The 69,785-nt window shown below is 33.7% G+C and overlaps 10 protein-coding genes across 11 annotated transcripts; 4 read left to right on the top strand and 6 right to left on the bottom strand.

Annotated features, from left to right (window-relative positions):
- LOC18600949 (4-coumarate--CoA ligase-like 9) lies at positions 344-4,129 on the bottom strand. The gene is made up of 6 exons (XM_007031716.2): positions 2,792-4,129; positions 1,322-1,511; positions 1,043-1,188; positions 907-974; positions 693-795; positions 344-573 (listed from the first exon to the last, which is right to left on the bottom strand). The coding sequence occupies exons 1-6, from the start codon at positions 3,800-3,802 to the stop codon at positions 445-447; spliced, it is 1,647 nt and encodes a 548-aa protein (XP_007031778.2). The 5' UTR covers positions 3,803-4,129; the 3' UTR covers positions 344-444.
- On the top strand, positions 4,869-9,494 carry LOC18600948 (histone-lysine N-methyltransferase setd3). 2 transcript variants are annotated; one of them, XM_018119714.1, is made up of 13 exons: positions 4,869-5,501; positions 5,638-5,713; positions 6,185-6,390; positions 6,501-6,587; positions 6,675-6,767; positions 7,017-7,171; positions 7,319-7,403; positions 7,617-7,677; positions 7,780-7,899; positions 8,211-8,312; positions 8,400-8,570; positions 8,668-8,758; positions 9,075-9,494. In XM_018119714.1, exons 1-10 carry the CDS (start codon positions 5,187-5,189, stop codon positions 8,252-8,254), a joined length of 1,242 nt encoding a protein of 413 aa, XP_017975203.1. In that variant the 5' UTR covers positions 4,869-5,186; the 3' UTR covers positions 8,255-8,312; positions 8,400-8,570; positions 8,668-8,758; positions 9,075-9,494. The 2 variants fall into 2 exon arrangements, with proteins under 2 accessions (XP_017975203.1, XP_007031777.2); XM_007031715.2 differs by having other exon boundaries at positions 4,886-5,501; positions 7,617-7,703.
- LOC18600947 (kelch repeat-containing protein At3g27220) lies at positions 9,434-12,414 on the bottom strand. Its single transcript, XM_007031714.2, has 7 exons — positions 11,974-12,414; positions 11,578-11,772; positions 11,047-11,276; positions 10,772-10,942; positions 10,548-10,653; positions 10,096-10,305; positions 9,434-9,996 (listed from the first exon to the last, which is right to left on the bottom strand). Exons 1-7 carry the CDS (start codon positions 12,214-12,216, stop codon positions 9,832-9,834), a joined length of 1,320 nt encoding a protein of 439 aa, XP_007031776.2. The 5' UTR covers positions 12,217-12,414; the 3' UTR covers positions 9,434-9,831.
- On the top strand, positions 12,655-16,394 carry LOC18600946 (cytochrome c1-2, heme protein, mitochondrial). Its single transcript, XM_007031711.2, has 8 exons — positions 12,655-12,797; positions 13,258-13,328; positions 13,708-13,916; positions 14,270-14,549; positions 14,629-14,700; positions 15,558-15,674; positions 15,788-15,853; positions 15,935-16,394. The coding sequence occupies exons 2-8, from the start codon at positions 13,272-13,274 to the stop codon at positions 16,049-16,051; spliced, it is 918 nt and encodes a 305-aa protein (XP_007031773.1). The 5' UTR covers positions 12,655-12,797; positions 13,258-13,271; the 3' UTR covers positions 16,052-16,394.
- LOC18600945 lies at positions 27,955-32,288 on the bottom strand. The gene is made up of 2 exons (XM_018118773.1): positions 30,783-32,288; positions 27,955-28,390 (listed from the first exon to the last, which is right to left on the bottom strand). The coding sequence occupies exon 1, from the start codon at positions 31,730-31,732 to the stop codon at positions 30,845-30,847; it is 888 nt and encodes a 295-aa protein (XP_017974262.1). The 5' UTR covers positions 31,733-32,288; the 3' UTR covers positions 27,955-28,390; positions 30,783-30,844.
- LOC18600944 lies at positions 36,931-38,596 on the bottom strand. The gene has a single exon (XM_007031709.2). It carries the CDS (start codon positions 38,021-38,023, stop codon positions 37,115-37,117), a length of 909 nt encoding a protein of 302 aa, XP_007031771.2. The 5' UTR covers positions 38,024-38,596; the 3' UTR covers positions 36,931-37,114.
- On the top strand, positions 42,752-48,241 carry LOC18600943 (transcription factor GTE8). Its single transcript, XM_018119897.1, has 11 exons — positions 42,752-43,037; positions 43,772-45,079; positions 45,226-45,274; positions 45,368-45,499; positions 46,206-46,276; positions 46,437-46,509; positions 46,657-46,737; positions 46,827-46,942; positions 47,017-47,083; positions 47,217-47,347; positions 47,430-48,241. Exons 2-11 carry the CDS (start codon positions 43,853-43,855, stop codon positions 47,697-47,699), a joined length of 2,217 nt encoding a protein of 738 aa, XP_017975386.1. The 5' UTR covers positions 42,752-43,037; positions 43,772-43,852; the 3' UTR covers positions 47,700-48,241.
- On the top strand, positions 48,479-50,002 carry LOC18600942. Its single transcript, XM_007031698.2, has one exon. It carries the CDS (start codon positions 48,918-48,920, stop codon positions 49,659-49,661), a length of 744 nt encoding a protein of 247 aa, XP_007031760.2. The 5' UTR covers positions 48,479-48,917; the 3' UTR covers positions 49,662-50,002.
- LOC18600941 (lysine histidine transporter 1) lies at positions 51,321-55,081 on the bottom strand. The gene is made up of 9 exons (XM_007031697.2): positions 55,053-55,081; positions 53,806-53,883; positions 53,459-53,616; positions 52,993-53,379; positions 52,369-52,762; positions 52,190-52,295; positions 52,021-52,112; positions 51,855-51,923; positions 51,321-51,756 (listed from the first exon to the last, which is right to left on the bottom strand). Exons 2-9 carry the CDS (start codon positions 53,857-53,859, stop codon positions 51,658-51,660), a joined length of 1,359 nt encoding a protein of 452 aa, XP_007031759.1. The 5' UTR covers positions 53,860-53,883; positions 55,053-55,081; the 3' UTR covers positions 51,321-51,657.
- On the bottom strand, positions 56,996-61,199 carry LOC18600940 (lysine histidine transporter 1). Its single transcript, XM_018120154.1, has 8 exons — positions 61,043-61,199; positions 59,301-59,458; positions 58,789-59,172; positions 58,281-58,674; positions 58,083-58,188; positions 57,872-57,963; positions 57,691-57,759; positions 56,996-57,589 (listed from the first exon to the last, which is right to left on the bottom strand). The coding sequence occupies exons 1-8, from the start codon at positions 61,088-61,090 to the stop codon at positions 57,491-57,493; spliced, it is 1,350 nt and encodes a 449-aa protein (XP_017975643.1). The 5' UTR covers positions 61,091-61,199; the 3' UTR covers positions 56,996-57,490.

Genomic DNA, 69,785 nt, shown 5'->3' with positions numbered 1-69,785 from the left:
TTATATTTGATACAATGTTAGTATATAAATTTTATAAATTATTCATAAATCAAATGTCACCATTGAGTTAATAAATAAATTTAAAAATTTTAGAACCCTCAAAGATAAAAATTCATTATTTTGAATATATTTATTTTGAAATTTTTTTGAATTTTTTACCTTTACATATTAATGAAGTGATATTATGTAATTAAGTGATAATCTGTAAATACTATATATACAATGACAATACATCAAATATAAATCCTTAAAAACAACAAATTAATGTTCCACGTGAATTATTAATCCAGTTACATGATCACTTCAATTTCAATAAAATTGCTTGGGATCAGATTGTCTTAAATAAGAGCAAAAAATGCAGAGAAATTATGGATTCGTATTTTTATTTAAGAATTTTACGCGTGCAAATCTACAACCACTTGTGCTGTGATTAAAGAGAAATGATTATAACTTAGATGAAGTTCCTGCTGGGGTGGCAATCTTCCTCAGTTCCTTTCTCAATATTTTGCCTGCTGGATTTTTCGGTATGGAATTAATGAATGCCACACGCCTTATTTTCTTGTATGGTGCAACCTGAAAATCATCATCAGGATTCAATAAGATTTAAAAAATATTTGTTTTCTGTTAAAATCTGCAGCCTAAACCTAGTTGATGAAAAAGGGGAAGTGCCACGTTGTGCCAGGGGAGCGAACCTTTTTTGCAACAAAATCCATGATTTCTGCTTCACTCAGGCTGCTTTGTGGTTGCCTTACCACAAATGCCATTGGAATCTGGCCAGCTTCTTCATCAGGGTATCTAACAATGTTTAATCACAATTCATTTTAGCGAGCTAATTTTCTCACAAGACACAAATGATAAACTAATTAAGGAAAAAGGTGAGTCTGGATGGAGGCTAGGGGAAATTACGGTATCACTGCAGCATCAGATATCTGAGGGTGGGACTGAAGCAATTGTTCCAGTTCTACGGGAGCGACCTGCACAAGAAAATTTTGCTTGATTTACCAGACTTAAACGATATACTTTCAGACCATGATGAGATTACCTGATAACCCTTGTATTTAATCAGTTCCTTAAGCCTATCCACCACAAACATAAAACCCTCTTCATCAACATAACACAGATCCCCGGTTCTTAACCACCCATCTGCAACCAAAGTAGCTGCAGTTGCCTCTGGGTCTGCAGCGTATCCTGCAGCAAGCAGTAAATGAAATGGCTTCAGAAGAACCAATTTGCCTTGGAAATTATCAGACTAATAAAAGTATGAAATATTCAGGCTGATGATAGAAGGATAATTGATAGCCAATACCACTTCATTTTTAACCTTTCATTATCGAGGGTCCTTTGAGCCAAAGTTCTCCTTGTTTGCATGGAGGCAAGGCTTCACCGGTGTCAGGGTCTACAATCTTTGCTTCACAATAAGCTGCGAGCTTCCCTACTGAGCCCCAGCGCCGACATGCTTCTCGACCCACAAATCCAAAAGCACCCCCCGCCGTTTCCGTCAGTCCATAACCCTATATATATGTCAGGATAATGAATGAGTGATGAAGTTTTGCCTTGGCATATAGTTGCATCATCTAATAACAAAGATTAAAATGTTAAAAAGGCCAAAGCATTGCCTGCATGCAAAAGTCAACCCAAGAAACTTGCCATTTATTTTTCAAAAGCCACATTCATATCTTGTAATAATTATAGGATCTTCACATATACCATGGACTTCATCTTTTTTATAAAAAAAAAATCTCAATTAAGTGTTTGCATTTTAATGGTTAATGCATGTACTTTTATTAAAATTTAAATCCCTATTAAAAAAACCTCCTTCTTATTTTAAAAAATGGAGATTTAAAATCTTTTTTTTTTAAATAAAGAGATCATCCAACCATAGGTTTGTCGACGACAACGGCAACACTATCCTTTCCTTTCTCTCTCCTCTCCTTTTCCATATGTTATAATAATTTGATGGGAATCAAATATTTTATGTGTGCGGGAAAAGCCCCAATAAATTGCCGGTGCTGTGGATATAGGAACCTTTGAGCCAAGTCGGCATATTTATTCCCTGCCTTTTGATTTAGAGCTGACACTACCCACTTATACTTATCAATTAAACTACTAAAATGAAAAATACCATTTGTCTGTTCTCTACTTAGAGATATAAAATATAAGATATTACATTTTAAACTTCAGGTACGTGTCTCATGCAATTAAAGGATCGAAATCGAATCTCTTTTCCCATTAAAAAAAAGTAATGATCGTATTGATCGCACAATTATTAACGTGTAGAACTTGTTGGCTAGGGCCCAAGTCTAAATGCGGCGTTAAGGTTACAAAATGGCTAGACACCGGAGATGGGCTGACCACCACCCACACTCCCTTGCTAAACAAAGCACAAGCACCAGCTACCCCACACCCACTTGTGATTGCTGCAAATCAATGACGATGATGATGATAGCGATTTTCACTAAATTTCTCAAAGTTTGTCTTGTGGTTGTAGGCAGAGTTAATGTGCCCTTGCCCCCACACCCACTCTGCTACATCATAAATATTCTAAACCTGTTTACTCAAAGTCCTATCAACAAACAAAAAATCTTATTTGATATCTTAAATGTTTGATATATGTGTTTTTCTTTTATCTCTGATTCGAATAATTGATTTAAGATTTCGATCAAGAGATATCGTGATGAGTTTTCTTTTTTAATTTTTTTTTTAAAAAGAAGGGCTCAAAATCTTACATTTTAATAAAGAAATAGTACCATATGATTAATTGTTCAAACCAACGGTGAAGATCTTTTCTCACCTGAGCAAGCAGAACGATTGGAAACTTCTCTGTAAACGCCGCGATCGCATCTTTTCCGAGCGGAGCTCCGCCGGAAACGACCCATTCCAACGAACTCAAATCAAAATCCTTGGTCACCACACCCTTAACCAATGCCACCACCAGCGGCGGCGCCGTCGCCAACCGCTGCACCCGAAAATCCTCCACTGCCTTCAACATCTTCTTAACATTGAAACGACCCATTACCACCACCGTTTCACTTAACGCAACAGATTTAAAAACATAGAGAAACCCATACGTATGAAATAGCGGTACGGTGTACAGCACGACCGACGCTGTTCTAGTTTCTTCTTTGACAGAGTAATAGCCGGTGATTACTGAGGTTAAATTCCGGTGAGTCAACATTACTGCTTTGACTCTTCCGGTTGTTCCGGACGAGTACATGATGGCAGCTAAATCGGATTGATAAACTTCAACTCGGTACGTTTCCTGATTAAACCACGGCTTTGTTTGCATGGCTGAGTTAAACTCGGGTGAGTCGATGAGAATTGTTCCGAAACGAAGCTTGGGGAGCTTGTGGGCAGTTGAGTTTAATGCAAAAGCGATCACTGGGTTTGATAACTCGACTTGGCGGGAGATTTCCGACTCAGTACTGAGTGGGTTGGCGGGTGTAACTACGACCCCGATAGAAAGCAGAGCGAAGTAAAGAATGGGAACCTCAACCGAGTTTGTTGAGAGAACGAAAGCGGTGTCTCCTTTGGAGAGTTTGATAACAGTTCTGAGATAAAAAGCCAGTGAGTTCATCCGGCGAATTAAGTCGGAGTAGGTGATTTTTTGGCCGGTGGCTGAGTCAATAAGAGCAACCGAGTCACGAGGCCAAGGAGAGGTGGCTTGGAGAGAGAGAGCGTAGGCAGTTACCGTCAAAGGAAGGTGTTGTGGAGGGAGATTGATGGGCGGTCTCAAGCTGTGGAAGGTTTTAGTCTTTGAATTGAAGCCGTTTTTGGGATCGATTGTTGGGTTTTTTTGATCCATTTTTCAGCTGAGATTTTCTGAAAACTGTGTTTGAGTTTCTTAGTGGTGAGTTTTTGCTTTTTGCGTTTCCGTTTGCGTTTCTGTTTGGAAACATGGAATGGATTTGGATGACGAAAGTACATTGACGTCTACCCTAGGTACGGAGTAGGGACAAATTGAAGATGTTGTGGGGTTAAGTGAAAAGAGGCCCGACCCAGATGCTTTACTGATGAAACAAAGGATTCGAGCTTTTCTTTGGATTTCTATTCTCTGAGCCCAATTAGCCCATTTGTGCCAATCCATTATTGGGTCATGTATTTTCTCTCTACCCTAAATTTCTTTTTTCGTACATTACCTTTTTTTTTGGAATTTTTACCACACTAATATTAAATGTTTTCCTTTATACATATTCGACATAAATTTATTAATTTATTTTTAAAATTAAGGTAATAATAGGTTTTTTTACAAAAAATTAATTAAAATACTTATCATTTTTTCTTACAAGTATTTATCGATCGAGTAGGGTCGGATTTGGTTAAAACCTCTAGAATCTACATCCAAGCTCAAATTACTCCAAATTAAATATTTTGTTGTTATTTTTTAACTACATTTAAAATTAAAATTGTATAAAAATAAATATGAACTAATATAATAAATATATTGAATGAGCCAAGCCCATAAATACAGTGAGCAACTCGATCTCTCCATTCCAAATTAAATGTTTACTTTACTTTTATTGTAATTTTTTTGTGACATTATATAGAAATTAAAATTTTTTAACAAAATAAGATCCGAAAAAAATTAAATTTGAAATTTATAAAAACTTAATTTTTGAAATTTTAATTACTAGTAAAATTATAATAAATAATTATTAAAAATAGTTTGTTTGGATAAGTCAAAGTGACAATGTACATTCAATTTGAAATGAAATGAGCAATGGGCAATCACTAGAAGAAAAGATGAATAATCAATGCATATAAATTGGTAACACAAATAGGTTAGGAACCTTATTCTCAGACTCACCACCACACCTTTCTCTTCCTCAACTACTTTCACCTCACACCAGTAATATATTCCGAGAAAAAGTTCCAAACAAATGATAAATATAATAGAGTTTAGAAACAGGGTCAACTTGAAAAAAATCGAGAGTTGAAGATCAAATACCACATTTAGCAGCATCTGCTGGTCCACGCACACATAAAAACACCCAAAGAGATTTTTGTTTCCCTCCAATCCAATCCAATCTAATCCAAGTATACCCCAGGCTCAGACCCTCTTTCTTATCATATTTTACGTTGCCCTTTCGAACACCTTCTTCTCTTATCCCTTCCCCAAAAACATCTTCAGACACTTAAAAAACCTCAGTTTTTTTCACTTCTCAAATTCCTTGAAGGAACTTCCCAAAATGGAGCTCACTTGTTTTCTCAACAAGTGCTATTTGCCTCCATTACCTCACCTTTCACTTCCATTCTGCAAGAACCCTAATCCCAGAATCCTTTCTAGAAAAAGGAACAATTTTTGTCTGGCTTCAGCTTCTGATACCCTTGTGGCTGGTTCAAGAAAGGAACTTGTCAGCAAGAAAGATAATGAATTTGACGACTTGAAATCTTGGATGCACAAAAACGGGTTGCCTCCTTGTGGAGTTGAGCTCAAAGAGAGGCCTTCACATGATGCGAAGCATAGACCTATACATTATGTCGCTGCCAGTGATGATCTTCAGGTGAGTTGGCTTTAAATTTGTGATTCTTTTGGTGGTCTTTTTAATGGGATTTTGTTAAATTTGCGATTTTTGTTCTGTGGTTTTTGTTAAAGTTGTGTTTTTGTTCTGTTTTGGTTCTGTGTTCTTGGTTCTGTAGGCGGGTGATGTGGCATTTTCGGTGCCGAATTCATTGGTTGTGACGCTTGAGAGAGTGCTGGGAAATGAGACTGTTGGTAAGGTGCATTTGTAAGGTGTTGAATTATGTAGCAATGAATGTCCTTTTAAATTTTGGAAATCTGATTCATTTGAGGCTTTTCCCCAATTTTGTAAAGTTGATTATCAACTTGGGTGGTAGCTTAGACCGTTGTGCAACTGCTTCCCGTACTTGATTCCTACTCTGTCATGTGGATTTCTCATTTGCAAAACTATAAATTGTAGAGTCTTTTTTTTTTTTTTTTTTGGGTACAGCTACACCGTTTATAGCTTTGTGGTAAATGGTGAGTGATTAGAGGATGGGAGAAGCAATGTGGAGTGGGATTACATTTCATTTCAGCACTTCTGGAGCATCTATGCCTGTATTTTTGTATCTGATGATAGCATTTAAATTGAGTGGAAAATGGGAAAAAGAAGCCGTTTTAAGATTTCGTTTTGTTTACTTAGTTAGGATGTCTAATTTGTGTTAACTTGCCTGGCCTTTTACACAGCGGAACTTTTGACGACAAACAAATTATCGGAATTGGCATGCCTAGCGTTGTACTTAATGTATGAGAAGAAGCAAGGAAAGAAGTCATTCTGGTATCCATATATCAGAGAGCTTGATCGTCAACGAGGAAGGGGCCAGCTGGCTGTGGAATCTCCACTTTTATGGTCACAAGATGAATTGGCTTACCTAACAGGTAGCCCTACTAAGGTAGCAGCGACAACACAATGTCTTTTTATCCCCTTTTCGTTTTTTCTAGCCGATTTAATGTTGTATAGTTCATTGAGTTTCATGACTGAATTCTGTTGTTCACAAGTTAGGCTGAAGTCCTTGAAAGGGCTGAAGGAATAAAAAGAGAGTATAATGAGCTTGACACTGTCTGGTTTATGGCTGGGTCTCTCTTTCAGGTATAGTATTTCATTTTTTTCAGTTTCCTTTTTAAAGCTTAGAGTTTAGAGTGTGACCATAAATATTTATTGATTTTTTGCATGCAGCAATATCCCTACGATATCCCTACTGAGGCCTTTCCATTTGAGATCTTCAAACAAGCCTTTGTTGCTGTTCAGTCTTGCGTGGTACATTTACAGGTATATTCTCTTTAGCCAGCGATAATGTTTTCCCTAACTTTCGAAAATATATTTTCAACCCTTGAGGAAATGAGTGACTTACTAGATGGCGACATTCGTTATGCTTCATGTTTAATAAATTTAGACACTTGTTTGGTTAAACTTTGTTGATAACATTGCATATACCAAAACCCTCTCTTCTTATTCTCCTTTCCTGAAATTTTTTAAACATTATGTTGGAGTGATAAACTGAATCTTGTTTGTATTCAGAAAGTCGCTTTGGCTCGGAGATTTGCTTTGGTTCCTCTTGGACCCCCATTGCTAGCTTACAGGAGCAATTGCAAGGCAATGTTAAGTGCTGTTGATGGTGCTGTTGAACTAGTGGTTGATCGACCATATAAGGCTGGGGAATCTATTGTTGTCTGGTATCAATACAATATATTATTTATTGTCCATAATTTTGGTTTCTCTTTCAGTCATGCTATAGTATTGAAACCTTTGCCTTCTAACTGTTGCTCCATTTGTACATTGCAATACAAAATTTGACATTGGAAAATTACTTGTCTTTTTAGGTGTGGGCCACAGCCTAATTCAAAATTGCTTATAAATTATGGTTTTGTTGATGATGATAATTCTTATGATCGACTGGTTGTTGAGGTAAATTTGGGTTTTCCATCTTGTATCTGCAATTTCAGAGTTTTCTTTGTCAACCATGTTGATATGCTTTCTGAATGAATAGGTATCTTTACTTCTGTGTCTTAGATGCCTTATATATGTCGAACAAAAATGATTAAAGTGATGGGATTTGGTATGATATGTATAAGTCGATGGTATCAATGAGATTGATGGCTTTATTTTCCGTATGTCCAGGCAGCTTTGAATACCGAGGATCCTCAATATCAGGAAAAGAGAATGGTTGTTCAAAGAAATGGTAAACTATCAGTACAAGTTTTTCGTGTAAGAACTCGAACCTTGTGTTAATTGGATTATTGTCAGATATTCTCTTTCTGATCTTTATCTTTACCTGTTTCAGGTTTATGCAGGGAGGGAAAAAGAAGCTGTTACAGATATGCTTCCATATTTGCGATTGGGCTATGTTTCAGATCCTTCAGAGATGCAATCTGTTCTTTCTTCTCAAGGACCAGTCTGCCCAGTGAGTTCATTTGCTGCAAATTGTAAATCTCTTAATTTATTTACTGCATGACTAAATCCTAATTGCAATGTAAGATTTGTGAGAGTTATACTCAAATTGAAATCCAAACTAATTCAGTAGATGACCAAACTAATGCATAATTCAGTTAGGTCAATTTTTGTAGAAAAAGATTTCAGCCTTGGCCTGTTATTCTTATGTAAACTTTGATTCTAGCTGTGCCTTTTATAGGATTAAAGTCACAAAATCATTTAGGTAAACAGAGTGGAACTTTTTCTTCCTACTGAAATTATGGTGAAATATATTTGCCATAGGTGAGCCCCTGTATGGAACGAGCAGTGCTAGGCCAGCTTGTTGATTATTTCAATGGACGCCTAGCTGTCTACCCTACTACACTGCATGAAGATGAGTCTTTGGTAATGTTGGCTCTATCAACTGAGTTGGAGATTAAATCTTAACTTATTGTGAAGTAAGTTTTGCTTGACATATTTTTGTTACATTAGTTGTCAGATCCAAACTTGAATCCCAAGAGACGAGTTGCCACTCAGCTTGTTAGGTTGGAAAAGAAAATTCTCCATGCATGTTTGCAGGCTACAATTGATTTGATGGACCAGTTACCTGATCACACTGTGTCTCCATGCCCTGCACCTTATGCCCCTATATTGAAATGAAAGGTATCTTCTCTCAGTCTCTGTCGCCTCCCTCTTTTTTGCACTGTTAACTCTATACTTGTTACTCATTTTCATACTAGTTTGGATGAACTTTCTGCAGAATTACCAGTCTCTATTGTAACTTAACAAAATAGTGGAAGTTCTTTGTATTACTTGGATAACGTCCTTGTCTATGGGAGACCACGAATCAGGTCAGTTGAAGGAACCTGCAATGACCAATCAGTATTTCATGATTCTACCAGGCTTTAGATAACCTTAATGACTAAGAATCAATTCTATTTAACCAAAAAATAAAGTTCAGAAAGCAGAGATACTTCGAGAACTTTTAGACCATCTCCTGGAATGTAATCAGAAAAGTATAGAAGTCTCTTGATGCTAGAGAACATAAAAAATCTCTTAAAAATGACCACATATTGTCATTATCATTGCTTTGGCCTTTCTAACTGACTTTTGATTTCCTGTCCTAAATGGTTTTTTTCTTCCTCTTTTTCTTGGAATGTTTTGCAGGTAGATTTAATCAGCCACTCCTTAGGACCGGCATGGAGCATGGGAAATTTGTTGCTGGATCTAATAGGCTTTTAAGAGAGAATCTTGCTTGTTGTTTTCCAAGTTATTGGAAGCCGTGATGTGCATGAACTCTTCTTATGCTTCATCACTTTCTTCTTCCTTGTCACACTTTTTCTTTTATCACTTTGTTCAATTGTGTAGCTGTAGTCTTACAGGTTCATCTGGGGTCATCCTCTTGTAAAGTGAGAAAATATAAAAAATCTTCACCTAACGGGTGCATAGATAATCTTGGCCGCTAATGAATGTTGGCCATTCCTTGTAAATGCAGATCTGGATCCCGATTTCTGTCATTTGTGTAATTCTTCTACCTCGTTGAATTTCTCCAGTTCTGACTCAATCCCTTTCACCCTTCAGTTTTTACATCTCCCCCTTGTTTCTTTAGTTTCCTGTGTCAGTCTGCTCATACCTTCCAACTGCAAAAGTGGATAATACGTATACCAATACCTTTGCAGTTTCGTAATTAACACACTGATAGTACTGTTTTGGTGTTGATAGCCCAAGGTTTAAAAGTAACAATGGTTATAGAAGAATACAAATCTCAGTTTTAATTATCCATGACAGTGTACAGATAATGCTAACAAAAATTTCTGATGTATAATTTGTCTAACTACCAGAAATCAAAATTGGAAGAAAAATACTTGAATAAAAATACTCGACCAAAGATTTGTATTTCCAGGAAGGGAAAACAAAAATTTAATCACAAATTCAATTTGGTTCTCCACATCTCTGCAATGACCTTCCTTGGCTGTGGATTATCTGGTCCTCTGTCTCGCTGTCCAGATGTAAAATACAAATAGCCATCCCAGAAACCGGCTAGGGTAGTCTTCACACGGAAAGGAAGCTTTCCAATCACTGACCATGTCTGCAATCAGCAAATTTTACATCAGGTTTCTGTTGCTTGCATAGCATTTGCCATAAAAAGAAAAAGATTGGGAATTCTTTGTTCTGGTAAAGCACATACCAATGAATCTAAATGGAACTGGAAAACCTCCCCAACCAAGATCATCCTTTTGGTCACCGGGTGCTTTTCTGTTGTACCTCCTGTAATTATGATTGAATTGTTGACAATTACCCAAGCACACTCTATATGGGAGTTTGGTTTTGGCAATGGAGGTAACACTTCCCATTTCTTCATTTCAGCATCTAGCATGTAAACATCACCATAGACCACCTACAGCAGTGAAGAATACAAGGCTATGAGGACCGAGGGGCCCAAGAATCAAATATGAGAAATAGAAAAACATGTTGAAAGCCCTATGCTACTATACACGGATTTGTAGTTTTAGAATGAATATCATGACTTCTTCTATTCCCCTTGTCATCATTACAGCTATCCAACTTATCCTGGCATGATAGGTAAGAGAAACACATATGAACAATGATCATCCAATCCACTAATTAGCAATAATTTACCTCATGCCTGCGTGAACATTTGAAGATAGGAGATCCAGGTTTGGCCATGAAATCTCCCTCTTGACCACCAATTACAAAGAGCCGGTCATTGGCCACAACACAAGCCCTGTTAAAATGTTTATTTGCATAATTAGATCGTGTTAAAAGGGAGGTCGGGGAGGGGAATTGGTAAGGGACTAAACAGAATACCAAGAGAATATCTGAAGAAAGAGTAGTAAACAAACCTATGTGGTCCTCCACGAGGAATTGGGATCTCAGTCCGCCAGTCTTTCTCCAATGCTTTGCCATCTTTTACTGCTATACTCCAGTGCTCCAATCCAGGCGTGTGGCGGTTTTCTTTGCTGCCCCCCATCACGTGGAGTCTGCCTCTCCATAACTGAGTTGCCGGAGCATACCTGAACATTTTAACGTTGAAAAGTCAGTTCATTTGACAATTTAACTGTTGCAAGAGAAAAAGTGCAGTGTAGAGAATCATGTAAATACGGATGGAGTCGCATGCCTGGGGGCTGATAAAGGAGGCAGGCCGCGCCATTTCCTTGTCACAGTGTCCAGGACAAAAGTTCGAGCAGTAGGGCTCCTACATTGGGGTCCATATTGACCTGAGACCACATATATGTATCTCCCATCACTCGCCACTCCTAGATGTGAATTCGCCATGTCTTTTGGCGTATCAAATCTCCCACTCCATGTATTATCAGTGAAATTAAAGACATCAACATGAGAGTGCACCTACAGGACACCAACAGAGGCATCATTCATCCGAAACCATGAGTAATTTGGAAATCAAATCACAGCAGTTAAATTCAACCATTCAATCTAAAATGCTGGTATAAAGCATCCCAAAGACCAATTAATCCTCAAAAAGGAAATGTCAAGAAGAGAATGCTTAAAACTCCAAAGACCAAAACCAGAGGATTTTAACAGATTCAAAATTTGGAAGCATGAACACTTGGTGACAAGCAGGTTCCCTTATTGGACTTGAATATCCGAAAATGTTAGAAATATAAGTGCTGAAATGATAAACTCTTACATAGTCAAGGGTGCCATATCCTGAAAGAACATAGAAAAGATTCTTAATCTGTATTGCTGATCCATCAAGACGTGGAACGGGTGCTGATGGCATCTGTTCCCATGGCAAATCTGGTGCTGGTAAATCCGCAAATGTTGCTGATAGGAATCTTTCAGACACACGTTCCTTCTTTCTTTTCTCAATCCCATCCCCTATCTACAAATAGGATTGGTCATCAATTCAGCATATTAACAAAATCAATACAATTAAGAATGTAGCAATCCCTTCTCTTAACAAAAGGATCGAATAAATAGAGGGACAAGAACCAGTTGGAAAAAAATGGATTTTTTGAGCCAAAAAAAAAACCAAAAAGAAACTAATTAAGCAATAAAAAGAGGGAAAGACACAACACAAAACCTTGCCAGCAACAATGTTGGGTTCTTCTTCAGCATTCGGCACGACAAAGATACGAGGTTTCTGAGGAACCCAATTGGATGCAATGCTAAGATATGCGGAGGAAAATGAAAAAGAAGATGCCCACAAGAGATTTGCAATGCAAGCCAATCCCAAAAGACAAGCAGAAGACAGAATAACTACAAATTTCGTGCAACTGTTGTTCTTGCTCTGATGTTGATGGTGGTGGTGTAGATTTTTTGCCATTTCTTTTGCAGGTTCATGAGAGTGTTGAATATCCTCATTTTCTATTTAATAGAAAGAAAAAAAAAGAGCCAAGGAGAAAGAGAGAAGCTTGGGACAATAGAAACTTTGAGTTTGAGGTGGTAAACAGTTGGGCGCCAATGGTTTTTATTCGTTTTTCAAGTTTCCTTCTGCTTTTTTTTGTCTTGACCAAGGTTGGAAATCCAGGGGCATTCCTTTCCTAGGATGCTGTTTTGATGGTCGGTGCTTGCATGGTTTTGTCCTTCACTAGAAGGACTATAGTGGCTTTTTCGGCTGTCGGCTGGTTGGGCCCAAAGGATTGAGAAGGCCGAACTCTAGCTATGAATTTAAATGGCCAGAGACATGGGCCGATTTCCAGGCCATCCGAAGCCTAAAGACTTCCGACTGTTGGTGGACACACGACTAATCAATGAGTTTTTTTTTTTTTTTCACCAATTTACATTTTTCCTCTATCATCCTTCTGCTGTTTTTCCTCTTTCCTTTTGTTCCTTTGGATCTCTGAAGCAGCAGCCAGCTCCTTTGACCACCACCTCTCTCTGATTAGCTTTCAATCTCATTCTCAAGTAAGTTCTGTCTTTCTCCCTCCTTTTTCATCTTTGGGTTTTATTTTCTTTCTGTTTCTTTTTCTCCATACTTCTAGGATCTGCCCCTGATCCCCATGTTAGGGTTTTTCAAGTTTCTCTTTGTTTTCTTCTTAAAGTGCACCTTTTTTGGCTTCTTTTTGTTTTTTTTTCCCAAATTGGGTTTCCTTTTTTATGCTAAATAATCCAAAATCTGACTCTTATTTGTGTATTTTTCACCTTTGTCTTTTACTTTTACGAGTGCCCAGTTGTTTGAACTCCCTAAAGGTTTTTCCTTTTTGGATAATTAATGAATACTGACTGAAAAAGGAACCTTTTTGGCGTTGTTGAATATATATTATATGAATTCTCAGTTTAAATTCTTCTGGTCCTTGGTTTTTTGTTATTTTATTGTTAATTGTAAGTATTGTTTTTGCTTATTAAGGTTTAATTGATTTTACAGGAATATTAACTGAAATGGCTGGAGGATTAATCCCTCAGGTCTTAAGGAGGAAACTTCAATCTCAGTCTGCTGTAAGCCTCTTTTAGAGTTTACTGTGAAATGAGCTTATGGAGATTCTGTAGTCTACATAGGTCTTACTGGATCTTCTAAAATTTTCTAAGAAAATCTAGAAATATTAGCTACATGGATTTTCCTTTCCCCCAAGTGGAATTCTAACTGAGTTTTTTATTCTCTTCTTTGTTAGTTAGTCAAATTTTAAAAACATTTTTGTCAAATGGTGTATTTTCTGCTCTGAAAATAATGAAAAGTTTCTATAAGGATGCCTGTTTGTCTGATTATGTAGGATTCAATTGAGTTCACTTTAGATTTTGCAACTAAATAGAAGATATAATTTTAGCCTATAGTGTTTTAACTCCCAGTTACCCATATTTGTTACACATGATCTCACAGGTTCCGGCTTTGTCATGGTTTACTTCAAGGAAAGCTAATGAGAATGCAGGATCTGCTGGCATGAGAACAGTTGCACTCCTTGGAGCTGGTATTTCAGGTTTACTTGGTGTTGCGACAGTAGCATCTGCTGATGAGGCAGAACATGGGTTAGAAGTTCCAAATTATCCATGGCCTCATCAGGGCATCCTCAGTTCTTATGACCATGCCTCGTGAGTTTTATGACTCTCCTCACTTTTTTGTTTCTGTGAATTGGGTCTCAAACTTGACTTGAAAAAGTGAATCCAAATATAAAACTTTAATGATTCCAGTAAAAAAGTTTAGATCATTGAGTCTTTCCTAACAGTAGTGGTTTTACCTTTTAACTTCAATTGCTTCCTATTCTCTGGGAAAGCCAAAGCTTTATATTAGTCTTACCTTCCTTTTGGAGGATAGGATGTTTCTATATGAATGCGTGGGTGTGCATCTTCCCCTACAACTGTAATATTTGGTTGAGCATGGTAAAAAATTTTAAATTTTTTGGTACCACAATTTTAATGGTGCAAGATTAATTTTGCATGATCAGGATTCGTCGTGGTCACCAGGTTTACCAACAAGTGTGTGCATCCTGCCACTCTATGTCTCTAATATCATACCGTGATTTGGTGGGTGTTGCATACACAGAAGAGGAGACAAAGGCTATGGCAGCTGAGATTGAGGTGGTTGATGGACCTAATGATGAGGGTGAGATGTTTACTCGTCCTGGTAAACTCAGTGACCGTTTTCCTCAGCCATATGCAAATGAACAAGCAGCTAGGTTTGCTAATGGAGGAGCTTATCCTCCAGATCTAAGTCTCATTACCAAAGTAATTCCTGCCTTACTTTTTAGATCTCTGTGGAAGTTGTCATTATCTATCCCTGAAATATCATACTTTTTATTTTTAGGCTCGTCATAATGGCCAGAATTATGTGTTTGCCCTTCTAACCGGTTACCGTGATCCTCCTGCTGGCGTTATGGTTAGTTCTGTTTGAACTCTATATCATTGTAGGAAAATACTATTTGTGATCATATTTTGATATTTGGCAATTGGGAGACACAATGGAAGGGGACAACAAGGTTCTGTAGTTGGGATGAAGTTTTATAGTTTGGTCCATGTTAACTGCTGCTTTTTAATCAGCTTCTGTCTTATGAAAATAGCACTTTTAATTGTCATGGTTTTTCTTACCTCCATTGGCACCTGTCACATCTCAACACTTTAGTTTATGCTTTTCTGTATGTATTGTATTGTTGCTTTAGTGGGGCCATGCAGGGGCTTTCTTTAAGTTGTATACAATAGGTGAAATATTGCAGAATTGATAATCGGTAACCTTAGTATTTGCACACACTACTATCATGCCTATGATACACTTTATTCTGAGTAGAATTGCATGACCTTAACTGTGAACATGTTCCATGAGAGAGCCAGGGAGATGGTTGTGTAGACATATTTACTTAGAAAATTTGCATTAGGATTGTAGATGGTTGTAGATGGTTGAGGGCTTGAGACCTTTAAGTCCAAAATATGTAATGTGGAGATGTAACCCTGAGACATCTCCCATACAAAGTCGGGCATACGTATTGTTGGAAGTTTCTTTGCTTCATTCACTCATCAATATGCTCATGCATTAGCTTTTTGAAGTTGTGTTCTAGTAATATTAAGAATCTTAAGCATCGATTTTCCCTGAACAATAGCTCCTTCTGTTGAATAACTTTTGGTGTGTGCACTTGCACATGCATGTATGACTTGTTACTAGGAGGCTTGAAATGTCTAGTCCCATTTGAATATTTTGGTTGAGAGTAATACCAACACTCATCATTCCCAATTGTAATGTAGATTCGCGAGGGGTTACACTATAATCCATACTTTCCTGGAGGAGCAATTGCCATGCCTAAAATGCTTATTGATGGTGCTGTGGAGTATGAAGATGGCACCCCTGCAACAGAAGCTCAGGTTGGTTTCTACTTTTCTGTTTCATTTGCATTGCCTATGGGTTTGAGAACCTTTGAAGTATATGCATATTTTATGGGGTATATGGCTCACTCTTCCATATTGTTATGGTGTAGATGGGGAAAGATGTGGTGTCATTTTTGTCATGGGCAGCAGAACCAGAAATGGAAGAGAGGAAGCTGGTGTGTATTATTATAAACAATTATTTCATGTAATGACCATTTGTTATAATTTATTTCTAATATTCTTGTCTCCTAATGCAGATGGGCTTTAAGTGGATATTTGTGTTGTCATTGGCATTACTTCAAGCTGCTTACTACCGGCGCTTGAAGTGGTCTATTTTCAAATCTCGCAGGCTGGTTGTTGATGTTGTTAACTAGCTTCCCCCCAGATTCCCATCATACTGATGTGCTTTTTGGGATTTGATTTGGCAATAATTTTGCTTATTGGGATGATCTAGTTTCTTCCATGACAAATTGGTGCTTCTTTTCCTAAGTGTTAACGGAGTGACCTGATGAGTCTTTTTTCCAAGTTGAGAAGCAATAATCTACTCCATACACATACATTAATTTTGCTCCGAGAATTGAATTTTTGCTAGATTTCTTTTTATAATGCTATATATTATGGCTGGATACTTGGATCACTGTTCTCAGTGCCGACTAAAATTTGTCATTTACATGTCTGTGAATGAAAATCAGTTAAAACAAAAATTGCCCATTCTTATTTTCTTCTATTCTTAATCAATGGTGTTATTGAAATATATCTGTTGTGAAACTGTGAATCATTTCTTGACATCTTTACTGCCCGGAGTCATGAAATGTTTTTTAGATTCCTTAGCTATGCCTAGGGCTGTGCAAATGGGTAGCTCAGTTAGTTCGGTTATTGGATATCCAGTAACCAAACTAACCGAACTCATCTATAAAACTAACCGAAATCGAACCGAAGTGAAGAGCTAATCGAACTAACCGAAATCAAACTAACTCGGCTAGTTCGGTTCAGTTCGGTTATCGAAAATTGAATTTAATCATTTTTTTTTAATTCTTGTTTGCCTTTTGAATTTTTAGGCACATTTTGCATAGGGAAGCAACTTTGACTTTCAAAAATACATAAAAAGAGCATTGGAAAAGGACTTTGGAGTGGTTGTGGGAATAAAGTTGGTTTTTGATAAGAAATTTTGATGTTTCCCTCCATATTAAACCCAATAGAATAAAGTTAATAATAATAGAAAGATAATATTAAAACTACAATCACAAACAAAACCATGAACTCTTTCAGACAATAACATTGGCAGCACTTGCAATTCTAGGCCACAGATCGGCACACTCCTTTCCAATGGGACCAGTGATAGCAGATCCTGAGAATACCAAATCAATGAACCCAAATAAGTTTCAAATATCAAATCCAACAACATATCAATTTATGCTCGCGAACCGCAAATCAATAATAAAGGCATTGACATAAATAGCCTAAAACAAAGGTAATTTCGCTACATCGAAGGCAACAACAATAGCAGATAAAAAATCATCTCTCAAGTAATGTCTGGGAAACCATACTTCTGAAAAAGATAACTGATATTTCTTAGGTTCTATGATAACTTGGAAGAATAGAAAAGAAAATCTTTACCAAATCAGTGAATGGTCTCTTTTTCATAATTTAGATTCGGTAGCAACAAATTTGCAGGAAAATTTCTACACTAGTGACTTGATTTCACATCTGACATTGCAAGAGCAAGAGAACCAAACCATTAAATGAACTTCATCTAAAAACCACCCAAAACAACCTAAACAACAAAGCAAAATTTTTGCATTTGACTTCATAATTCAAAACAAGCACTATTATGTAATTGAAACTATCAAAATAGATTGAAGAGATAAGTTGGTCTACCTTTCATTTCTCCCTTGGGGTTGACAATGACACCAGCATTATCTGCAAACAGATAAATAAACCCAAACTATTAAACTCAGTTCATTAAAATCATTAATGAACTTTTATTATTATCTAAGTGATAGAGCTTAAGTGATTAATTATTATTATCTAGAGTACATACTAATTATTAATGCACTGCAATTTTTTTCAATTCATTTTACGTAACTGACTTGGGCTTATTTTTATGCAGTTTTTAATTATGATCCATCGATGCACAATGTGGCAGTAGTTGACATCCAAGGATACAAGAGGCAAGAGCTGCTTTGCTTCTCCAACCTCTGAGGTTTACAGCATTGGAAATGATGCAATCAAACTATCAAAATGACGAAACTATTTCATTTGCAGCATCCCAAGTCATTGTGATGGGGGCTTGAAGACTGCTGTTGATGCTTCTTAAGTTATAAAGTGTGGCTTCATTACTCAAACCTTAATCTACTCTCAAAGATGGTTTTCTTGAATAAATAGTTGGTGTCAATTAATAAGCGGTTGTTTTTGCTTGCTGCCATGTAAAACAGTATTGCAGAAGTAACTGTGTACATGCAGAATTTCCTTGTACTCCTATATATCTCTAATAGCTTCCTAGGGGAGGAATTTTGTAGTAATTTCATGCATTAAAGAGGAAGTATGAGTTAGACCAAGTCATTTAATGCATTGCAAAAGGAAAAATGAAAACTAGAGAAATTATCATCAATAAAGACTAAACTTTTTCAAGAATAAGATAATATAAAATTATTAATTTGATAAATATTAAAGAGTACATTTATCAAGTACTAAACATTATTTGATTACCTTAAAGATTATCATGTACATTGTCCACTGCAATCTTTGACAACTCTACAATACATAAACAAGAAAGTAAGATATAAAGCAATTACATATTAACAATCGAAACAACAAAAATGAAATGATGATATAAATAAAATACTTACCTTCATCAACTTTCTCAAGCTCTGCCAAATCATTCTCAGTGTCATGAAGATAATAAGAAGGTCCACGTAGCCAATCTTGAGCACAAATAAGGGCTTGCACCATCTTAGGCATTAAAGAACTCTTATATGCATCAAGCACACGACCACCGGTGCTAAAAGCTGATTTTGCCTCATCTAAATAAACATCCAACCCAGACTTTCCAGCAATAGAAATTGTTTCATTTTGAAATATTTTGAACTCTTACAATTTCGAAATACATAGACAAAAAAAAAAGTAATTATCAAAACATAAATAAAGTAACATAAATTCTCATGTAATAAAATGAAGGAAAGACACAAAACTTACACTAATGATCATTGATCCCTTGGGTTTAGTTCCCCCTTTGGCTTGCTTAGGCAAATTACTCATTGAGTGAGAAGAAATATTTAATGCATGAGTGTTGCTTACATATTCTTCAAAGAGCTCGTACAACTTTGTCTTCACATTTTCTAACTTTCCATGACAAGTAGAAGCATCAATCTTAGAAAAGCAAAATTTTAGGAAATCAAGCTTTATCCTTAGGTCAAGAATAGCTCCAAATGCAAGCACTACACTATAATCCTTCCAATACTTGTCAAATTTTATTTTCATCCTTTGAGACATATCCTTGATAATCTCATCTTCACTATGCAAATTCTCATTTAAAATCGATTAAATTTTCCAAATTTGCATGAAATACAAGTTGAAAGTTGGATAAGATGAACTGGCTATCAAGTTTGTGGTCTCATAAAAGGGCTCTAAGAATTCACAAATTATCATTTGTCTCCCCCATTTCTCTTCGGATGGATTATATTTATAAGTTCTATCAACAAATTGGAGGCTAGCAAAAGCTCTTTGATATTTTATTGCACTTTCAAGCATCAAATATGTTGAATTCCATCTAGTTGACACATCTAAAAGTAACCCAACATCTACATCAATACCAATGTGTTGAACACATTCTTGAAACTTTTTCATCCTCTCATCTGATGCCTTTACATATTTCACACTCTCTCTAATTTTAAATAATGATTCGTTGACAACTTTCAAGCCCTCTTGAGCAATAAGATTTAACATATAAGCATAACAACGCACATGAAAAAATTCACCATCATAAATCAAGCTACTTTGCAAATGAATATGGCCTTTCAAGATAGCTTACATGTTATCATTGGCAAAAGCATTATCTAGGTAAGAGAGAAAACTTTTTTATCTATTCCCCATTCTTTCAAACAATCAAAAACAGTGGCAACTAATTCAACTCTAGTGTGTGGAGGAGGCATACAATAAAAGTTAAGTAACTTGTTACATAACTTTCAATTTTCATTGACAAAGTGAGTAGTCAAACAAATATAGCCCTCAGAAGTAAATGTTGTCCATACATCAGAAGTTAAACAAACTCTATTAAGTACTTTGGCCATGGCTTGTTTAAGTTTTTCTTTCTCTCTTAAATAAATCCTCTAGACATCAAATACAACAATGTTTCTAAAATGCATCACTACATCTAGATTCACATACTTAGCCCAAGTTCAAATCTTATCATATTCAACAAAAGCATAAGGCAAGTCATGCTTAATTATGGCTTCAGTAAGTATGTCACGTGAAATCCTAGGATCAAATTTCTAGCCTTTTCTTTCCCTTCATGATCTATAAGCATTTGATGTGGATTAAGATATGAAATGAATTTACAAGTTTCAATGTGACGACACAAATGTGAAGTGCCATAATTAGAGCCACCAAGTTTAGGGCCAACCTTATACTCTATTTTACAACCATTACAAGTTGCCTTTCTACTTTATCTTGTTTTTTTGCCTATTTTAGTGAAATAATTCCAAACATTTGAAGTTTCTTTTTTGGCCCTCTTACTCAATTGTTCATATTCAGATATGTGGGATTGGGAGAGAATTTTATCCTCATTCAAAATGTTCACATCATCATCCAAATTTATATAGTTTTCTGCTGATTGATCCATCACCATTACTTTCAAATAACATAAACATGAATCAAAAATATTAAAAGTTTACACCAACAAACAACAATATTTATAGACATAGATATTTCCACTAAAACAAGTTGAAAAAAAATTTTAATGTAAAAAAATTATCAAAAACATGGCATATCCGTATTTAACACCCAATGTCAAGTTTGTGACATAACTTATGAAATGCAAATCATCATTATTTTGAAACTTAACAAATATATTTGATTATTGGTCATTCTTCCTTTTGATCAAGAAGCACTCTCTTTATACAGTTAATGCACTAGCCGAGTGATCAAAAAGGTCCCAATTGTATTTATGCAAGGAGAAGATGAACTATCTTTCTTTTTATTTTATTTAACATATCCATATCAAACTTCATTTTATTTGACAAATTATATATATTAAGTTCATTTCTAGTCTATTTTCTTTTTATTGCTACAATAAATTTTCACTCTTTATTTCTTTTTAGGTCTGAACAAAATCTAATCTTTATAGTTTTATACTTGAATTTGATCCCATTAGTTGAACTCATTCATGTTTTTGAAAAATCAATTTGGGTTTTTCTTTTTGAGCTCTTATTGTTATTCATTAGCTATAAAGTGAAGAATTACGGTTTTTTCCCTTTTTTTCTTTTTGGGGGCAAATTACACCAAGTTTTCCCTTGCTGTTGACTATTGCATTTATGGGGGTTAAAGGAAAATTCTAAGTTGAGGTGATTCTTAAAACTTTAAGTCATAAAAGGTGATACTTTCATACTTTTTTTGTATTTTAAATATTTAGTGAATAAGAGTTATGCTACAATCAAGACATGGAAAATTAACCTCTAATTTTTCTGTGCAAACCAGGTAGATTTTTAATTTGTGAAAGTTCCAAGTGATTTATTATTTATCAAATATGGTGCATCCGAGTATTTGACTCAATGATTGATGTATATACCTATTGCTTAAAGAATAAGAGTTCTGCATCCGAGTATTTGACTCAATGATTGATGTATATACCTATTACTTAAAGAATAAGAGTTGAATATCTCTTTTTCCAAAATTAGAAAAAGTAAAAAAAAAAAACTTGCAAATCTTTTCTGTTTTCAACTAATGATCTATACAGTTTTAATATCTTGAATCTTAGGGAGACATTATGTTGAGGAGCAAAAATGTTAAGCCAACTTTGCATTTAGTTTGAATTTCTTTTCTTCAAAACAAACAAAGGAAGCTACTAAACCATGAATAGTAAAGACATCTCCATAACTTTTTACTAGTAGTGAAAATCCTTTCCTAAATTGATTAAGGTCCTAATAATTCCTTTATTTGGTAATATTGTCTCTGGTAAATCATGAATTATAAAATATCCTTGAGAAAGCTACTTGAATCATCAAATCTCTTACTTCCGAACAGGGTTTTTCCAGATGGGGGATATAAAGAGTGAGTAAATTATTTAACTATATCAAAAGTAGAAATATGTGATCTATATACAAAAAAAAGTATCATTGTTTCAAAATTTGATTTGTCTTGCTTTAGAAAGTGACAATATTCCGCCCTTGAAATACTACTAGTACTCACTTTACTTTGGTATATTAAGTTGACTCCCATGTTGGAATTCTTTCAAAGGCAAGAGGCTAGAAAGGACCCTTATTCTACATTAATGTTTCTTGGTCAATCTTTGGAGCAAATGTAATCAATTCAATGGCTATGAAACTTGACCAAAACTATTTCTTATATCATTTTTTTCACTTGTATAATTCAATAGCATTTTTAGTTAAGCATTCTCAGTCCATAGCAATTTTACCCTACATAATTCAATAAGTTTTCGCCTTTCAAGGCAATATAATTATTTGAATCCCAAATTTCATTTTGGTTTCTTTTTTGAAGTACAAGTTCATTCCAATATCTGGTAGCTTCTAATCTATAACTTTATCCTAGCTACAATAGATGTCATCCCTCAAAGAAAAGAGCTAAATAATTTCTTTTGATGCTATAGAATGACGGATAAGCCACCAATATACCTCTCTATAATAACATCAACTCTTGTTTAGCATCTTTTTCTGATTGAATATACTTCAAGCTGACAATGATAAAGGCAAGCTGACAGGTCAGGTAATATCAAACCTTATCTTACCCTCTGCCTTTTAGTTTTTCATCTTGCCAGTGCCAAGTCAAACAATTAAATATGCTATGGAACATCAATTCAGAATCTCAAAACACAAACGATGATACTTTTAGACTTCATTTTCGCTAACACACAGCAAACAAAGATAAAATAGCAATAAAATGAAACCATCAAGAAAAGTAAAGAAAAGAAAATCGGAGGCTTACTTGGTCTGTCGAAGGAGATCGAAGGAGAGATGCCCACCTAGCCTCAACTAGAGAAGTAGATCTGAGGAGAGATGCCGTCGGTGGAGGTGGGTCAAAGACTCAGACGTAGCTAGTGTCAAGGACTTTTCAAGCGAAGAGAATGGTGACCAATTAAAGGTGAGAACTGGGTAAAAGGGGTTTGAACTTTGAAGGTGCGATCGGGAGTGAAAAAGTAGAGTGAAAAATGGCTATAGTCTGTTGAGTAAAAGAAGAAAAGGGGTTATGGCTTAATTTTTTTCTTTTAGCCCAAAAGGCTGGTTCACACCAACTCAGGTCAGCCCACTAATCAAACGAGCTAGCCCATTTAGGCCCAGTTTTAATATGGGCCTATTACTATTCATTTATCAAAAGCTCTACCTTAATGTTAGTTTCCTTTCCTACCCATTCACTAAGTATAAAATGCTCACCCCAACTTAATCGTTGCCATTGGCAGATAAGTAATTGATTTGGGAGCAACCGCATTAAGCATGTTAGCTTACTGCGTAGGTAAATGGCATCTCCTAGCTTATCCTTGGGTAATTCCGCTATCTAGTTGTTGAGTCATTTATGATTTTTAAGAAGTGATGTATTTTTAAAATATTCTGGGTTGAGGCCCTTAGATATTGTTAATTAAATTTGAGCACACGTAATGTTGTTTTACATATTAGCCTTGAACATAGGCTATGAAGATTTGAGGTATAAACGAAAAATATATTCTTATGAGGATAAATATTTGCGATGGTGTAAATTTAAGGTTTTAAAAAATTGTACTCGATTGGGAAGAATATTAAGGCCTGTTGGGTTTTGCAGGCTTGCCACAAGGCCTATGCATAGGTTACGACCTGGGGAATTGGGTTGTTTCAAGCTTGTTGTGTTACACAAGTGTCAAAAAGTTTTTTCAAGCTTACAAGTATTTATCATTTTAAAATTGCAAAAAGTTTTCTAAGATTTCAATCCACCCCCTCTTGGAATTTCAATTAATTAAGTGTTTGATTTAATTTCGTTTTAATAATTTTCTACAAAATCAAGTTACTTGAAGAAGATTAATTTATCATAATTTTAGTACTTAGTGAAACAGTAGGAACAAATCTCAGTGGGATACGATTTTGGACTTATTATCTATATTACTTGTTCAATACGTATACTTACTGTGCAAAATCGACAACTTAACACAAATGGATGAAGTGGACACAAAGATCAATACCTTTCAATCCACTGCTGATGCATGCTTTGATGGAGTTCACACCACCATCGGTTGAACACTTCAACTTCAAGAATCTTTGAAGACTCTCCTTGAAGAATACTTTCCAAGAAGCAAGAAATGAGCTCAATGGGACACATTGATTTACTGTTTTCTCTTTTGTTTCAAACTTTTAGATTTGATGCTTCAACTTTCAGCTTTTATGTACATTTGCTCATCATGGCCCGATATTTTCATTAATGCAAATGTTTCTCTTATGTTCAATATTGGTAATGTATGGATTTGAGTGTTGATTGCTCATTATTTAACTTCATGATTGAGCTAGTGTGCCAACTAATGATATTATTGAGCTTATACTTAAATTGCTATTTTTTGAGCTCACCAATGCACACAATTCTTTTTCTTTCCATTGATCTTACATTGGATGTTTTGAAATGCTCGCTGTTAATTCTTTTTTCCTTTTTGATATAATAAAAATGGGGAGAATCCTTAATTAAGAAGCAAATTTTACAAAAGAAAGCTCTCAAACTTGATCCTTGCAACTTGTGAAAATCTTTTTGATTCATGCAACAAATGAGGGGGAGTACCTATTAAATACAAACTTTTCAAATTCAAAGAGTTTACAAACTATTAAATTTATGAGGTGTTTTACAAATCTTCATTGAGCAAATTTTGCTCTTAATTTTGTCATATAAAAAAAGAAAATCTTGTTAACTTAACAATTGATCCATGTTTTGAAATGAGAAAATCAAATTATCAAAATTACTTAAACAAGTCTTTGAAATGAAATTTGATCACTATAAAATCCCCTAAGTACATAGACTTGAATTGGTTAAGTGTTTTGGCATGAAAAAAGTTTCAAAAAGCTTGTATTTTTCACTGCTATGTTGTATTTATCGACCTTCTGATCTTCAAAGGTAAATCCCTGAAGACCAAAGAGCAAAATGCCCCTCGTAGAATGCTAGAGCGTTGCCAACTAAGGATCAACCCCCTTCTTTTAAAAGGTCAATCCCTTATTCATAAGGACTTTTTTGCAGCTAAAGTTCGACCCCATTTGGTAAAAAGACGATCCTTGAAATGTGGCAAGCATGCATTTGTGACTCCCAACGACTAGTTTTGGTATTAAATGATCTCCAATGGCTCCAAAGGTCTTCCAAGTTATAAATTAAAGCTTCCTACCCTATTTTTGATGTAAGAAAATTCAGAAAAACATCTCCAAACAAGAGAGCAACACTCAAATCTTTAGATCATTATTTTTTGTCTTTACATATAAGTTTTCCATTGTTCTTAAACTTTGAGCTAAATTTCTTCATTCCATGTTTATTACTCTTGATATTTCTTGTACCCATTAAGCACATTTTCCTTAGAAAGGCTTTCTTGTTTTTCCTTTCATCATTTATTTCACTATTGAGAAGGTTATACCTTAACCATTACATAGTAGTATTGGCTATACCTTAACCAGTAAAAAAGTAGAGAGATTAAACCTTAACCTAGAAAAAGTTGATTGTGAGGGTTATGCTTGAACCATAAAAAATGTATTTTTCTCAATGAATTTAGAACTCTTTAACGAGTTAAGGGAGAGGATGTGAACAAAGAGGTCAAACCTCTATAAAATATCTATGCAAGCCTTTCTCTACTCATAGATCTTTTATTTGTTGAAAACCAAGTTCTTACAAGAGTTTGCTGTGTTATACAAGTCTCAAAAAGGTTTTTCAAGCTTACAAATATTTATCATTTTTAAAATTGTAAAAAGTTTTCAAAGATTCCAATCACCTCTCGTAATTTCATTCTATTTAAGCTAACTAAACTAACACACCTGTTCCTTTTAAAAACTACTTTTACCAACGAAATATTGAAATAAGTCATGATAGCAATTTTATTTCATTAAACCAAATTACATAATAACTATTCCTTCTCTATTCTATTTACACAGAATAGTCATTCTATTCCCTCTCTATTCCATTCCATGAACCAAATGTACAAATAATTCTTAACATAAGATTAAAACTATCACAACGGAGTAAACTTAGTTTAAAAGATTGAGAGACAATAAAAATTGAATAAACAATTCTTACTTAGTTAGTTACATATTTAGATTTTATGTAAGTGCTTTTTAATTTTTTGTAAGTGATTTATTCATATAGAAAAATATTTCACATTTTTTAATAAATAAGTGAGATGACAGTCACATATTTTGTGAATAAAAAAATTCTTATAAAAAAGTGATGGAAATAATTTTATGAATATTAGTTTTGCATTGTATTTAATTTTTTTTATAAGTATTTTGTATGATTATATCAATGATATATTGATATTAATATTTTAATAAAAATTGATAAAAATATAAATTGATTTTTTTGTTGCATAGGAAAACTGAATATTTAGTATGGTTTATATATTTATATACATAAAAACAAACAGATGAAATTTATAATCAACAAAAAAAGAAGATTGACTAATGAAATAATGTACTATTTGTCATTTGTTTAGTGCAATTTAAGTCCTTAATTTATATATGCGTAATGGAGAAGTTGTGTGAGTAAGATACATGTATGCAAGACTTATTATTTAAAAATAACAAATATAAAGTCAATTGATTTAGTTAAACAACTTAAAATTTCTTTTTAATTGAACCAACTAGACTAAACCAACTTCTTTAACCGAATTAATTATTCTAATCTAATTAACCGAACTAAATGAACCTACTTTTATCAATTATGTTGATTAAGTCAGTTTTAACCTACTTTTACTCACTTCTAATAATTACATTGATGAACATATAATTAGGAAGAAATTGAGAAGTATTTATGTAGTACATAATTTAATATCTCATAATCTTTTTTTGAAGTATTTAAGAATCTCAATTCAAGATTTTGATATACATCGTTGAGGATATTTGTATCAACATATCAATTTTTTTTCTCGATATCGCCATATCAAATTAATCATAAAGATTCTGATTTTAAAACCATTGGATAGTTAAAGCATTTTTTTAAAAAAAAAATACTCTCAAAAGAATTCGAATTACCTTTTAAAACTCTCATTGATTATCTTTGGGTTGCTTGGAGTTGTTTGAAGCATGGAAAAAACACAAAGCATTGGCAGTGAGGAGAAGGGAGAAAGTGTACATCATGACAAGACCAACATCCCTTATGTTATATTTTAGGATGTTGAAAAAAAATTCTTAAACTTTGGTCCATCAAGTAATTGTTGGGCTCCATGTCACGCAAAGTGAACCCCATGAGTAATTATAAAATTTTGAAATCGATTCCATGACAAACCCAAAGAAATTATACATCTTTTATGATAAAATATATACCCAGGCAAGTGACTCACCTGACACTGAATATTACTTTTTGGATATTGTTTGATATGTTTAGATCGGGTAGCATCTTAGGTAAGACCCATGATGTTGACTTGCCCGAACACTAAGATTTGATTATACTAAATACATTTATCAAGATTAGATTATGGTTATGCCAATTTATCTCTTAATTTGTTATCAAGAAAATTTTATTGATTAAATAAATACGTTTAAATCACTACATCCAGGAACTAGCCATGAAGTTTGAAGCCAGATAGATGTGCATTAACAAGATGAAATCACTAATTAGGTTTTTTTAAGTAGCCGTAAATTATTATTAATAATCATCGAAAGGAATCTTTTAATCGAAATTAAGTATACAGTATTTGTTGATAACAGTACATTCAGTGATTTTCTACAATAGAGAGAAAAAATCTAATCTCCCTATATAGAGATTTTACGAAATGACGAACTCCTCTGTCAAAGAGTTCACTCTGTAATGTATCATTAATTATTTATTGTTAGCTCAAACTTCAAATTGTAATGAAAAAGAGTTAAGCCAAACTTTGAATTAATCCAATGGCTGGAAATTAAGAAGCATAAAAATTGCACAGCAGAAATCCTTTTATATATATCTTTCTTCTTCTAAAAGAGGCTTAAAAGTAACATACCAGCCTTGATTATACATACATTGCTACATATATATAGCATTAATTCAATCCATGTTCTTCTAGTAGCATATCTATTTTTAAACTTGTTTTAGCAGATAACTGATTAGGCCTCATCGTCAATCTTCCACCCAAACGTGCATGAACCTTTCGCTTGGTGAAGTTGATCGATGTTCAGTCCAAAAATCTGGGCTTTCAACTCTTCATCTAAGGCAGCTTGCCATGGCAATGAAATTATTCAGCACTACGTTTATAATTCTCTAAGTTCAACAGTTACGTACCATATGTACACTTCCAGGAGTAAAACTGTACACATTCAGTTGTTTCTTTCTGATCCTTTGACGTCGGCCTTTGATTAGAAAACCTTGCCACATTAAGGAAATATTGTTAGAAAATAGAGACTGAATTCACCCGAGGGGAGAAACAATACTATAATATTGGTGAAGACATAAGCAGGCGTTTCTTGAAGTAGTCAAAGATAAAAAGAAAGTTAGATCCCAACCTTATATCAGATCACAGTGGTAAAATAAACTTAATTATTATTTTAGACGTAACAATTCGTCTTTACCTATAATAACTAGGTCATGTAAATATAAGTTATTATCAGTTATATCAAGAAATATAAACACAATACAATATTTAAATATATCAAAATCTTAAACATGTACATAAATATATTTATTTATTAAATACAAAATTCGACACTATATGTCTAACACATTTATTAAACGAATCGAATTAAATTTTATACGAATAACACGATTTATAATTTGTTTAAAGACAATCAAAGTCAATTATAGGGAAATATTTATTAAATCAACTCACCATTTTGATTGAACCTCTCGACTCGTCTAATTATAGGTATTTTTCATGAATTCATCATGGGTTCTCTAAAGAAAGAATGAAATTTCAACTAGAAAGTGTTTCTACCCTTTAGAATAAAAAAACACAACAGTGGTAATGGATAAGTTCAATTATCCTTATCAGAGACCGTCATAAAATTTTTGCATGTATGCATGCAGTCCTATTTGTATGGGCATATGAATAAAGCTAGCTAGGTGCATTTTCATAATTAAGAATTCGACCAATCATCTCCTATGTCCTAGCTTTTCTATGTTCATAATGTGAATTGATTAGTGGTCTAACATCATGTACCATGTTTCCCACATATTATAGGCTTATCCGTTAACTCCCAAAAAAAGAAGAATTGCATCATCATTTCTTAGCCATTCTAAATAAAGAAAACAAAAGACAAAAGAAAAAACTTTTTTCTAATGACAATTGCCCTAAATGAACTTGCTAAAAATTAACTTAACAAGCCTTAAAAAACACATCCTAATATTGGTCTTGTGTTCTCTTATCATCATTTATGATATTAAGTATATAAGAATGACTAATCATATCCAATTTATCCTCATGAAAGTGTACATTTCACTTCATACATATCTCCAATTCTCTGTTAAAAAATAATTATTAGCTATTTGATGAACTTTACAGACTTTTTTTATATAATTATTTATTTATATATACGTATATACATATAAGACAAAAGTATAAAATGCAAAAAATAATTATTAACTACACTTATTCCACCTTTATTTTACACTACATACATGATAGAAAAATACTACATAACAAATAGTTTTGAAGACAGAGTTTGACAAAGAGCTATGAATGACCTAGTATGAGAATGTTTAGCATACTTCTTAAACTTGGTGTACTTTGACCAATGTGAGTGTGCTTTCAACTCTTATTGCATTTGCTTGTGACAAAGACACTTTTTAGCTTTGAATAGTTAGGTCCTAAGCTTAAGGAGAGGACTACTCTAATATTGTATTATGGGAACAACCAATAATTTGTGTTCAGAAATTTTGCTTTCACAATGTGGTGGGTGGTCTATTGCAAGAAACATTTAAGTTTTCTTAGCTCTCTTTTATTAGTTTGGGATCCTAGGTCTAGCTAGGTGAATGGCTGAACAGGAATTGAAACCACATTTTTGCCTAGGGAAAGGGAGAGATAACTCCTTGTGCATCAAGCACAAGAGCAAAAAGGGATCAAGGCGACAACCCAATATACAACCAGCCAATCCTCATCACAACCAAAAACTGATGAATTCAATTAGTGGACCAACTGTAGTACTCCCCCATCTACCCACCTGGCAAAAGAACAACAACGCAAGAAAAAAGTAAAACAGCTCATCATCAGTACTTTAATTTTCTGACAACACACTAAAAGCTAGTTACGTTCTTGAATTTTACCTAGACTGGATGTAGCTTGTTTATCGCGACATAGTTGTGTTCTTTCACTAAAATAAAAGAAAAAAAAAGTACTATGTGCATGGGTTTGGGTTTGGGTCTGGGTTTGAGTTTGAGTTTGGGTTTGGGTTTGGGCATGGGTATGGGTATGGGTAGTTTTCATTCTATCCAGTAGCTTCCTCCACCTGTCCCGCTTCTTGTCCTAATAAAAAGAAAAGTTTGTAGCAGATGCCAGCAAATCCTGCTTTGCCAACCTAAATAGACTTGTTTACAACAGTTTAAACTAACATAATAATAATATAAAAAAGCAAAATCCTAGAGTTTGGGATTCCTAAGAATATGGGTTTCCATTGGTTACCCCAAAAACACACTTCAAATCTTGTATCCCATCTTCTATCTTTTCAAGTTCCGTGAACACAATGCCAAATGCCTTTCGATACCAGTCATTTATTTTGTTCCTTCTTGGTTTTGTTTAGTGAAAAAAAGAACAGTCCACGTTACCTGATTATTCTACTATTTTGCTTCATTTCTCTCTTTAATTACTCCTTTGATCTCAATTTTCCTTAACGGCCGAGACTGAGGGCAGCCTCGACGTCCAGCCGCCATGCAAAACAACCACCAGTATCCATTTTCCAGACATCACACGGCAACATCCTCGAATACTTCTCGTTCTGCCACGTGTACTGCAACCTTACCTTGCATGAGAATGCAGTGCAAAACCTAGGTAACTCTTGCTTCATCACGAGCCAAACCATTATATCCGGTGACGGCCCGTCATTTCCTTCCCCCACAGTCAACATCCTCTTGTACGCTCCGTTCACCCACTGCACCTTATTCAAACCATCGGATATAAACCCTGGGCACGTGTCAGCCTCAAGATTCTTCGTCCTATCCACGTCCGTACTCCCTAGCTCTCTCCCATCCATGCAAGTGTCTGTCACGCACTCCACCGTCACCCACGACTCCACCACCGTTACCTTCCTCTTTTGACTCACCACCACCGTCTGATCAGGTTCCTCAACGACTCCCATACGATCAATCCAACGGTTGTTGAAGTTCAAGTTAAACAACAAAGGTGGACCTTGATTTTCCTCCAAAACTGCATCGTTTTGGTTGATAGTCGATCCATTTGCTTCAGTTTTCTCTGGTAATAACTGCAGAGTAACGATCCTTTCAGGATCCTTTGACACCTCTTCATGATGAAGATGATCTGAAGATGATCTTTTCTTTCTCTTGATATTATTCTTTCGAACCCTAACGTACTTTCTCTTAGCTCTTGGCTTAGAAAGCAACAGGTTTTTGTTATCAAACTGACCACCACCGGAACCTGTCTCTCCGGCCACCGGTTTTGGAGCTATTGGCCGGAATCTTAACATTATCCGATTGATGACCGTCTTATCTAGTGAACCCCCTGGGTAGCTTAGCATACTCCATTTCTCACCACCGTTCATCTCTCTCCGCCGCCGCTGTTACCAACGCCAGCAAAATCGTAGCGTCCCTTACCTGATTCTCTCCTCAAAATCTCAATCTTTTCTCTTTCAAACCGCCGATTTTTTTTGGTGAAAGTTAGTTTATGAGAAGCGACAATCATTGCGGCAAATTAACAGAGAAGTAACACGTGGCTAGGGTAACAAGGGAATAGTGTAGGAAATTGATTGGAGGAAAGTTTAGGGGTGGGGCCCAGGGGCAAGTGAAGAGATCGAATGGTGTGATCGAGCGTTGGAGATGGGCCCCCGAGGAGGACGTATGACAAGAAGGCTTGTGTCCAGCACTGCCGAAAGAGAGGGGACACGTGGGCATCTGCTCGAGAGCAGAGTTTTACTGTTGACATGAAGTGGAAAAGAGCACAAAAGGTTTTCGAGGGAGGTTCGAGAAAGTGCACACGTGGTCTCTGTTCATTAGCACTCCCCCCCTTAATTCAGTTACATTTTCAAGTCTCACATCTCCCACGCGCCACCTCTCTCGTGGACGTTAACTTACAAACCTGCCTACAATATGCTTAAAATGTAAACATGATAAATACTTACGTGGAATCAATTTATTTGTTGTGTCCTACGCAAAAATTTCTTTTTCTTCGTGTTTCTGTTTTATATTTTTTCATAATTTTACCTTTTAATTCTATATTTATTAATTAAAAATTTTAATTCTTAAATTTTAAATTTTAACAATATAAACAAATAATTTAACAATAAAAATAATTTAAAAATTATAAAAAGATATTAAAGCATGACTCTAAACAAGAAGATAAGATTTTTGTCAGTTTATCTTACACACTCCATACCTAAAAAAAAAAGGGACATGATGAGAGATGGAAACGTACCAAATGGCGCGTGGGGAAGGTGATTTAATGTAACGGAGCATGACGGTTCGAAAGGAGGGACGCGTGGCTGATTCGATAAAGATGTGGATCCTAAGGGTGGAGATTTGTGACGTCATCCGATTTTAAAGTGGGGGCTCCTTTTGTTTCTTTGATGGGATTGGGTCCTAAGCTGCTGCCACGTGCTTATTTCTGGATTAACTTTTACGGAATAAAAAACAAAGAATGCCTCTTTGGACTTGTATGATTGGTGGAAACAGCTTTCGTGCACCAGTATCTAGGATCAATTTCAACTTAAAGTAACGTATTATTTATTAAGAGTATTCTATTTTTGTTTAATAAATATTAAAATTTACTTGTTACTTTATAATCATTAATATGCAATGTAATTGAAGATATTATTTTAATAATTTTCTTTAACAAAAATCATTATTAATTTTTATAAAATTAAAAATTATTCACTAGATACAAATTCAGAAAAAAATATATATCCATAAAATATTAATAAAGAAAAAAAACATAAAATACCATGTACTATGTAAGATTTTTATTTGTATAGTTGAAGTACTGAAAAGGTGTAATTGAAGTTTACCTAATACAATTTTTCAATATAATTTTTTGTATATTTTAAAGTTGTTTTCTTCTATATAAGATTTTTATTAGTATGAATATATTTGAATACTTAAATCTTATTACAACCATCAATCTATTTCCTCAATGAATTTGTTAATTATAAAATTTGATATATTACTTTTAAGTGTAATACATAAAACTATTTTGGTTTCTAGGTTTTCTTTATTAATTTTTAATTTTTAATTTTTATGATTTTTTCAATATTTTTCGTTGTTTTTTTTTTATTTTATAACTTTTTAAATCATGATAAAGAGAAATATAAGTCTTCGTGTACTATACTTATGCTATTCTTAACTTCAATCATTTTTTATGATGGCATGCAATTTCAATTGAGATAGACATTTCAACTTATGAATCATGTTCATGACAATACGTCGTTTAGCTGATTACCACACAGTCCTATATGTTGAACCAAGTGCATGTTTACATTAAAAAATAACTCTCACATCATCCACTATGTCACTAATTGTTACCCCTACAGGTTTATAATGGAAACCTTAAATCTTGAGATACAAATCTCAGCTTATGATTATTATTTTTGCAGCAATCTTATTTTTCCATCTCTCATGCTTTACTCCAATGGCTTAATATTTACTATAGACATTTAACATTTGATAACTTTATGATATAGAGTTATTTGAATTTAATTTTGATAGTAATTCAGCTTAGTTCTTATAGTAATGCATAGAGATTAATAGATTTTGTTTAATTATTTTAAATTAGTTATTTTAACTGAATCAATCTAATCTTAGTTAATTTTATACTTAATTTGATGTTAATATGGTTCAGATATGTTGTCATTAATTTATTTGTGGTTTTGTAGATGTTTGAAAGAAGAATTTTAGTAAAAGAAGAACAGTAATTTCAAAGTGTAGACTTTCACTGTATATATTTTGGTATTTTGGCCATAACTCTCTCTATAGAGCTCCAATAAAACAATTATTAGACCATTAAAAATATAAGAGAAAAATCTACAATTTTCATGTTTACTACTTCACCCAATTCGACCTGAAAAATAGTCAAAACTCTTGTCGAAGTTGACACATTGTAGCAGTCCTAAGCAATTACGATTTCTGTTAATTAATTAGGCAAAGCTGCGACTCACATTGTCTGATGAGGAAATTCCAGCTGAAATTGAATACTTGCTTCACCCAACTTGGCTTAACTTCAAAGCCTATAAAAATAACATTTCGAATGATTTAAAAGAGAGAAAACACCAGATTGAAAGCTGAAAGTTAAGCCACAAAATCATTAAAGCTGAGAAGAATTTGAAGGAGTCAAGAAGATTTGGAAGATCAAGATTATAATTATTAAGTTTTATCTTTTTTATTTTCTTAGAACATGTTTGGTCTAGCTTTTTTTTTTTAACTTAAAAACTATTATAAAACTCTTATGCAAAATAATAGCTTTCAAAATTAAATTAAAATCGTTTGGTAAATTTACTTTTTATAAGCTCTTTTTTATAGATAAATTATTTGGCAAAACAACTTATATAAACTCTAACTTTAGTTAAAACTACCATAAAGGGTATTTAATAAATAACTTTTTATTAATCATGAATTTCTTTGTTCAAAATAAACAAAATTAACTTTATTTTTATCTATTTAAAATAAATTTTTAAAAATATAAAAAGGATTTTTATATAACCTAAAGTTTATAATTAATAACAAATTATAAAAAAAAAGAGTTCAATAAATAATTTATAAGTAATACATAATTTATAAATAATTTTTTATTAAATAATAATAAATTAATAAAATCAAGAGAAAAATTGGATCAAATAAAAAAATGAAAGATGAAAGAAAGTAGTGAGTTGACTACTAAAACCCTTAACCCTAACAATAGAAAAGAACCCATAAAAGAAGAAGAGAAGTCTAAGGTATTAATGTCCTTACCAACAAAGTTCACTTCTATGAACAATATTATCTCAACAATCATAATCAACAAATATTATTTCAATTTTTATTTAATTTATCTCAACAACCATTGACCTATTTAATTAATTATTTCAATCATAATCATCAAATGTTATATACACTATAAAGAAGTTAAGAATAAATAAACATCACATAATTATCATGTCAAACAATAAATTGAGAAATATCAAATAATAAAGAGAGTTTTCAAAGTCCCAAAAAAAAAAGATAGAAAATAAAATGAAAAACAAAATAGAAAGAAAAAAAATAATACCTGAATGCAGTTTTGAATTTTGAATATTCTTTTTTTCAATTTTTGTAAGAACAAAAAAAAATCTTAGAATAATGATTTGCAGAAAAGGAGAGAGGAGAGGGAGATCGATAAGGAGAGAAGGTAGAGTGTTTTTTGAGAGAGAGGATTTTTTATGGAAAAAATAACTCTCTTGCTAAGTTGACATGTTTTTTAATAAAAAATAAAAAAAATCCTAATTGGAGCTTTTTTTTAAGCTCTTTTTTTTTTAGATTTTATTCTTTAAAAAAATTATTTTTTTTAAAAGTTTTTTACGAAATCCTGTTTGGTCCAGCTTTTACTTTTAAGCAGTAGATAAGCTAAATATAAGCCATGCCAAATGAGCACTTAATTTGTTTTTATTGTTTAAACTTTATGATGATTTGTGACTTGATGGGAAACTAATTTTTTAATCTAAGATTATGATAGAACTCATTAAGTAGTCTGATTTATTTATCTCTCATTTGCTTATATTTGACGGATTTAAGTCATTTATTTTATTATGTTCTTAATACTTCTAATTGCTTGATCACCAGTTAAATTGAATTAAAAACCTAGGTTAAACCTTGACGAAGGAGATTTAGATAGATCTTAAATAGAATAGCGTATGATCGAATGCACTTAGTTGATTAAGTGACTTGATTTGGATGTAGGGTAGACATACACTTATAAGCCATATGTAACCAGGATTAGAGTACAAACTTAATGAATCTTTCTTCAATTTAATTTGTATAAACATATAGTAAATTAATTAGGATAAGTATTTTTATAAGAAACTCGACAGAGACTTGTAAATAATTTAAGACTTTAGGTTAGTTATTTAATCCATCAAACTAAGTTATGAAAGAGAGAGATAATAATCAGATGAAGTATTAAGAGACATCATAATCTTAGATCTGGTAGTTGATTGAAGTTTCAGTTTAGTAGTTTTAATTTTTTTTAATAATTTTAAAATTTGATTGTTTGAATAAAATTAAAATGTGTTAATTTTAGTGGTTAATAGTAAGAATTAAAACAATTCTCCGAAAAAATGATACTCTATTTATTATTATATTACTTTTTTAACGATACGTGCACTAACGTAAGAAATCAAAAACAACATCTCCCACCCCCTTCATTACATGTCTATAAAATGGGGGACATTAAACTTTTCAATAAGCATCGCGCGTGTATGTGTGTAGCGATTAACAATTCAAATACAATTCGAATAATTACTTTTCAATAAAATTGATTTGAATAACTATTTTTCAATAAAATTGAATGTGCAATATTAAATTTTTAAAATGTATATCTAATTTAAAATAATTAAAATGGTGAAAAAAATTATAAATGTGTTAAATTAAAGATATTTTGTCTTAAAAATTTAATGATTAGTTGAATAAAAATCTAACACGTTTCTATTGTTTGGGTGTGAGTTTATCTCTTAATATGCTTCTCCTTATGCATTATAAATTTCCTCCATCCTCTAATCTAATCTTAGAACTATCCAACACATACAAAACAAAAAGCTGCATATTTTTAGTATTTTTTAAACAACCTATAGCATATGCACCATTGTTCTGTACTTTCTTGTCTAGGTTTCTTTACAAATTACTACGCAGACAAGAACTTTAATTTACCTGCAAAACAAGGAAATGCTTTTCATTGGATTTCCGAAGGAAAATTTCGTAATCAATCTTCAGAGTCCCAAGCTGAGAGCAGCGTTGACATCGAGCCTCCATGCAAATCCACCGGAGCGCATCTTCCACACGTCGCAAGGAACCATTCTCGAGTACTTCTTGCCCTTCTCATCCCAGAACTGTAACCGTACACGACAAGAAAATGCACCGTGCAGGAGCATGCAGCCGTCTTTCACCACCAACCCCACGGCGGTTTCGGACGGCTCCCCGTCGGTGTCATGTCGAGCCGGCGCTACGGCGTTTTTATAAGCCCGGTTCACCCAGAGAACCCGGTTCAACCCATCCGATACGAACCCGGGACACGTGTCCTTCTCAAGATTCTTCATTTTCTCCACGTCCGTACAGTTCCCCATCTCCCCTTCATCCATGCAAGTGTCTGTCACGCTCTCCACCGTCACCCACGACTCCACCACCGTCATCCGTCTCCTCGGGGAGGTTATCACCGCTGTCTGATCGGACAAACCCATCATCGCCACCTTATCTGTAACCATTTTCTTCAACTTCAAGCACGGCGATTGTGGATCCTGAAAATGATAATTATTACTTACCATTCGATCCAGATCAACACCCAATGACCTTTCAACAACCGTTAATTTCTCTAGATCAGCTTTCTCTGGCATCAACTGTAGAGTAACAGAATTATTTGTTCCATCGTCAACTTCTTTACCTTCATCTAAGATTCGTCTCTTTCTATTATTTTTCTTACAAACCCTCACGTATTTTCTCTTTGCTCTCTTGCTACTAACAAGCAAGTTCTTGCTACTAAACATAGAGTCAACAGAAACTGAGTCTCCGGTCACGGGTTTGGGAGCGATCGGCCGGAATCTTAGCATTATCTGGTTGATTATCGTCTTATCTTGTACACCCCCAGCGCATTTTAGCACCCTCCAAGGATCTCCACCGTTCATTTCTCCTTTAAAAAACCCAAACAACCCCTCTCTCTTCCTTTACTCTTAGATTTTCTCTGGGTTTTATTTCTCTTTTCTATCTGGGTTTTTTTTTTCACTTGTGGTGTTTTAGTTTTTTCATCTAAGGCGCTACCGGAGCTGAAGCGATAATCATAGCGGCAGCAATCGTGGCCAAAGTCTGACAACGCCACGTGTCCTAAGGCAACAACTCGAAACAGTGACGAGACTTGATTGGTTGAAACCAAATGGGCCCCGGTAGACAAGCAAAGTTACCTGTTTGGGCGTGTCCGGAGCCTGTGATTGGCCCATTGTGCTGGCCAATGGGAAATGAGGACGTGTCCGAAATTCCGTGAAAGTATGACACACGTGGCCGTACCTTGGGATATGGCCTAAAGGTTCTGTTTGAAGTGGAGTGGCTTTTTTTCTTCGCCTTTGGTGTTTTTTTTTTATTATTTGGAGAAAATCTATGGGTAGGTTCCAGAGTAAGTTACACGTGGTGTTTTGTCATTTGTTTTAAAAGACTAAGTGCAGTTGACCGTCATATCCACTTTTCTTGCACTGAAGCGCGTGAAGGCAAACGTTGATTTTTTTCAAAGAATCAATGTTTGCTTACAACTTACGTTACAAAGCTTAGGCAAAAAAAGGAAATTGAAACGCTTTAATACAATCATGTGTTAGTAATTTATTTAAAGTTTATTTTTTATAATTAAAAAAATTCAAATTTTAATTGTTAGATAAAGAGATAATATATCAATTAATGAGTTAAGTGTTCGAGTGTAATAATTTATTTAAAATTTGATTTGATTTAATTTAAATAATTAAAAATTAGAGTTCATTAGCAAGAGCATTTTTTAATTAAGGTACTAATTATGAAAATACCTTTTGTTTAATTTACTATTTTCATGGGACTCAAATAAATATTAATAGATTATTATAAACTTTGTTTTATACTTTCATTTTAACACGTGTCAAATACATACTAATTTAAATTTTTTACATAAATTATTTTAACTCTTTAGAGTTTTATCTTAATTTTTTTTGAGTCAATTAATATTAAAAATGAATATTTCATCTCAAAACTTCAAATATCGATAACAAATTTTATAAAATAATTAAAATATTTATATTATTTAATTTACTATCATTTCTATAGCTTTTTTTCATTTTTACCTTCTTATGTTTTTCTTCAAAATCATAACCGTTCTCCGGTGAAATTATCCTTTTAAAATCTTTTAGTGAAGTAAGACTTAATTAAAACAAAACGAATCCAATTGTTTTTACAGTACTTTTAGTACAGCTTACTCGAATGGTGTAACAGAGTGAATTGTGTAATCGTATTATCAACACGCTCGGAGTTGAGAGTGGGGTACGTAGAGAACGGCTGGAACTGATGATGGAACCAAGGAGGACGCGTGGCGGGTGTGATAGAAGGGCGGATCTTGGGATAGATTTGTGAGGTGACGTGGAGGAACGCTATTGGATAGAAATAAGGGGTTGAGAAGAGGGTCCCCCCCACGCCCCCCGTGTCCTGTGATTTAGCAGCGGTCTCGTCCAATGAGAGTCGAGAAATTGGAAATGTCTGTGTCATACTTTATTTTTAAGGTCAAACATGGCGTGATCAAAGGATATTCTACCATTGTTGCTAAATTTGTTAGTACCAAAATTAACAGCTAAAGGACAAAAGTTGGAGCATGGACCAAAACATAAAATTTTACACTAAAGTTGATACTAATGTGTTTGAAATTTTTTTGTATGCATTGGCAAGTCAAATGTAAGAGCATTAATTTCAAAAATACACATGGGATGGGACGAAGGTTTATTTTTCCATCTTTATCGAATATTTTTTTAATTCAAAAATAAAAATTACGACTTAATTAAAATTAAAAAGCTTCTATCCAAATGATGCATTGTCTTGAATAAATTTAATCCAAATGATGCATTAAAAAACTTCGTTTGCCATTTGTCTCGCTTATAAAAATTTTTTTTAAAAAAATTGCCTTTTTATGTCATTGTGTCCAAACTATTCTTCCAATAAAGATGGATAAGCAGGCCATGCCAATAATTCAAATCTCCTAATCACTTCAACAGTGACCTAATTTTCATAAGATGTTATATTGTTTCGACAGGATTACGTAAGACTGTAACATTTGCTAAAGTTGACGATGGAGTTTAAGTATAAAAAAAATTAAAAAAGTTTATATTTGATGTATTGCCATCATATAGATTTTATATATTATCAGTTGATCCATATTATCACTTTATTAATAAAGTAAATTTAATAGTTAAAAATTTTAAAATATAAATACTTATAATTTTAAAAATATTTATTTAAAAAAAAATTAAATCTTTAACTTTACATATTTACGAAATAATTAATAATGGTCCGATAACACAATTGGAATTCCCAAGTTTTGAGCTCATTTAGATGATCGGCGTTGGATGGGGCCCAATTTTTAATTACTCAAATATTGGGCTTCAATTTAGGCCCAAGAATAAATGGGCAAAGGACTAAGTGGAATGACCCGAGTCTCTAGCCCACTTTAAATGACCGTCCAAAAAGAATTGACGTTCAGTTCTTTGTTCTGGTTATGAGTTTACAAAAATAAACTACCAATATTTATTCAAATTAAAAAAAAGGAAAATGTTAAAAATTTAAAATTGTTAAGTTAATATTCATAGAAAAATGGTGGTGTTTGATACTTTACAATATAATATAATTACAGGTAATGTAATTACAAGTAATATGATTGCAATCAATGTGATTACAAGGTAGATAACATTACAATCTTTTATATATAATATAAAATAATGATTAAAAGCCATGAAATATAACATTGCAGTTTTTGATTTATAAGTATTTTGTTGGGATTGTAATGTTAATTTTCAAAATTATCTTCATATTTTTTTATTAAAATACAAGTTTAATATTCTTGTATTTTTCTATTATTAATTTTTATATAATATTATCTCTTAAATATAATTTTAATGTCATATGTTTTATTTTCATTTTTATTATAATCTTATATATTTTATTTTTATTTCTTAATATAATTTTTATAATATATATATATATATATTTTTTTTAAAGATAATATAAATTTTATTAACAGTCATCATGATTAGTAAGAATAATAAAAAGAGATCCCTCAAAATCTATATATAAAAAAATAAATTATAACATTGCAAAATGTTTTTAACAAAGTAACAAAATTGAAAGGTAAAAATATATTTAATAATATTGCAAAGTACAATGCAATCTGATTGCATTGATTTTGGACTGTAATTACATTACATCCATTAACTATAATATGATTGTATTATAATTTTATATTATAGTGATTTATTGTAAAATAAATACTGTAATATAATTTAATTGAGCACATTGTAGAAAATGTGCTTTCACTAACCTCATACCAAACGCTATCGATTTGTAATTAATGAATTGTTTCTTTTTTATTTTAAATTTTAAAATCATATTTAATAGATTTTTTATGCAATTTCAAATTAAAAATTTGTTTAACTTTAATAAATACTTATAAGATTGGTTGAAGAGACATTTATTGGTGCTACCTTTAAAATTTAGTTAAATTTTATTTTAAAAGATGTTTTTTCATTTAATGCTATTTAGTATTTTCATAGAATTCAATAACTTCAATACATTAAGTGTTTATATTTAATGCATTGACTCACAATTATAAACATAATATTTATCTTATATTTTGTTAATGTAAAATTTATGAGTTCTCACCTACTCAATTGTACAACACCTATTATATTGCTTTTTTTTTATAACCATAGAAGAGAAGAACTCATTTTGATTTGAAGTTACTTCGATTTTAATATTTCAAATGAGTTATTATTTTGATTTTAATATATTTTATAGAGGTCTCATATCAGTGAAAAGTTTAAAAATTATTTATCACGAGTACATATTTTTAATCAAAAAAATATATTTATCATTTCTAAACTCAAAATTTATCTAATCTCTTATTGATATGAGATATGTGATGTATAAATTATTATTGAATTATAAAGTGTCATCAAATAAAATATGTAAAAATAAAAATTTAAAATTTTTTAAAATATATATTTTGAAAATTATTAATATTTATTTTTTAAATTTTAAAAATTTTAAATTTATTTGTTATTGAGATGATAATATTTGATGAGTATAAATATCACGTTAGAAAATATCTATAAACAGCTTTTGGTATTTGTCATATTCCTTTTGAAGAAAAAAACCAATAGAATTCAAACATCGTAAGGGTCATTGCTTCTTACAATAGAGCTCAGGCATCTTATCATACGTACCTCAAGCCACCGCGTTACATTAAATGCTGCAAAAGGTTATTGATTGATTTTCTGGTACCTTCCAAAGACCATGAAAGTTAAGCCAGGGTTCAGTGTACTCTCCTAATATTATCCAATACCATTCTACCACGTCATCAATTTGGCCCCTCTATCCAAAATTCCGCCAATAAGATAGAACCTTGACCTCACTTTGCTTCCCAGCTGTACCTGTATCACCCGTGCTTGAAATCCCGCGTTATTAGTTACTTAATCGACTCGATAAAGACAAAAACAAGACAGATTAATTGTCCTAAAGTCCGCACCCCAAAAAACGGACGGCTGAGATCTAAGATAAATTCACCGTCCGATCACTCTTCATCCTGAATCCAACGGCCATAGTTCCTCGAAAGTAATCGAAAGCCCGTTTAAAGTAGAGAGAGAACTTTCAAAAGCCAGCTCTTTTTACTGTTCTCTCTCTTCTTTCGATTTAGCTCGCTATTAAGTTTTAGCGATCCAAATTTTTCAAAAATTCCAATAAAAAGATTAATTATTTTTATTTTTACAAATATTAATCATTAATTGCCCTAGGGTTTCTTGATCTAGGGTTTTTGTTGTTTATTTTTGTTTATTTCTTTTACTTAGTCGCCGAAAAGGGTAGGAAATTGAAGAAAGGGTTTTCGAGATTCGTGGAACACTGGGACAGCGAAGGAGCAGTGGAAGACTGGTAATTGTTATTGGGTTATTCTTGGGTTTTAGAATATGTTCTTTGGGATCCGGGTTTGTGATTTTTTTGGAAGGGGCGGGGGTTAGATATTGGGTTAGGGTTTTCTTGTATCGAATTTCTTCTGGTGTAAAGATTTGAGCTTTGAACTAGTAAATGATACTATAAATTTTCAAGTATGAATCAGTTGAGCTTTTCTGTTTATGTTGCAATTATATTTTTTTCATGCATGATTGGAATTGAGTATATGTGAATTGTGCGTTCTTTTATTTTTGGGTGTATAGGGTTTAATATGGTGAATTTGGGTTTTTGCAGGTAGTTTAAAGTAAGTGAACAAAAGGGTTAAAAGTTTCAGGATTTGGGTAAATGCATGTAAGGGCTGATTTATTTCAGCTATAAATGGGTTCAATTAATTACAATGCAATTTAATTTCCTTTGCATTGTTGGAAAAGATTTGAATCTGGTTATGTTCGGTGTGGAATGGGAGAATTTGGACTCTTAATGTTCTCTAGGGTTTAATCTGGTGAATTTGGGTCTTTCCAAAGATGAGTAGTTTTAAAAATTTGAACAAAATGGTTAAAGATCTCTAGATAGGGTAAATGCCCGTTAGACTTGATCTAAATTTGCTTATAGCTTTTACCTAAGTTTACTTTAATAGTTGTATTCAAAGGGTGGCATATAAAGTTACTCTAGAAATCCGATGGGATAATTTTGCTCCCATGGTTTGATATATGCAGAGTATGGTGATTAAACCAGCAGCTCCTTTACACTGAATAAAGGGAAGTAAAACAGGGTACCCAGGTAAAGTTTTGGCTAAGATGTTGGCAAAGAGTGATAGGTTCTCGGGAGGGTATTATCGTGGGTCATATGAGCCGCCTGGTGAATCAGAGGGATCTGGTAGCTCAGGACGAATTGATACTGAAATTACTGCTTCAGAAGATTCAAGTGCCCCAACGAGAAAATGCATCAGTTTGAACCCTAATAAACGTGACACTTTTGGTGCCCCTATACAAGTGCTTTCCCTGTCGAACATGTCACAGTCTGAAAGAAAGGATTTGATACATAGGTTGAACCATGAATTGGAGCAGATACGAATGCTTCAGAAGAAAGTTGAGTTGCAAAGGACAAATGGCGTTACCATGTCATCTTCCAGTGATATTCTTAGTTGTAGCAATGGGCAAATTCTACCTCATCTACAAGATTTTCAGAAATCATCGATGATGGCTTCTGGGCCAGGCAAGAAAGGGAATCCTTTGAATGGAAAAGGACGCGGATGGAATCGGGGTTCTTCAGGAAAATTTGAGTCTGCAAAGCATGCTTCAGCTCCCAATACCGCAAATATTATCCTGATGAAGCAGTGTGAGGGTTTGCTAAAACGATTGATGGGCCATCAGTATGGGTGGGTCTTCAACCAACCTGTTGATGTAGTGAAGTTGAATATTCCAGATTACGTTAATGTTATCAAGCAACCAATGGATCTAGGAACAATTACAAAGAAGATAACTTCAGGTGCATATGCAAGCCCCATGGAGTTTCACGCTGATGTGAGGCTTACTTTCAGCAATGCAATGACCTATAATCCCCCTGGAAATGATGTCCATATTATGGCTGATACCCTTAACAAGTTTTTTGAAGTGAGGTGGAAAAATATCGAGAAGAAGTTACCAGTAACTGGTGGCCAGTTGGTACAAAGCAAAGCTCCTGCTGACAACATAGAATCTTCCAAGACAATGCCTCCTGCAAAAAAGAGGAAGACAACCTCAGTTACCCAAGAAATTATACCAGAGCCTGTAAAGAGAATGACAGCTGAGGAAAAGCACAATCTAGGCAGAGAGCTGGAATCTTTGCTAGCTGAAATGCCTATGCATATCATTGACTTCTTGAGAGAGCACAGTTCAAATGGAAGGGAATCTGGAGAGGAAGAAATTGAGATTGATATTGATGACCTCAGTGATGATACCTTGTTCACATTGCGAAAGCTTTTAGATGACCATTTGCAAGAGAAACAGAAAAATCAGTGTAGAGCTGAACCTTGTGAAATTGAGGTATGTATCCTCACTGTATATAGGCTGAAAAATCAGTCCCATTGCTCGCTTTTGATGCTTCAAAGTAATATATATTTGCCAAGTGGTATCCACTTCTAAAAATTATTTATTCCTGTATTTCTTTTTGGGAATATTTTCTGATGCAGCTGTTGAATGAATCTGGACTGAGTAATTCATCCATGCAACAAGGCAAAGGTTATCATCAAATCCTTGGGCTCAATATCCTACCTTCTGAGCAACGTTCGGAGACTTCCTTCTGACTTTTCTGTAAATCTTTTGCCTGTGTAGGGAATGACCAGGCTGATGAGGATGTTGACATTGGGGGAAACGAGCCTCCTGTGTCAAGCTACCCACCTGTGGAGATAGCGAAGGATACAGGCCATAGAAGCACAAAGTCTGTCAGTTCAGGCAGCTCCAGAGGTAACTGTATTTTCCTCTCGTTTCCTTTTTGTATGCATCATGCATTCTGTTTTTCTAATTAATTGATGAAGCTCCAGTTCCCTACATTTTGTTTTGGATCCAATTTATCAGTTTTCTATGCCAGCTCATACCTACTACTTTAGCCTACATGTGGTAGGTTTGCTTCTTAATAGTGCACTAAAATTAGACTTTTGGGTACTGCATGGAAAAGGAATGTGGTTCTTTATGTTTGTGCTTTGATACTATGCCTGCTAATGTAGTCAATTTTGGCTGCTTGTTATCAACTGGTTAGTGATATAGATACTTGGTTAAGACAATAACTCTAATTTGACTCGCTGCATGGTAAAGTTCTTATAATGTCCGGTGGATAGTTTTAGTGGTAATTTCAGTTCCAGAGTCCATGTGTTGTTACTAGCAGTTGTATTTCAGCTTTGTTTTATTTCTCAAGTTTACACATTTTACTCCACTGCCACCTTAGTTGAGAGGCATCAATATCAATTAGGACTGTGATCCATCAAGAAAACTAATTGCCTGTATATATTCATCTCTTTTTTTTTTTCTGGGTACTGGTAGTATTATTTAAGTTGATTTCTTAGGTTTTTCCTGTGGGTACTAGTTGTCTTTTTCCCAACTTTTGTTCAGTGCAAGCAGGTCTTGTCTTGCTAGATGCCATTTCAATGACTGCTTTCTTTTGTGTGCTTTGCAGATTCAGACTCTAGCAGTTCTGATAGTGAATCTGATGGTGTTAAAGTTTCAAGTCCTGTGGATGCACTGAAGGTGTGTGCTGGTTCTATGTGGTTTAAATAATATAAGACTTGAGTTCTTTGACCTCATTATTGTATGTTTGATAACTTTAAAGTTTTACCTGGTCCCAAAGGGGGGTTTCATGTGGGCTAGATTACTTTTAACTAGTATCTTACTTTGCATTCTCCTTCAGGTACTGGAGGCTATAGATTCTGGAGCTCAATTAGATGAAAAGACAAGTGTTGACAATCCTCTTGATAGGAATCGTGAGTCTTTAAATTGATATTATTTGTGTTTTCATGTGTATGAAGAGAGAAATGTTCTTGTACTTCTTTTCTCGCTTGAATGGCAAAGCCATGAAATAGTAAATGCTGCTTTGCCTGTAAGATTTGTTAATAAATCATTTCATGCAGAATGTGTTAGTGGGTTGGATCAGCTTGAGCAGACTTCTCAGCCTAAGCCAAGTTCTGTTGAGTCAGATAGTTGTCAAGATGGTAAGATCAATGAAGATTGTAGAAGGAAAAATAAAATCTGTTTTTTGATTTAAAGCTGTGTTTCACTGTCTATCCCGTTAAAAATCTAGGGGACAGTGCTCCAACCGAGAGACAGATTTCTCCTGAGAAACTCTACAGGGCTGCTTTATTGAAGAATCGATTTGCTGATACTATTCTAAAAGCTCGAGAGAAGACACTTACACAGGTAGTTATTAACTTGGGTTCCTGAAACTTACTGTAGACCTGTACTTTTTCTAAGTGTTTTTGACTCTGGATCAGGGTGACAAGGGGGATCCTGAGAAATTGCGTCGAGAGAGAGAAGAACTTGAGCAGCAGAGGAAGAAAGGTTTGAACTTTAATCTAGTGTCTTTGGGTTGTCAACATGCATCTTGCACAAGTTAATAATGTCTTTGAAATGGACAAATTTGTGTAGTTATATTTTACGTGTCTAATAAAAAATGTTTATTAATGTCGAGCAGAAAAGGCACGGTTGCAAGCAGAAGCCAAGGCTGCCGAAGATGCACGAAGACGAGCTGAAGCAGAAGCTGCAGCTGAGGCTAGACGGAAGAGGGAGCTTGAGAGAGAAGCAGCACGGCAGGCATTGCTAAAGGTAGAGTGCATTGTATTTACATATTGATAATGGCCTCCTTGTCTTATTCTGTACTTAATATCCACTTTCTGGTGTTTTGTAGATGGAAAAGACTGTTGAAATCAATGAGAATTCTAGGTTTCTTGAAGACTTAGACATGCTTAGAGCTGCCCCTGTCGAGCATTTGCCAAGCTCAGTGGATGAGACAAGCCCAGATCACTCTCAGGATGGCTTGGGTAGTTTCAAGTTTGGGAGCAGCAACCCGTTGGAGCAACTGGGTTTGTACATGAAGCAGGATGAAGAGGAAGAAGAAGGTGAGCCACCTAGTATTCAAAAGCCTGTAAATGATGTGGAAGAGGGAGAAATAGATTGAACTCTGCTTGTGTATTTCGAAACTAATTGAGGAGAAAAAGAAGAAAATAGTGAATATCTTGATCCTTGAAAAATCTTGCCAGGGGATAAAAGTTCCTCCTGAAATATAATGCAAGGAGGCGCAAGGGCACTTGGTTTTTGAGAGCTTTAAACTATTGGAAGGAATTACAACAAAATACAGGAAGAAGCGTTATAATCTCATCGTGGTCTTGGATGTTGTCTTAGCAAGGGTGAAGATGGCTTTCCGAGGCTTGTCCGTGTTATCATTTTCCATAAGTCTACCGTCATCATTTGGTTTTTGGGTTCAATGTCCATTACCAGAGTTCCCCAGTTAGGCCCATACATGGTTTCAGAAGATAAGTTTCAGTTCAAGGACGTCGTAGTGTGAATGTGATAGTGATGTGCTATAATGTGGTTATCTACGCTAGAATATTGGTATCAAAATATCTGCCTTGTATTCTTTCAACCATTTTCACAATGGTAATATTTATCTCTTATATTAGAAAAAAAGTTGGCCAAGTCAAAGGCTGGTTTGTCTATTAATCAACTCAAAAACTTGGACCATAAATAAAATAAACTACTAGAGGCTGACCATGACTTTATATTTAACAGTACAATTCTAATATAAAATTTAACCTAATGATATTTGACTTTTTCAATGTTGGTGCCCTTAAAATTCATGACCAATATTTACTAAATTTTGTCGTCATTGGAGTTGAATTTGTTCATTGTATCATAGGTTCATAAGCGTAAGCACATACAATCCTATTGAAAGTCAAATACTTGAGAAACCAGACTTCCTGATCAACTAGATTTCCCTGCCGTCTTTACTTCTTCACCTCCACCTCCAACTCCGCTGAAGCTAACATAAAAAGGCAATGAAAGATCCTTTGGAACCAGGTACGGTAAATCTAAGCAGAGTCTGATAACAGACGCGGCCAAAATCGTACTGTGTCTCTGTAACTACTATAGAAACATTGGTTGCTTTCTGGAAAACGTGTCCCCTGTCCTTTTCTGTCTTCTGGCAGCCTTTTTCCTTCCCTTTGGTGACTTTCCAGAGCATTTTGAAAAGTATACCGTTTTTCTCCCAGTTTACCAGAACCCACCAAAACATCCCAAAATCAAACCCAACCCAACTCCACAATTCCTATAAATTTCATCGCTCTTCTCCAGTCCAACCCTGAAAAAGAAAGGTAAAAGGCAAAGAGACAAACTTTCAATGGATACTACCCTTTCCTTCCCAATCCCAAATCTCCCTTTGTTTTTGTCCATGTTTTTGATAATATATGTCGTTGCTTACTTCTTTGTTTTCCGAAACTGGAGTCCCAAGATCCGTCCAGAAGCTTCTTCCTGCTTAATCTCTCTTTTCCACGGCACACCAGCTGTTTTCTTAGCCACTTTTGCAATCTTTTCCGACCAAAACCGTGGATTTTCCTCATCAAACACAAAAACCCAGAATTTAGTTTTGGATTATAGCATTGCTTATTTTCTTACAGATCTCCTTCACTACATTATCTTCTTCCCTTCAGACGTCCTTTTCATAGGCCATCATTCGGCCACTCTCTTTGTTTTCATCACTTGCCGCCACATGGTCTTTCATGGCGCGTATGCTATACTCTCTCTTTTGGTTTTAGCTGAAGTCACCAGCTTTTGCCAGAATGTTTGGACTTTGGCAACTGCAAGGAGGTACGATGATGAGTTGGCTGCAAAGGTTTATGTCTTTTTGTCTCCTTATTTTTATTCCTTTTATAGTGTTGTTAGAGGGATTTTTGGTCCATTTTTTGTGTACCAAATGGGAGTGTTTTATATAAGTGGGAGAGCTGATCATGTGATTCCTAGATGGCTTTGGATTTCTTGGTTGTTTGTTGTCGTTACAGCTATTGGTGTTAGTATTCTTTGGATTTCCAATTTGTGGGCTGAGTTGTTTAAAGAGAAAAGGGCTAAATTGGAGAAGCAATTATGATAATAAAGGATCCTTCTTGATGGGGAAAAGGAGGGAATGGGGGCTAATTTTATTTTTCTTGTTCTTTCTAACAATTGAGGTGAAGAATTAGAATAACAGAGGGGATGAGGATTGTGATATGTGTATGATACGTTCAACTTTGTTCCTTTGAAGAAGTTATGGGATGAAATGGATACCTTTTTAGAACAAATTGTTGGTTCTTCCTCATTGAATACTTTTGCATTTGAATGCTTACTTTTGTAGTTTGTCAATCTAGCAAGTAAATTAAGAATTTCAGATACTCATTTTCTTCTATAATATTGAAACTATAAACATCTTTGTGGAGCTATGCTTTCAGTGTATATGGTTTTTCTTTGCAAACATTTTACTGCAATTATTTGAATATTCAACTCTGTTTGAAGGATTTGAATACTTTCAGAATGGATTTTGGTTCTCTTTGATTGAATTCTTTTGCATTTAAATAAATACTTTTGTAGTTTCTGAGTGCAGCAAGCATATAAGTTCAGAAACTAATTTCTTCAGCAAAACTGCACCATAAATATCTTGTCTCTCAATGTAGCTGTTTGAGCACTAGGGTACTACTTAGTCATTGTTGATCACTATCCTAAAGTTCGATCTGATTATCTAAAGAGAACAACAATCTCTATTCTCACCCAACTATACCTTTAGCTGTTTGTTTTCTACTGTCTTGTTGGAATAGGCCAACCAGTAGATATATTTTACCGTACGATTGGAATTTCTCATAGTTTGTACTCATTAGTCTATTGTCTTGTTTGGTTCAGTTAACTTTTTATACAACTCAAACGGAATATTTTCTGAATTTATACTCATTAAATGTGCAGTGTCTGTTGATTTTAGATGTTTTTTATAATCAAATAAATAGTGCATGAATCTCAGGTTTTTTCTTTCACTTTCTTCATATCTTTGACATTAAGCACTCTTGCTGCTGGCTGGACAATTATTGGTTTTATTTTCAACATGTTTCTATTCAATTTTAGCAGAAGCAGCATTCTATCTTTGCTCCGGATATGGCAAAGAATTTTTGCCGTACACAACCAATTTGAAGGAACCAAACCAATATCTGTGGCTTTGGCTTGAACCTTGTAAATAGTTATTAAGAATTAAATTGAACGGTACAAGGTCTAGGTGAGAATGGTGGCTATGTTTTAATGAGATGCGGCAATGCCAGTTGGATATTCATATGGTTGACAGACAGCCTATTCTTGTAGGTAGCTTCCCATGTCCAATATTTCATTATAGCTATCCTTTCCTCTGGCCTATGGACATTGAGTTATATCTTGTAACAGAGAAATGACAGCTAATGATATGTTGATGGTGTTGGTAGTACGAGTTGGAACCTAAGGTTTTCCTTGGATTAGCTCCATCACTAGAACAACATTTTATCTGTTACTTGTCTGAGACCTGGTTGCGACAAGCTTTTACTGTGATTAAGTATGGGGATCTTGCCTGCAGAAAGGAAATAGGTTTACTTCAATTTGTTTGTGGTTGGATTCAATGTAGAACTTATCTGGAAAATGATGTCCAGAAGAAAGTCACCCTGAGGGTCAAATTATTCATTCAAGAATCTGTTCATAAAATAGAAAGTTTAAAGAAATGCTCGATTGTCTGTCAAACATGAACAAACTGCAAGTTGTCTGTCACATCCCTCTGCTAAAAAACTAGCAGCCGAAGACTCACATGGCCGAGTATTGACAAATACTAAAAACTGCAGCAATGGTGCACATTATGCTTACGAATCCATAATCAACACTAAGAAAGATGAAAACAATGATGGTTTCATGGGGCCACTTTCCCATTCAAAAGACAAATGTTTGCCCAAGAGCCAACCAATGCTAAACAATGATTTAAATACAAACCCTGGTTTTGGCTAACATTTCTCGCTACAATCTGACTTAAAAACTAACCATCTTATTTGATATAAATCTTATATTTGTCCATTCGAATTACTTGCTCGCTTGCGGTTACAGGAAATGATTTAAGAGTAGAAATGGTAACCCTTGGCTTGAAGTATGATATTCCTCAAACCTCCAATGGGAGCTAGAGTCATTAACAGGACGCCGAGTATGATACAGATCTGAAATTTAAAAACTAAACCGAGTCAGATTTATTGTCAAAAGGCAGATGGGAATACGAGGAAGAAACTTGAGCATGATTTTAAGTTGGAAAATATACCCAGTTGATACACCAAGATAACCCAAACCTCTTTGGTTTGTAGATAGCAAGCCATATGATGCAAGGGAGCTAAAGAAATGACAGGAAAAAGAATTAATAGTGTATATCAGTTTGACATCTTTGTCAGAATTAGCAAAGGGCAATCTACTGAACCAGAAGGACTTACAAAATAGGTTGTTGGTGCATAAGCAAATCCTCCAAAGAATCCAAGAAGGCCACCAAAGAACGGAAAAGTCATACCTACGAACATGGTGGCAGCTGAAACAAAGAACAATTAAGTTCTAATTTCATGGTATACAAACCCTGGACCAGAAAGGGTAATTAACTTTACTTACCAACATACAGATTGCGGGTGACAAATCGAAGCGTTCTAGTTGGTCTAAAATGAAATTTCTTTACCAGCAAAGTTTCTATCATGTCAAAAACAGGCATGGCATATAGCTGCATTTACAGAAACAGAAGCATAAAAGTCTATTCAAGTGAGCCTGCAGAACCAAGCTGAAACAGATCAAACCTGATAGCTTCCAATCACATGGATCACAACGAACATGTTTGCTGCAATGATAAGCCACGTTGGTTTCTGCAATGAGATGAGGATGTTGTCCTCAACATTGTTGCCAAACATATAGTACCCGATGAAGGCAACAGGGAAGTAGCACAAGCCCACAACAATATAGGCAACGACCACTCCTCTCCACATTGGCCCCTTGGAAGGCTTCTCCGGCGTCGAAGGGATGGTTGCTTGGATCTCCAAGACCACGTTGTGTCCAGCATAGGCAAAAGCTACATCGCCTAATGCATTCAAGAAACCAAAGAATGTTCCAGGTGTGGTGGTGGCTTTGTAGCCATATTGCACATCTGGCTGGACACCCTTGTGAACAGAAGCTGTCCAGGCTATGGTAGAGTAACTGCATAACAACATTGACATCAGATAAACTTACATTTGAACGTTAACAACATGAACAACTGAACATTTTACATCCCAGCTTATTAAGATACTGTTTTTAGAGGAGTACAATTGGTTAATGACCATTATATACCTTGAATTTGTAGAATATCCCCTAAATTTTATGGCTTAGAATTAGGCTTTTGCACACTTAAAAGACCAAGTGAGCTGATAAATAGGAAGGAACATTACCTCAAAGACATGACTGCTGCAGCCAAAGAGACCCCTGAGATGGAGTTAAAGTTAGGGAGGTGGGCGAGTACAAAATGGACAGAGGCAAATATCGCGATAAAAGATGTTAATTTGATATCTTTGCAGTGATTCTTGCAGGCTAGATCATGGATTTTCTGCAGTGATTTTCCACCAGTAACCATGTAGACTATGTCAACACTAACTTCACAGATTAGTTGTTGAGGAACCACAATGTAAAGTCCGAGCTTCTCCCCAAAGGCTTGCTGCCCCAGCTCATGGTATCGATCAAACCTCTTCCCAGGAACCATCTCATGCATCTCAACCATTTGCCAGAGAGTGTATAGAGTGATGATCCATGACAGGATCATAATTACAATGCCAGGACCCCTGAATTAGAGAAAGGAAACTTATTCAAATATTGATCTTTCTTCGAAGTATATGCGCAAAAGTTTTGTGTTTCACATACCATCCAAGATGTGACATGGCATAAGGAAGACTGAGGACTCCAGCACCAACCATAGCAGTAACATTGTGGAATGCTGCGTACCACCATTTTGCATTTCTTGAAGAAGTAATTGGAAGCCAAGCATCAATGTCCTTCTGCTTTGCTAGCTTTTCGTCTATCTGAAATTCACAACAAATCTTTCTGTCAGATTAACATGGTTTCCAACTTTCATAATCATCCCCTCCACATAAGAAAGGATACAGAAACTGTTCATTATGAAAAAGTTTCAGCCGTTTGCATGACGAAAAGATCAAGAAAAGCATTCACAAACGAAAAGAACATATGCAGGAAGGGTGGGAGAGGCTTACGGTGCTTGGGGTATTGGTTTCGAGCTGCTCCTGAGGAGGTCCTTGAGTCCCCATGGTTTCCAAGTATGCACTGCAGAACTATGTAGGAAGAGGGAGAAGATGGAGCACTCAAGAAAATATATATTGATTGATAGTTACAAAGAAGGAAATCTTGAAAGTGACAACAAACGTGAAGTGAACTCCGCCTAGACAGATACAGAAAATATTAGAGAGGGAACTTCTGACTGTGACACTTCTGTTCCCATGCAAATGTTTTTATACAAGGAAAGAAGAATCAATTTCCAAATGCTACTGTCTTTAGATGGTAAACTATCCTCATGCATCTCAACACATAGTTCATTGACATCTGAGATCATGGTAAATTATTTAGAGGGGAGCATAACAGGAAAAGGACAGCAAAGAAAATTAAGATTCCTGTTAAGTCCATAAAAATGAAAATAATAATAATTAAGGGGAAATTGGCAAATTAATAAAGGATTCATTTAGTGAGTTAGGTATTTTTAATTTTTTTTCTTTTACTAGGACTTAGCAGAGAGACAGCTATTATTCCTTTTAGGGAGAAAAATATAAAAAGGAATTAAATCTCATAAGTTTGAATAAAATGCTGGAATACCCAAGCTTTTCCTTCTCAATTTCCTCCCTACCATATCAGGAAACAAATCTACCATTTCCCATTTTAATACCAAATATGGGTAAAATCCAAAAACCCCTCTGATCACTTTGATCCATTTTGTTTTAAAATGATGATTTTTTAACTCTTTAACCGTTAAAATTGTTCGTCAATGATTAAAAAAAATATAATCTAATATTTACATAAACATTTTAGATACAAATACTCTCTTTAAAAAATTATGCTCATCTATTTTTTCAAATTTCCAACACTTCAAATCAAAATTTTAAAATTTTTTTTAATCAAGATTTTTGAGTGAGAGATGTACAGATTATTTTTTTAAAAAAAAAATACTTAAATTGAAAAAAAAATGATACAAAGGCATTAAACTGTAACCCAGGACCAGACATATTGCCCAACGCAGCCCAACATAGCATTGCAAATGAAATACAATCTAAACACCCAGTGAAAGTGGGTCCATGAATGCAAGACCCATAAACAGGCAGTGCCCTGAACTCAATTAAACAGATCCTGATTTCTCAATTAAACAACAATTTTTTTTATCACATTGTAACCCTGAATTCAATATAAAAATCACTTAAAAAATACACTATTAAAGTCGACAAATAAAAATTACCTTGAGATCTTGAAATTGCACAATTTTATCAAACTTGCTCTCAATGGAAGAAGAAGGAAAAATAAGAAAAGAAATGATGGAGTTGGAGAGAAATAAAGGAAGAAAATGTTGAGAGGGATTTAGAAAGAGAAAATAAAAAATTTATTATTCATGTATTTTTAAAAATGATTAATCTTTAATTTTATCTTATAAGTATTTTTTAAAATTTTTTTAATATTTAGTGTCAGATCTTTTGATTTTTAGATAACAACATTTGATATATACGCTGTCAAGATATCAAATATAAATTCTTTTTTTTTTTAACTATTTATTTTGATAACCCGAATTTGATTGATTCTTGAATATAGATCAAGATTTCATCAGTTATGGCCACATGCCAATAATCATTGGTTGGCCATGCAGAATAATACCCTTCCTCACATTACAAATTTCACCCTATAAGTCCACATGTCCCACTCTCCATTGATTTCAAATTTACAAAAAAAAAAAAAAAGCCTTAAATCCTGAGTCATAGGCTCACAGGAAACTATACAAAAGCAGTTGACAAAATATTTATATTCAGCACCCAAAACTTATAAAACACTTTCCAATTTCTAGATATATCTCCTATTTCCAGGCCATATCTTTTTATCTTTAGAAGAGTCATCCTTCAGCCTTTCCTGACAAGATCTCCAGATATTCCTCTCCCAACTGCAAAAATCAGAAAGGCTCCATTTACGGGTGCCACCGTTGTTTACCTAATTACCCACTCCATCAATTCACATTTACAGCCTCACTTTTCACCACGCTCGTTTCATATTCACATTTACAAACAGTCTGAACTGGAAAATTCAAGTGTAAGTAACCAATGCAAGGATAAGCTACACTGCTTCATAGTTCAGGTTGCTCTTGAATAATTATCGGATAGAGCATACCATAATATATGATGGCACAAATACAAATTAATAATTTGAGCTTAGGCCCATAGATAAGAACATTTGGATTTTGCTTCCATGCTTTGATTTGCATAGTGTATATTTAATCCATGTGTTTTCTGATAGACTTCTTGTGAAAGGGAATGGAAGTTGCTTCTCATTGTTTGGTTGCAGGCTTGGCACATCATAGGCCATAGGTTAACCATGTGGAGATGGTGAAAAAGAATGGCCGGCCTTGCAACAGCATAAACCTTGGGTTGGGTTTTTATTGACGGCAGCAAACAGTAGCCAATCAGTTTATTCCTGGTTTGTTTATTTTTTCCATTCGATGTTGAGATTTTGTCATATTATGCGTTTGATAAGTGCTTAGACTGAATCATCAATCGAAACTATACAGATTTTATGACACTAATCACAGTTGATTAACAGTAAGCATCCTTCTTTCTACTGCATTTGCTCCCTAAAGCTCATCATCACCCCTTAAGGCCTGGTGAATCAAGTTTCCACCCCTGGTTCCACCTTTCCTGAGCTCAAGCTTCTCCAATCTTCATTTCCAGGTCTATGCAACATAAGTTTAGGATTTTGTTTCAAAAGTTCCAGCTGCCTATTCTGTAATTTCTAAGAACACCAGCCAAAGATTATTTTATGGTTTGTTCTGATTTGGCGATCCAAAATAGAGTAAACATAAAGTAGTTCCATTTCGAATGTTGGGATTTTTGTAGTAGTTGATTTTCTCAGTATGAGGATGAATTCTACTTGGTACTTGGTAGACAGATTTCATTGCTTGATGGTTATAAACTTATTGTTGCTCTGCTAACAGGTTTGCCTGCTATGAAAAAATTGAAAATTTTTGTTGTAAAAATGGGGTAAAATGAGACAACCCAGGTCATTCTGGATTTGCATTTCAGTTCGAAGATCATATGTTAACTTGGGTTTTCTTTGGCAAGATCCAACAAGAAACAAATGGCTTTTCTCAGGGAAAATCTAAATCACCAACTAGTAAGTAATAAAGAAGATGAAGCAGAAGCATTCTGTAGAAAACATCAAATCGTAGGTTGTATTGATTTTACACTATGATTCCATATATTTCCTGAAACAAACCTTAACTCAGAACTCATTTTCAAAGCAAATACACATTAGATGGAAACCATTTCACAACTGAACTCATGTTTTCTTTTTTTCTGAAGATTGTGACATGCATATTCATTTTTCACCAACAGCAAAACAAACAAAAAAGGACTGGTATATTTTACATGCATAAACAAGTTATGAAGAAACAGTGATGGCCAACTCTCTTCTGGTTTGGTCTCAGTAGCTACAGTTCCCTTGTGCACAGAAAGCAGTGAACCAGTGATACAACAGAAACCGGTTCAAGCTTCAATCACCCGATGAACTCTGTCAACATTGACTGTTGACAATGGCCTTATGCGCCATCAGACCACCTTAACTTATCATGTTCTTCATTTTTTTTCCCTACTGTGCTTTGTGGCACCCCACTTTCCTTCTACTGTGGGAAGACAACAATTAAGAGTAAAATTCATAGTGCTTGGCTTGAATGATGATTTGCCTCAAGCCTCCAATTGGTGATACTACCATCAAGACAACACCTAATACAATGCAGATCTGGGGAAAAAAAAAGAAAAAACCAAATAAGACCGATTAAACACTGATTCGAATCACATTGAAACAATAAGGATGGCAAAATTTAAATCAAGTTTACATACCCAGTTAGTCCACCAAGATAAGCCGAACTTTCTTGGTTTGTAGATGGCAAGCCACATGATGCAAGGGAGCTAATGAACAAAAAGCAAGAGAGCAAATAAATGATGGGGTCAAAGTTCTTCAAATAGAATTGGTACATTTCAAGTAAGAAGGAAGATGGCATGAAGAGAGAATGTGGCTTACAAAGTATGTTGTTGGTGCAAAAGCAAATCCTCCAAAGAATCCAAGAAGACCACCGAAGAAAGGGAAGGTGATGCCAACAAACATTGTGAATGCTGCAAATAAAGATATGGCATAATAATTAATATCCTCTAGCTCCAATCCCCTTTTTAGTTGATATCAGTACCTTGATTTACATGCAAGTAAGTTGAAAAAAAGTGAAGAATTTACTTACCGACGTAAAGATTGCGAACAATGAATCGAAGTGTTCTAGTAGGCTTGAAATTTAGTTTCTTCACTAGGACAGTTTCCATCATGTCAAATACTGGCATTGCATAAATCTACATGACAAAAGTTAAAGGAAAACCTAATCAGTTATCTGTGGTATGGATTAAATTATGATAAAATCCGAACACTATTGATTGATACACACCTGGTAGCTTCCAATAACATGAATAACAACAAACATGTTAGCCATTGCAATGAGCCATGCTGGTTTCTCCAATGACATGAGGATGTTGTCCTCGACAGCATTGCCGAACATCCAATACCCAATCAAAGCAACAGGGAAGTAGCACAAGGCCACAACTATATAGGCAACGACAACACCTCTCCACATGGGTCCCTTTGATGGCTTCTCAGGTGTAGATGGGATTGTTGCTTGGATCTCCAACACCACATTGTGCCCGGCATAGGCAAAAGCTACTTCACCCAAGGCACCGAAGAAGTCGAACACTGTTCCTGCTGCTGTCTTTGCTTTGTAGCCATATTGCACATTTGGCTGAACACCCTTATCCACTGAAGCTCCCCAAGCAATCGTAGAGTAACTGTATGACAATTTAAAAACATGCATTAGCATATCAAATTTAAAAATCAAAGAAATAAATTTCGGATTCTGTTCAATTTATCTGAAATGGCACATAAAAGAATGTGCAATATACCTCAAGGACATGACTGCCGCTGCCAAGGAGACACCAGAGATGGAGTTGAAGTTGGGAAGGTGAGACAGCACAAAGTGAACAGAGGCAAAAATCATGATGAAATAGGTAAGTTTTATGGATTGGCAGGTACTGCAGACGGTGTCATGGAACTTCTTCAATGATTTGCCTCCGGTAACCATGTATACTATGCAGACACCAACTTCAACAATAAGCTGCTGTGGCACCACAATGTAGAGACCAAGTTTTTCACCAAAGGCATATTGACCCAGTTCATGGTATCTATCAAAACGTTTTCCTGGAACCATCTCATGCATCTCAACCATTTGCCATAGAGTATACAGGGTAATAATCCATGATAGGACTAGGACAACCACGCCAGGACCCCTGAAACCAAATAATAGTGTTCCATCAATCTATCGAATTTTCTATATTGATTGCTCGGCTAAAACATCGAAATTCTAAATTCATTAAATAATTAAACTCTTCAAATTTTTTTCCATTTCAGATCATACCATCCAAGCTCTGACATGGCATAGGGGAGACCGAGGACACCAGCTCCAACCATAGCAGTGACATTGTGGAAAGCTGAGTACCACCATTTTGCATTTCTTGATGAGGTAATTGGCAACCAATCATCAATTGCTTTCTGCCTTGCTAATTTTTCTTCAAACTGTGATAGGCAAAGAAACAAATCTCTCTATCAGTTTCTGACAAAATACATAATTCAAGGTAATGCTAAAAGTGAACCATAAAACAGACAAAAAATGAGAAAGTAAAGCAAATCAGACAACCAGACAGAGTTGAGGTTAGTGAAAGCCACCAAAATAGGACTTTTCATTTCTCTTTCCATTTAGTAAATCCCCTAGTGCTTCTGAGAAGTGCTAAAAGAGCGGATGACATGGGCATTTCAAAACAAGTTGTGATTGGAATTCCCTAATCTTTGGAAGGGCAAAATGTCCCTACATCAGTTATCAACTTATCAGTAGATTCAACAATGAAAAGTTTCTCTCTCTTGATTTGTCCTTATCATTCTGAAGTTGTCGGCCACTTATTTTGGTTCCCACTTCACACGTTTTGATCCATGTTCATACGCTAGCATTACATGTTTTACTAGCTATGCCTTGCGGTAACAGTTCTACTTGTGGGGGTTAAATTACATGTTTTACTTTGTCTTTAGATACAGTAAAACTCCTAGACTAGACTTAGACATTGCACAGTATTTCATACTTTTTCTAAAGGAAAATACAAGTCAAAGACTTTGGCTTGTCTGTCTCAAAAGTATTAGTAACAAACTAACCATGTGCTTGCATGTGAATCCTTTCTGTAAATCACTTGATAAAATTTACTATAATCAGGAAGCAGATCTCTACAGACTACAGGACCAAGTAAGTTTTTTTTTTGTTCTCATCTGAGATGTTTGGTGCTGTACCTTTTTTTTTTTATCTGAGATGTTTGGTACTGTACCTAATCTTTCCATCTTTACTTACAATTAAATGCAAACGTTTGTCTTTGAACTTAGAAAACAAGTATTGTGACAACCATGAATGCATACGTTGAGTGTTGACTTAAGACTTTATGGCCAGCAGCTGCCACCAGGGAAAAAGGGAACTATAATAATCTAAATTTCAGTCGGCATTTAATGCAATTCCTTCTCACTATGGGTTTCTTTCTAAGCAATCAAAGTTGAAAAAACGGTGCCGTAAGCTTAAGGTTAAAAGATCCATTAACTTCAAAGTGTGTGTCTTCTGCCATGGATGAATTACAACACAGTGACTCGTGATGAACCATCGGTTTCACGTGTGTCGAAAAAAAGAACCCACTGAACCAGAATCATCTTCTTAAGCCAAATCTCAGATATATGCAAAGAAAAGTTGCAGAGAGGCAACAATGGATGGAGAACCAAAATTATCACAGGCAGAGAAACCTTGGGTCTAAACTGTCTTCCATTTCCAAGTTCGTATGATGAGAAAATGATTCAAGAATTATGTTTTCATGAAAATGAGTCCATAAAGTTATGCTGAATTAACTAATCAGAGGCTTTTATCATATGGTTGTTGAGGAAGCAGAATTACAGAAACGAAAATCATAAACGGACAGAAAACTAAAGAACAAAAGTAAATCATGCAGATACAAGAGCATAAAGCTAAAAGGACAAACCTCCAACGAGTTCGGAAAGCTTTCATTAACTTTATGTTTCAAAAAACAAAAGCAAGACAAATCAGTGCATGCACAAAAGAGTTTTACAGCAACTTACACTGTCGTTCCGGGCATTATCTTTGTCAGAAGGAGCTTGGGTTCCCATGTTCTTTTTCTCTTGACGAAAAAGAAGAACAAAAAAAAAGACAAAAGCAAGGATGAAGGTGAAAAACCAATGCAAATTGAACCTGGAAAATCGAGCTGGTTCGCCTTGTATTTATAAAGGAAAAATCCCAATTCAATAGTTCAAAAAAGAAAGGGGAGAGCGTGGGGGATGTCAATAGTCCTTGAAGGCGACGTTTTTGAAGTTTTTGTTTGACTTTACGGAGTCTTTTGTACAGACAAAAAAATGGGACTAAATTCAACTTACCAGTTCTCCTCTTGCTTCTTAGCTGTAACCTCTTTTTGAAGAAATTTCCACGAAACTTTAATTATAGAAACAACTTGGGAGTGAGCATAGGTTCAGGACAACCCACAAACTACCCTCAATACATGGATTTAGATGATTTCCAAGGCCGTTCTTTGTGACTGCACCAGTGATTTATGATTTAAATTTTTTAAAATCGAACACTTTTACGATAATGTAGACCAATTTGTGATTCAAAAATTTTAAGATCAACTCAGTGCATCCAACTTTAGCACTGTTTACTCGGATCGTGTTCAAATGAATGTGGATTTATAATTAATGAGTATTAAAACATTACTTAAATAACTAACAGAAAATATTAGGGCCTTAAACTTCGGCTTGAATAGTTGAATTGCATTGAATAGGGAACAAAACAGTTGTATTGTACCAGTAGTAAATTATAGCCGCATGTGAAAACTGATGAAGGTCTCAATAACGGTGGATATATAGGGATTCGAAGCACTAATATTATTGAGCTAATCCTCGTTTTACATAAATTTCTTCTATCGTCTCTAATAATTTAAACAGCAATATATATATATATATATATATATATATATATATATATATAACAGTAATTATATTCCTTATAAATGAACTTAATATATATAAAGTNCAGCAATATATATATATATATATATATATATATATATATATATATTACAGTATATCTGTTCCAAATTCCATATTCAATAATTGAAGCAAGGTTTCTGACTTAAGAAGGATAAGACCTGTTTATTCTTTGTCAATGGCAGCGCTTCTTGGACGTTGATTTCAGGGGGACCAATACTCAATATGGACTCCACGTATGGGACAGGCATGATGGTCATCAACATCTAAAACCTCAAAATTGCCTATATCATTTTGAGATTTGAGAGTATCTTCGCTCACAATACTTCTGTCATTTCCTTGAAATATGATATAGGCTTTATCTTGTTAATGAGATGACAACAATTAATTTTTTGATAGTGTAAAAATTTTATACATATAGACATATATTAAATATAATTTTTTTTAAAAAATAATATTTTGATTATTAATTTGTATTAATTTAGATATGGTGAAATGAAGAGGTGCCAATGGAATAATCCATTACCCCAACTCTTCACTCACATGGTTTTTCATCCTTAAAATCTGCTAAGATGAGATATTTTGCCATATCTTTTTGCCAAATGGGCATCCCCCACCACTTAAAAGTGGCCAAACAATAGCAACTTGGAGTGTGCTAGGGGAATGGCAAATCCTCATCATCAAAATTTTGAAACCATTGTGGTATTGTGGGGTTTGCTAATATGGACAACACCTATAAGAATCCTAATAAGGTAAGAAGCCATCCACTCAAACTGGCTTCAACAAAGTTTTTGTTCATCAATAGAAATTGGGTGTAAAATGGTTCAAAATCAAAAGAGGAAGAGGAAGTAGCTAAATCTAGACTCGGGTGACCAATCTTTTCAACACGCTTGCTATTCTCTACCATTAGCTCTATGACCTGTTTTTTCTGTTTTCATTCTAAAATACCATACCAGCTAGGTTTATTCTTCATTTTGCAAAGCTTCCATGCCAAATGCAGGACAGTCCAATTGTCAGTCCCCACATTTCCACATGCATCACCTAGCATACCTCATATATGCTAAGGTCAGATTTATTCCAGTGTTACAGATTCGCATCCCCATCACTCTGAAACTGTAAGCATCATGATAAAGTTGAATTGCTATACCTCCTGCAAATCCTCATCAAGAGTCCTAACTTGAAGCACCCATTCTTTGATTATATGTTTAGCTGAAATTTTTGGGAAAAGAAAAAAGGCATTCCTCCACTACGAATGTCAGTGCATTACACCCATTGATCAGATTAAAATATTAAGATATTTTATCTCCCTTAGTTTTGGAAATGTGATGGATTAACAGAGTGAAATCTTAGGATCTGAATTATAAACCAACCATAATGTACCTCATGTTTATCGCATTCATCGGTTTAGCAGCCTTGCAAAAGAAATATCTGGTTTCTGCCGCTAGTGCTATAAGCTATGTGATGATTGCTTTCTTTAGTGGAATCTCTGTACCTCCCACCCAAAAGAAAACAATGGTGGGAAATTACCTACATCTTAGGAAAAAGTAGTCCAATTTTTTGGGAAAAAACTATCGATTACCTTCATTGTATCACATGTTTGAACGTTTTTAGTCTCATCAAGAGATGATGGGAACATGGTTATGCAAGGGTGAGCATGGTTTGATTGGACGATTTTGAAGTGATCCTGAAATATTTCAAGATCAAGAATCATTTATATAAGTTTGGTTTTAAGCATTTTGAATTATGGATCAGTCCTTCTCTTTTACAAAACTGATTTTAGAATCCATCCTACCATGCAGGGTGTTATCCAAGATTGAATTTAGATTTTATAATTTTTTTAAAAAATAATAATTATAGTTAAATTTTTATTTATCACAAATGTAAGTTACATTTAAATAATTAATCAAATTCATGAATATATATACTACGAGGAAATTCATACATCCATGTTACAATTTATATTATAATTCATTTATTTATTTATTATGTTTAAAATTTTAACGTTATGTTCAATGTTATTGGTGTGCTTTTGTTTATTTATTTATGTAACTTTTTAGCTTAAGAGTTGAAATCTTTAAAAAAACTCATTTTTTCTTTTATGAGGTCAAGTTTTACCATTTTTAACTATATATTTAGTTTATTTTTATATAATTCTTAAATGATCATTAGTTTATATTTAGTCTAGTTCTTCGGTCTAGGGTGGGTGAGCATGTAGGACCACCTTAAAAGTATCAATGGTAATTTTAGATCATAAACCAGACATCGAATTGAGAAATCACCTTAAAATCCATTGACATAGAAAGGTCCATGTATGCTCTTAGACCGTTACTCAACCCTACTATCAAGGGCAGAGCTAAAGCATTTTAAAAAGGAGAGGTCAGAGACGTTAAATAGTTAAAGAAAATTTTATATATAATTTAATTATCACTTATATAAAAAATTAAATAAAATTAAAAAAATATTAGACATATAAAAAAATGAACGGTAATAGTAATAACAGTGTCATTTATATATATAATTGAATGAAACTATAAAATGAGTCTCTCTCAATTTTTGCGGGTTAGAATAGAAGAGAAAATAATTTTTCAAACTCAAATGAATTGGCTCTTTACTTTGTGTGTTTTAACTCTCCTCTTATTTTCTATGTGTCTTTTAAATTGTTAATTAACATATTGAGTTATTGAATTGAACTATTAAAATATAATATATTATGATAAGCTATTAAGTTGTATTATTAAGATATAATATATTATAATAAGCTTAGATTTGTATTAAAACTTAATGAGTTTGGATTAGTAGACTCACTTTTATTTTTTTTTTAAATTTGATAGGCTTAACATATTATTTTAAAATTTATTTGTTGAGCTTAATTAGTAATATGCTAAGCATAATGACTCTAATTTCATCAAACAGTTCAAAGCATAAAACTAATTATTAAATAAAAAATTATTTTGAAAGCCATTAAAAATATATAATAAATAAAATTGTATTGAAAGAACTATAATTATTCATTCTATCAATTTGTATGTATATTTTTGTTATTTAAAGTTTACAACATACATATTAGAACGAATTAGTTATTCTAAATAAAAAATAATATATTAATGAAATTCTAAGCAATAGTGTAACACTGTAATCTATATTTGAGAATTACATAATAATTTATTTATTTTAAAAATTAAAATTATATAAAATAAAATCCATATAACAGAAAAAAAAAAACATAATATGTAGAAGATAGAAATTACATATGACATAATAATAAAAAAAAAACAATATGATTAATGGTTCATAGAAATTTGTGAAAAAAATGTATAGAGATTTAGAACATATGAATAAATAAAATAGAAATAAATAATAATAATAATAATATAAATTGAAAGAAAAATTAGAAAAAAACTTTAAAATTGAGTCAAGCATATCAAATTATTTTGTTATTTTTTATTTGTATTAATTATTAAATAAAAATTATTTTAGGGCGCCATTAAAAATATTTATAAAAATTTAAAAAATTTATATAATATGTAAAAANGTATTAATTATTAAATAAAATTATTTTAGGGCGCCATTAAAATATTTATAAAATTTAAAAATTTATATAATATGTAAAAAAAATTTAATTTTGGGGGGCCATGGCCCCCTAATGCTATAAGGAGGCTCCGCCTCTACCAGATACAATGGACTTCTTAAATTAGAATTTTTTACTCATCAAGAAATTAAAATTTTTTTACATATTCTAGTAAATATTAAGATATTCTATTAGTTCAATTATTTAAAATTTTGTATATCTAAAATCCATCTTATCTTTTACTGACATGATTTTCACTGGAGAGAATTCTCTTACATTAATCTAAGTCTACCTCGACCCTTGTTTCTCTCATAGAGGCTTCACATCTAGGTCTGTTCTGATACTACTTGTCATAAATAAGAACTTAAGTCCAACCTCATATAATCTTAAATTTTGAAAATAAATTTAAGCTTATAAAACACGAGTCTACATTCTTAACCTAAAAGACATATCTAATAAGTGGTGAAAGATTCATATTTATATATCTAAAATTCATCTAATTTTTTACTGATATGAAATCCGTAATAAGATTTATCTCACAAAAGAGAATAGTAATATTTATGCCATTGTTGATAGTATAATCAATACAATTTTCTTTATTGATTCGTAAAATATTTTACATTTATAAAAAATTTATCATTTCCAAACAAAAAAAATTAAGAAAATTTTTAAGAAATACTTTTCAATCTTGCTAAATATGTGAAAAAAATTCTAAAACTTTTCTCATGAATATTGTTTGGATGAAATCAAGGCACGTATTCATCAAACAGTGCAAGACATGTGGATGATAACAGCACACGTGTTGCATTAATTTACTCAAACTCATGAGTTTTATTGCCATTTTTCTTTTGTTGTAATACAATTCAACAGCTTAAAAATTAATCAATTTTCCTTCCTTGGCTAAAAAACATTCAAATTAATCAAAAGTCTATGTTTTAAAATGAAACGTATCTTTTCTGTTGCGGCCCAAAAAAGGCAAATTTTCTTTACTCCTCATAGTTACTTGGCAAATCATTCCAAGATGTATGAATTTTCCACCTCCTAATCAGCACGTGGAGTGTTGACTCAAGATTACTATTATGTTTTTTCCTTCTAGCCAAACAGCCCACAACAAACTTTTCTACTATTCTACTTACTTTAAGTTTCCCCACCAAAAAAAGGAAATCAAGGTATTTTGGACACTTAATTTTGTATTATTCGAAATACCCAACATAAAAAAAAATAAAAAATAGAGAAATGGTTGCTTATGTTCATATATTCATCAATTTTGACTTTTTGCAAGTAACGAATTTCAACCACTTCAGGAACATCAAAAACAAGTACTTAAGTGCCTTTTGAAATTAAGTGTTACATAGTATAATGTAGGTCTAAAAGAAGAAAAATGAGAACATTTTGGGTATAATTAAGTTTTTTTATCTTGCTACTTTGTTATAAAAATTAGATTTTATATTTGATGTATAATATTTGATTATATTCTATTAATGAATCCAATGTTATTATATATCTTGTTAAAAAATAAAAAATTTTAATACTTTCGTATATTTACAAGATGTCACTATAAGATTCAGTAATAAAATACGAGTATTAAATATTGATAGTATATTAAATATAAACTCGATATTAATAATAATAAATTGAGTCGTTAATCTGTGATGTCTTTCCCTTATTGGTTGCCTTTTGTGACATCTAGTCAAACTCATGGTGTCCACGTGGACGGTGCCTAAAATCAAGTCTTTGAAATAAAGGAGAGGTTCAAATTTCTCCCGTAGGGCATCAAAATTTCCATAACAATGACTCATTTTGTGCCCCAATATAGTGAAGTTTGAAAATTAGTCAGTTTTGTTACGACGTTGCAATCAAATAAGATCATTCTGAAATGAATGTAAATTTTCCCATAATAAATTATTATAAATTAATTAAAAATGAATTATCCCGGGTTATCTATGTACCATTATTTTTAAAATTTATGCCTTTTTAATAAAAGTCAAAGATAAATTATTCAAAGATAGATTATTGATAATTAGATTATAATAAGGTTAAAAGGAATTAAAAAAAGCATTAGGTAAAATGAAAATCAAATAATAATATGGGTTTTTGGCAGGCAGCCCGCTGATTAATTAGTTTAAATTTAAAGATCCAAGAATCACTCCAAATCAAATAATCCCCAATCTATATAAATATTTGAAATTTGAATATATTATTGTATAATAAAGCAGTGTTAAGCTTAATTAATTTCTCAAAAGAATCAACGAGTAAGACTAGGGATCAATCATAATTAATTTTTTATTTATATAAATTATTCTGCTAGCTAGGTTGGACCAATCATATATAGTTGCAAAATTTTGTCAAAGAATTAAGGTCAATGAAAAAGAACAAAAAAATTGTACTCCCTTTTACTATTATTATATTTTGAATTTATATTTGATGCATTGTTAGTATATAGTACCGATACAATTTCACTTAATAATAAAATATCATCTTATAAATGTGTAAAATATTTTTAAAATCACAAGCATATATTTATAAAAATTTTATAATTTTAAATTTATTTATTAACAAGGTATTATCATTTGATTCATATATAATGCATAGAATTTATACACAAGTAGTGCATCAAATATAAACTCATATTTTACCGGCGATATTCATGTTATTTCTGCAAACTTCTACTAACCAAACATATAAAGTTAAAACACCCGAACATTTGACTCATTAATTAGTACATAATCCTCTGCCTAGAGAGTAGAGTTCGAATATCTTTTTTTTAATTAAAAAAACATATTGAGTCAAAAATACCAAGATGTGAATAGCAGAAAATTTTAATTTCATCCACAAATATGAGATATGATAGGGGCCTTGCCTTTCAAAGATTAAATTTGTAGCAAAAAAAAAAAAGACAAAAAGTTGGAAGAATTTGAACACTTGGCCATGGGAAAGAGGGTGCCGTCTTTCTTTTTGAATCTCTAGCTGTCCAAAATTGATTTCATAAAAGAAAAGCACTATAAACGCACAAAAGTGGCTAATTGGTGACCAGGTTGACTTCCCTTTGGCTTTTCTTCTTCTCTTTTAAACAAGAACTCTTGAGAGAGATTCTTCCTTGTTAGAATCTCATTTGTTAATTTCTTATTCTAATTATTAATTATATAAAAATAATAGAGTAAATGGTTTTCATGTGGGCGGTCAAAGGAGGCACAAATGGGGCTAAAGTTGTGTTTAGATTGCGTTGAATCGTCCATGTTCTCACACTCCAAAAAGTGGAGTGTGGGACTCAATTAAACGTCATTCTTAGTTTTGAAAATCCAGCAAAACGTTACCTTGAATTCCCATCCACTCTTGTAGTTCCCTTTAATTTTCGTAAAATGTAAACTAAAAATTTTGATTTTGATATATCTTATATTAAAATTTTAAAAATTTTATTATAAATAAAATATTCAATACTGTTTAATATGAAAAAAATTTTAAAAAATTATAAAATAAATTTGTAATATAAATTAATAAAAGTATTAAATGTCTTAAAAAGAACGAAAAGAATAATACTTATCGAATTCTCGATATGAAATTAATCAAACTTAGTCATAATGTGTTTTTCACGAAGTTATCTTTAAAGAGAAAATTCATTCACGTGCAAAGTACTAAGTTATAACTATTATAATGATTATGATTTTATTTATTTAGTGGAACATGTGATATATTTTTGTAAGTGATAAAATCATATTTTTATAGCTAACATTGTGATTTAAATAATATTTTTTGAGGCCCTTCTGGCTTAGTGGGTTGTTATCTACCCTCCCACCCAACAATTTCTTCCTCTCGTTTGAGTCTAATCATCAGTAGAAACAAAAAAAGGAAATGGTACAAAAAGCAATATTTTGTGGAAAATTCAACACAAATACGCAGACAATGACAAAGAATTTCAACTCAATACTTCATGCTCTATCGATGGGACACGTCCTTTCCACAATTCCAACACAAGTTGCAGCATAGCGATCTGTGTGTTTGCCGTGGTTTGCCGATATTGACTCCCTTTTTGTGTTTCTTATGGGCTCAATGCTTGCCCACGTAGGAAAATCAACACCAGCATGGGCACAATGCTTAATGCTAACAATTTGGTCAATGATATATTCCATCCCTAAATTTTAACTCTTTTAAAGAGGAGTAATAATCGTTTTACGAAATTTTTAATTTCATACATAAATGTGTAATCTATATTTGATTCAATCATAAGTACTTATACCTCTTTATTCGAAAAATTAGGTT

Source organism: Theobroma cacao, chromosome 4, assembly GCF_000208745.1.
Source record: "Theobroma cacao cultivar B97-61/B2 chromosome 4, Criollo_cocoa_genome_V2, whole genome shotgun sequence".
NCBI classification, from domain to species: Eukaryota; Viridiplantae; Streptophyta; class Magnoliopsida; order Malvales; family Malvaceae; genus Theobroma; species Theobroma cacao.
Note: the sequence above shows the minus strand (reverse complement) of the source record. Positions and strands in the feature narration are given on the sequence as shown.

Coding starts and splice junctions, on each gene's coding strand:
- LOC18600949 (XM_007031716.2), bottom strand. CDS start 3,802: ATGGATCAAAAAAACCCAACAATCGATCCCAAAAACGGCTTCAATTCA. Junction 1,189..1,321: donor AGGACCCTCGATAATGAAAG/GTTAAAAATGAA, acceptor TGCTTGCTGCAG/GATACGCTGCAGACCCAGAG. Junction 796..906: donor TCTGATGCTGCAGTGATACC/GTAATTTCCCCT, acceptor AAACATTGTTAG/ATACCCTGATGAAGAAGCTG.
- LOC18600948 (XM_007031715.2), top strand. CDS start 5,187: ATGGAGCTCACTTGTTTTCTCAACAAGTGCTATTTGCCTCCATTACCT. Junction 6,391..6,500: donor TAACAGGTAGCCCTACTAAG/GTAGCAGCGACA, acceptor TTCACAAGTTAG/GCTGAAGTCCTTGAAAGGGC. Junction 7,172..7,318: donor GGGGAATCTATTGTTGTCTG/GTATCAATACAA, acceptor TTGTCTTTTTAG/GTGTGGGCCACAGCCTAATT.
- LOC18600947 (XM_007031714.2), bottom strand. CDS start 12,216: ATGGCAAAAAATCTACACCACCACCATCAACATCAGAGCAAGAACAAC. Junction 11,773..11,973: donor CCAACATTGTTGCTGGCAAG/GTTTTGTGTTGT, acceptor TCCTATTTGTAG/ATAGGGGATGGGATTGAGAA. Junction 10,943..11,046: donor CCTCCTTTATCAGCCCCCAG/GCATGCGACTCC, acceptor TAAAATGTTCAG/GTATGCTCCGGCAACTCAGT.
- LOC18600946 (XM_007031711.2), top strand. CDS start 13,272: ATGGCTGGAGGATTAATCCCTCAGGTCTTAAGGAGGAAACTTCAATCT. Junction 13,329..13,707: donor AACTTCAATCTCAGTCTGCT/GTAAGCCTCTTT, acceptor ATGATCTCACAG/GTTCCGGCTTTGTCATGGTT. Junction 14,550..14,628: donor ATCTAAGTCTCATTACCAAA/GTAATTCCTGCC, acceptor TTTTATTTTTAG/GCTCGTCATAATGGCCAGAA.
- LOC18600945 (XM_018118773.1), bottom strand. CDS start 31,732: ATGAACGGTGGTGAGAAATGGAGTATGCTAAGCTACCCAGGGGGTTCA.
- LOC18600944 (XM_007031709.2), bottom strand. CDS start 38,023: ATGAACGGTGGAGATCCTTGGAGGGTGCTAAAATGCGCTGGGGGTGTA.
- LOC18600943 (XM_018119897.1), top strand. CDS start 43,853: ATGTTGGCAAAGAGTGATAGGTTCTCGGGAGGGTATTATCGTGGGTCA. Junction 45,080..45,225: donor CTGAACCTTGTGAAATTGAG/GTATGTATCCTC, acceptor TTTCTGATGCAG/CTGTTGAATGAATCTGGACT. Junction 46,943..47,016: donor GAGAGAAGACACTTACACAG/GTAGTTATTAAC, acceptor ACTCTGGATCAG/GGTGACAAGGGGGATCCTGA.
- LOC18600942 (XM_007031698.2), top strand. CDS start 48,918: ATGGATACTACCCTTTCCTTCCCAATCCCAAATCTCCCTTTGTTTTTG.
- LOC18600941 (XM_007031697.2), bottom strand. CDS start 53,859: ATGGGGACTCAAGGACCTCCTCAGGAGCAGCTCGAAACCAATACCCCA. Junction 53,380..53,458: donor GCCATGTCACATCTTGGATG/GTATGTGAAACA, acceptor TCTCTAATTCAG/GGGTCCTGGCATTGTAATTA. Junction 52,296..52,368: donor ATGTGATTGGAAGCTATCAG/GTTTGATCTGTT, acceptor CTGTAAATGCAG/CTATATGCCATGCCTGTTTT.
- LOC18600940 (XM_018120154.1), bottom strand. CDS start 61,090: ATGGGAACCCAAGCTCCTTCTGACAAAGATAATGCCCGGAACGACAGT. Junction 58,189..58,280: donor ATGTTATTGGAAGCTACCAG/GTGTGTATCAAT, acceptor TTTGTCATGTAG/ATTTATGCAATGCCAGTATT. Junction 57,760..57,871: donor TTGCACCAACAACATACTTT/GTAAGCCACATT, acceptor TTTGTTCATTAG/CTCCCTTGCATCATGTGGCT.